Genomic DNA, 72,089 nt, shown 5'->3' on the forward strand with positions numbered 1-72,089 from the left:
TCCATCGAGAGCTCTTCCTACTTCCCAAAAGGTTATTCGTTGACACTAACAGCGTGGGATTTACGGAAAATTCATCGATCAACAATTCATTGACTGAATGAATGAAGGGCAGAACTTTGCCACTGGACTTATCCTGTTGCCGAGATCTCTTCCAGCCCAGCTTCGTGGCAAAAGTGTCCTCGAACACTTTATTTTGTGTAAAAAAAAATAAACAAACAAAAATGTTTACAACATATTTTTCCCGGACAATTGGGTACTGTTGCGAATTAATTTTGTGGTGATTACAGACGAGATGGGGTTGGGAGTTGGGGAAAAGTTCCGGGATTTCAATTCCTCGACGGAAAATTCACCGACAAAAGTTCACAGAAAACAAGTTACCGCCCGAAAATTCACCGTAAACAATTCACTGCTGGAAAATTCACCACCGAAAAATTCAGCGACAAAAATTCGCCACCGGAAAATTTACCGACAACAATTCACTGGAATGCAATTCAAGGAATGCTGGAAAAATTCACCGACAACAATTCACTGCCAACAATTCATCACCGAAAAATTCACAGAAAACAAGTCACCGCCCGAAAATTCACCGAAAACAATTCACCGCAGGAAAATTTACCGCCGACGATTCACCTTCAGAAAATCACCGCCAACAATTCACCTTTAGAAAATCACCGCCAACAATTCAGCTAGAGTAGCGGTTCTCAACCCTTTTTGACTCGCGGAGCCCTTTCAAGTAAAAAAATTCTATGGCGGAGCCCCTAGACCAATTTTTTAATTATTCATCAAAGTTACTGACTTATTTTTACTATTTAAAAATATTTATAACTATTTTTTATAAATTTTACTGATTCTTTTTAGTTTCCTCGAGTGGCCGCGGAGCCCCTGGAGAGTGCACAAGGAGTCCCAAGGGCTCCGCGGAGCACTGGTTGAGAACCGCTGTCCTAGAAAATTCACCGACAACAGTTCTACACGAGTCAGCCAGTAAGTGAGCGAGGAATGACCAGCAGTTAGTGTGAGTGAGTGAAAGAATGGTTAAATGTTGATGAGCGAGTGACAGAGAGTGGATAGAGTAAGAGACCTAGTGAGTGAGTGGGCGAGCAAGTGTCATAGTATAGTCATCCAGTGGTAGACCGAATGATCTAGTGAGTGAGCGAATGAGAGAATGAATGGCCTAGTGAGAATTTCTATGAAGCGTGCCCTCAATAATTCGTGAACATACAAAGCAATGCATGCATCCTCTCCCGTGTGGTTTATTGAATCCCTTATATGCCTGATGTCTGGCATGCCTAGTAACCATTCATTATTTATTTTGCCTTATCGGAACCCAGTAGGTGAGTGGGATGTCACTCAGTTGTTGTGGAACTACTTACATTGCGAAATTTTGAACTCAATGAATACAAATTTTGAAAAATATCAACATAATATTTTTTTACGGGGTTGGGGCCCCGTTGCCCCGAAAAAACTCCCATATGACAATATTTCAAGCCAGGCAACACTAGTTCTCATGAGACATGTTCCAATCTATAAAAATAGATTTACATTTACATTTATATGCAGCTGTATCATGCATTTTTACAATAGCGGTCATTCTGACTGCTCCGTTAGTTCTAGGAGGAATGAAAACTCCAGTAAAGGCAAATATTTCGAAATCCACTATTTAATTCGACTATCACAAAAAAACCCCCAGATATTTCCATAAAAATCATAATTTTTCTTGCAAATAGATGGTTAAAAATATTGGTAATGAACTCATGTTAATCTCATACATTTTTCTATGCGAAAACGGCAATTTCAGTATTTCTTGAAATAAGCAACCCGAATTCCTTTTAAAAGATAACGTGGGATTAGTTACATCATCTTAAGAAGATAAAAGAGATTCCATTAATACACATTTGTTACTTAAGCTTTTGTTAGTTAGAAAAAGAAGCTATACTATATTGCTATATCATTTCACACAAGAGCAATCACTATTCTCTCTCGCAACGAAGGTAATCACGAACCGGTCATTATGGCCAATCTCGACCCGTAAGATGACCCTAAACCCCCATTTCTTAAGTATACATACACAGAAAAATGGCCATTACGAGTGCTAATGACGGCAGATGGAAATACAGAAACGAACGTCTCTTTAATTCCAAGCTCTAATTATATCGAAGATGCTCTCACGAAGATGGGTTATTAATGCGTTTAAATAATGGCAAGATACCTAAAAATTTCCATGCAATTATGTATTGTCTATTCAACTTTCCATAAAAAGTTTGGGCGGTATGAAAAAGAGTTTTTTTTAGACTAAAAACAGTTAAAAGGTCGTGGGAAAAACCATAAAAATATCACCAAGTCACGGAAATTTTCGTTTTCGTGTAACACCCAACATAAAAGTTTTATAAATTGGGATGCCCGTTTGAAAACTTGGGGTAACTGAAAATTGGAAGAGTTTGGCAGCTTATAACTCGGTGACCATGAGAGATACCGTAATTCCAAGGCTATGGCATAGTTGATAGCTCAAAGTCAACGCGTTCTTGCAGATTTTGTGCCAGAAAGATTGTTTTTCTGACAAGCTTGAAAAAAGCAACACTCAATCAACTTTGCAATGCTGTAGCTTTAAACCGTGAATTTGATAAACATAAAACAATTATTGAATGATACTTCAATTGTTTCGAATAGACAATATAGGTATGATTGAGTAGATCCGTTTTATGATAAATTCATTTATATCCTATTTGTTGCAGTTGGAAGTTCTAAAGCCCACAGATAAAGGATTAGAGAAGTCTAAGAGTTGAAATCAATCGTTGTATTTTGAAAGCTGAGTTCTTGTTTAGGTAAGTTCAATCAAAAAATGAGCAAAATGGATGTCTGCGGATAGACATTGTTGAGAAAAATCCAACAATACCTCATCCACTATGGTGGAAAAAGAAAGAGCATATACACGGAAAGATTTGAAGCACAAAATTCATAATACAGAGGTATTTCTTCAACAATCCCTGGCAAAAACAAATGTCTAAATCTGTATAGACCTACTTGAAACAAGTCCGACGATTACTCATTTACAGTACTATTGTAGCATAAGCCCACGATAAAGGTAATTAATCCTTGTGTGCATAAAAATGATTATGGTGTGACAAAAATGATCACTATGGATAAAGACTAGAATAAAAGTAATATTTTGGTATTGGAATTGCACGCATTTTTGAGAACTGAAATTTTCGAATGAAACTGAATATATACTAGTAAAAAAAGCAATAGGAATTTTTTGCATGATTATTTACTTATTTGTCATATGTTTCCTGGAAATAGAGGTTTAAAACAAACACCGTCTCGAGAGAGACCGGTGTCAAAAAATCCAAATACTAGCACACCCACTTGAAAAATATCAAAGGAATTTTCGTATTTGTGTGATTATTGTAATCAGTAAACATTTAAGTTCTTTGAAGAGTTGCGTTGTATATACTTCCTGCTTCAAAGATAAACCTTGTTTTCCATATATTTTTTTCTGTATGCCTACAAAGAAAGGAGAACTTTGTAGTAGAAAATGTAAGAGAGAGTCTGTTTTAAATGTCAGATAGTTCTAAAGAATTGGGAACCAGAAGAGTACTCGGAAATCTTGGTCGTGTTCTTTCTGAGATTTCAGACATTTCACTGCAACATGGTACCTCGTACTAACGTCCTCAAACATCCCTTGCGCCCCAGGAGAAACAATAAATACAGTGTATATGATTTGCAAGGATGAATTCATATGCATGATTATTAAAAATAGGTTCCAAATGTGAATCTAGACAATGCTACAATAATATTTCTCAGAATATGGTTCTAATATCACCAGTTTGTGTTCCTCCAGCAATGGTTACAGAGTCTTGTTCTCAGAGATTTGTTCCCGGATACGTGAATGGCTATTCATTCCATGGACTCATCTGAGAAGGCAGCCATCAGAAAGAGGTGCAATTTCGATACTGCCTTGCAAATTGAAATAGTTTGTATCGAAGTCACTTCATGACCATGTACACGGTAACTATCCATTTGCTTTGGAGCACCATACGTAGCGGATCTGACATTTTGGACAAATGTCTATTATAGCTTCTTCGTTCATTTGGATAGTAGATTGAGCAATTTTAGGTTATTTCTGGAGTATCGCAGGAGGCATTACGGTCATTGCAAAAGATGGCTTCCAAGAGCTTTACGAACATTGATGAATGACCAAGGGAATTACTTTCAATTTGGTTGTGTGTCGGTATTTTAAGTATTTCAAAAGATAAATTTTATGACAAGTCTCTTTTGGATCCTACTACGCAAGTAAAACTAATAAGTAGAACAACTGGGTATTTTTGTCTTGGACACAATTAACAATGCTCGCGAACACTATTGATTGAAGTTCTCATGCACTGTGAAAGTATCAGTCAAAACAAACAAAAAAAGAACCACAGAAGTCGAAAACCCATATCGTAATGATGTTGTCAATGACCTGCATCTGACTATAGACCTTCCTTACTGACGTCTATTAAGGTCATCGTTTGATTACAGTCCTGTAGGATGGACATTACCTTAACATGTTCATCTACCACCAAATAAACGGTCATTAGATGCAATTAAAATGGAGGGAAAAGGGTATCGCGCGCGTGAGAATGACTTTTTGAAGACTGACGTTTTCACCCATTACTATTCGTCTCAAAATCTACTATAGAAGTCATTTAGGCCGTTTTCTGTGATTGGCACTTCAACAATGGATATATCTGTCCCACTAGGGCTGGACCAGTGGTTTTAAAACTTTTGTCACCCACGGCTCCCTTGCTCAACTCATGGTTTATCTGTGGCTCCCCAGAATAGTTTGGTAGATATTTTCCCATGTAAACGAACCACTTCAAAGCATAAATAGGCACACTAATCAATATCTCCAGTTCACTGCGACGCCCCTAGAAGCCACGATGCACACTCTGAGAAACACTAAGTTAGACCATAGGTGTAAAATTGGTGTTCAACAGCCTTTCTTAGTGTTTCATGGTATCGATAGCTGTGAAATTTTTTATTGGTGCTAAAATAAAAATATCTATATCAGAGAATAATTTATATTTCTTTGGGTGCCGTGGGATCTTGTAACAATCAGGGGTTCTACGTGGACTAAAACGTTGAACAGCTCTAATCTAGACCTCAATATTGCACTAAACCATAAAAATATCAGTCTAATCGACTATGAATCAGCAAATCCAGGATAAATTTCACTCGTATATTGTCCTGCTACAGCTGTACATTGAGTTTCAGAACAAGTACAAAGACACCCTTGAGGGGTGTACAGTCACATAGGATACCTCGGTCTGTGTGGTGCCACGCAGTCATCTTAATAGAAAATATCAAGTAAGAAAATATGTAATAAAACAAGGTGACTCAGTTTCAACTATGAAAATGTTAATGAATATTCTAAATCAGGGGTCACAAAGTGGAGCATATCAGACCCATAGCCTCTAGCGGGATTAAATTTTTATTTTCATAACTTATTATATTTTTAATTTCAAATATAAATTTAAATTTGAAATGATGCTCGAAATTGCTTATGTACAGACCTTGCAATAAAAAGATCCAACGACACAGGCTTTTTTCGTCCAGTTTGAGTTTTGGTTTACAGAAAGCATACAGCCCACCCATAGAATCACATTAAATACAAATCGATTCTGATACACCCCAGCACAATAAGTTCCCAGACTAGTACTTTTACCGTGTTTGTACACAGTCTGTCAGACTAGTTCTTTTACCATGTTTGTAGTGCCATAACACAGCACTAAATGCAATAAATTGTCATCCTCTAGCGTTTTGTTTTCATTCGTATTTTTCCTCTTGAGATTTTTGCCTTTTTCATTGAGACGTACTTTGGAATCGAAAACTAATCTTATAGAGTTATCCTACGGAGATGACAAAGCTGATCTCACAAAGCTGTTTTCTGAGTGGCATCGACACTTCAAGGAAGGTCACCAGTCGCTAGAAGAGAACGCCTCAGTAAAAGTGTCACGGACAAAACATTGAACAAGCACGTAGTAATTGAATAGATCGGGGACTTTTCACTACTAAAAGGATTGCTGAGAAGCGGGATATCAGTAATTCGACGGGGGCTCCCCAAAAATATTTTCACACCGCGTTCCGCGTCTGGTAACGGCGTCCCTGAGAAGACTCGTATACAAGTGCTCTAATAGATACGTTAACCAATTTATCAGATACAATACGGTGCTATTCTCATTAATTTTAACAATTCCGACAAGAACTGAGATAATAATTACGAAAAAAAAAAAAATAGCCACACACGTCAGAAGTAGGACGAAACTGCCCTAGAGATTATCGAGATAAATCTGATAAGATAAATCTGGGGCCTACACGATACTTGTACGCATTTCCGCGTCACTGATACGGACACTTGTCGAAATCTTACTTAACACGTAAAAGACAAGAATCTTCTATTTTTTTCTTAGAGTAGGATCTTGATCTTTTTAACGATAAAAACACGCGAATTTCTGTCTATGAATCACTCACGCTCAATGACGCCATTACACAAAGTAGATAAAAAAGAGATGAGTCAATACAATGGCAATATCTATTGTATCTTGTCCATCGTGGCTTCATTCCAAAACATCTTCAAGATCTTGGCATGAAATATTAAGAACAAAACCGGTACAATACACAAAAATTCATTCAAAATTTAATTTCATGAAAAACGTTTGATTTTTTGATAAAAAGTTTTTTGAGCATTAAATTTCTTTAAAAAAAAAAAATTATCCTGGAAACACTATTTTTAAATCACTTTAACACGAATTTTTAAAAAATTCCAATTACAAAAATAAATTTATTTATAATTTAAATATTCATAAAAAAAAAAAATTCGCTCTAATTATTGGAAAGAGTTGTATAATCATGATTTTATAAAAATATCTTGAAGCTTGGCGTGGTTTATTGGCAGGAATCTGGAGTTTGGCGTTGTTTCTGGCGCGGTTTGAGAGTTTCCCGCCGGTTTTTGGCATTCGATTAAAAGTCGTGATCGTGTAAAGACGTGCGTCTGCTTGTGTGGGAAAAGTGTTTCTTCTCGTCTGGTGTTGGGTAAAAAATAAATACTTTATGGATTAATTGTGACATTGGAGGTGTTTTAATTGGAGTAATTACAGATGACCATTAATTGGATTAAATTAATTATGAGGTAAGTGATTAATTATAATATATTTCCATCAAGATGCAATTATGTGTTCCTTTCTTTAATGATTCGTGGATTTTTAATTTAGTGTAATTCAATTTAATCTCGATTAAAAAAAAATATTAATTAAGTATCTTCATTAAAAAACGATGCTTTTACTTCGCATTAATATGTAGAGAAAATTTTTGTTTCACTAGAGAGATTGTTTAAAAAAAGATTTAAAAGATTTATGATGTTTGAAAAAAAAATAAAATTGTTTTGTTGACGAATGGTATAGAGGTATTGATTGTTGAAATCACTAAAAAATTAACGAATTAACGACAGGGATATTTTGTAGGATTTTTCCACTGGGTAAAAATTAAAATATTCGATTTTTCAGGAAATAGGATTTTAATTAATTATATTTTCTTTCTTTTTTTTCGCATGAGAGAAAAAGAGAAAATGCGATTTCTCGGGAAATTTCTTCAGTTATTAATGACACTGCACTGCATCACACATATTGCTGTAGTATTCTCTCTTCCCTTGCTGACTAATACAGTGGACCCCGCTTATGACGTTTCTCGAAAAACCGGCATGCAAATACGTTGTAAGCGGGAAAACGTTTTAAACGGGAAATCTCGATAAGTATTAGTAAGAGATGGGACCACGAAAATGAGTTGTACTAAACGGGAAAACGTTGTAAATAGGAACGTTATAAGTGGGATCCACTGTAGTTTGAGCAAGTGTTACGTGAGTGTACGTAGAAAAAGTCTCTGATATTTAAGTTTTTAGAAAAAATTACATTCAACTCATGTTTGCATGAATTCAACTCTTGTACAAATGAACTTTTATAATATGGAATTTATTATGCAATTAACCGTCTATTTAATTTGAAATATACTACTAACTATATTCTACGGAATAGAACATGAAACGAACGAAAAATGATAGGTTTTTTTTTTCATGTGAATTAAAAATAGAATAATTTACTATCAATAGACTATAGCTCAGCAGTTATACGACGTATTGAAGGGTTTCAACATTGAAGGTTATTTATACCATTTTATATATATATATATAATGGTAGTTTTTCTCAGAATTTCAAACTCTGAAAACCATGGGCCATTTTTCACATGAGAAAGTACATCCTCGGGCTTTCCATTTGGTTAGAGCAGTGTTTCTCAAAGCATCATGGCTCTTCGGGGCGTTGCGACGAGCTGGAAATATTATGTGTGCCTATTTATGCTTTCTTTGAAGTGGTTCTTTTCTGAATGTACAGCATAGTTTCCCAACCTTTTTTCGCCCATTACCCCCTTCTTCAGAAATGTTTTTTTTTTCTAACGCAATCTAACCTATAGGATCCTAGGTTATACCCGTAGCTTCTACCGCTCCCCTGGAACATTCCATCGCCCCCCGGGGGCGTTAACGCCCACGTTGGGAATCACTGATGTACAGCTTCTAAACTAGTGTGGGGACATATTCTGCTTTGGGCCCTAGGCTGGAATTTTTGGCATGCCCTTGGCCAGCCTGTTCGAGTGAGGACTCCTTCTATAGTCAATTGGGGTGGGATTTTTGGTGGGTCCCTTCCTTCTATAGTGAATTTATAGCGTGAAAAAAAAAAAAGATGAGAATCTTACTCCCCTTGTGGGGAGCATTCTTGAGCTGACCCATAGGATACCATCCATAATTATTACACCCCCATCCCTCAGAGAAACATGATGTTAGTTTTTCTTCTGGACACCCATGCAGATTTGGCAGCTAAATTGTATTGTATAAAAAATGGAATAGTTCCATCTCTCACACGCAGGCCAGAGTCTTGTGCCACAAGTTCTTTTGGTTCTAACAAGAGACTTTGGCAACATAGAGACAATAACAACGAGACTTTGTAGGGGTTGCATAACCCAAATTTTGCAGGCCGCATGAGGTTCTTTAATAAACGAATACATATCAAGTTTTCAGCTATTTTCACCTTCAGTTGCAATCAAGTCAGTTCAAAATGGAAATGAATAAAACACAAAGATAACGCACGCAGCATGTTATTAATCATTCATTCATGGATGCATAATCATTACAAGGTCTTTATACAACGCTATATTTAAATATAGCTCATCAAAGTGTGTGTCGGATCAATCACCTCGCGTGCTTATAATTAGTTTGTCAGTATTTGAAAAAGAGAGAGAAAAGAATAAAAGAATCTTGGCAATGCAGAAACACACTTGTTGAGTCCGATCACGCACTAGTTGAATATAATGAAGCTTTCCCGCTGTGTCCATTTCTCCTCATATGTCATCTCTAAGGACAGCTTATCCACAAATGTCATTTGTTATGTCTCAGTGTCTGTCTATATATACAGCTAACTTAGCTCCAAGCTATCCATGAACAGTGCGGAACTAACGGCGATTGTCAAACCGCATATTATAGGAAATAAAAATCAAAATAATTTCATAATGGATCCCTACTGGTTCTCTGCAGGTGAGAAGTTTCGTGATTGCATCTGAGGTATAATCAGGCCACAATCTTACTTGAAATGCCATTATTTTTACTTTATGGTGAAACTGGAGTACAGTGGAGTTTCGATAATCCGAGGTAAACGGGACCAATACCACCTCGGATTAATGAAAACTCAAATTATCCGAAAACTGATAGAAAACGAATTTTTCAATGGATGGGGGGGGGGGGGAAAGGCCTACTCTTACCTGTTTCGGCCTTAATTCATTAAAGAACTGCCACGACCCATGTCTTCTTTATAAGTAAGACTGACAGTGGCTAGAGAGCCTGAAGGCCAAATATGAATGGTTTTTCCTTTTTGTAAATGATTATAAATTTAATATGGGGGGGGGGGGGAGAGCGTGTAAAACGTTCTGACCTGAAAGGCCACGGAAGAGCCCAGTCTAGGAATCAAGACCTCCTTCAGATCCTGTGAAGAAGACCACCCCCCAAGACTGAAATTACTCGTATTTTGTAAGAAAAATGAGACAAAATGAAAGAGAATTCGTTGTTGGCGAAAAACAAAAAGGCTTCGAAAAGGGAATTTCGAATAATCCAAGCAACTCGGGTTATCTAAAACCCCTCGAAGTTTCGAAAAAAGTGTAAAATTCAGGTTTTTCTCGCCCTTCAGAAGTCTCGGGTCTTGGGCACGCTCCCGATGCGCCCGCCGTTAAATCCGGCTCTGACGATAGTCTGTGTCCAAGAAAAGATATTGTTCTAGAGAATTTATCGTTATAACGGGACGTACCATTATCATTAGTCGCAACCAAATTCATGTTGTCGGCATCTCTTTTGAATTGGCGCTATTAGTATCCATTATAAAATGCATTTTTTGGTATTTATTTGCAACAAAAAGTTCTGATAGATCAGTTTATTAATAAAATATACATTAGTTGGTTGCTTCACACTGTAAAGTGGATTACTGCGCACCACTTTTGTATACTACTCAGAAAGTAGCTTTACGATAACTTCATTAACACTTTCGGAGGATAGATAGCGCAAAATATCGATGTTACTAAACACACTCAAAAGAACAAAAGCTAGTGAGGAATTAAAAAATATATTGAAAGTGATTTTAAGCAAAATATAAAAATATCGTTCTATCAGTTTCAAAATTTCTTTGAAAATATCGTTATAGGGGTATTTATCGTAGTAAAGAATATCGTTGTATCGAGAGGAATTTAACATTAGAGTATAGGCAATTCCAAACAAGATTTGAAATAATATATCGTTGTAGTGGGATTTATCGTTATATCGAGTATCGTTGCATCGAGGTTTTCATTGTATTAATTCATTGCATAGGAAGCTGATCATCGAATGCAACTGTTGAAAAGATGGCAGTTCCTCACTTTAATAAAACACCGTCATCGTTTCCGTATGACAAATTCAATTTAATGAATACCTGATTCACAATAGCGTTTCCATTAGAGATACCAGCGCTTCTATTTATTTATCATGCGGAAGTTTTAACAGCTGCGGGTATTTGCGGCTCCTTGGTCGTGACGACATGAATTGAATCGTGAGTAAATAAAAGCCACGCGAATATATCTGATTCATAGTCTTTTAAAAATTTACATATAAGATTTCATTTCGTTCAATTGTCTTTAAAATTTTTTTTTTATTTATCGTCATTTGTTTTTATTTATTCAAACCTCTTCATCCGAAGCATTAATTTAACCATGGCAACGGGCTGTAAAGTTTTTTTTTTCCTTCCTCTCTTTCTTTGGCTTTCACTGCATTCAGTTGTTTGGTTGTAGTTTTTTTTTCATTGAATGTCGGGTCAAAGCGCCCATTATTCAGACCATAGCAATTTTCGCACAAAAGACATCCTTTTTAGCATGTCTATGAGGTGGAAGGGTGTCGGAAAGTCGGCGTGTATTTCTTTAATTTCGCAGTTCAATTTTCAAGTCACTGAAAAGATTTTTTTTTTCAAAGCTAAGAAAGAAATGGTACTCAAGCCGTCATCTTCAACATCCTTTCCCATTTACTGTATGTATCCACGTCTGAATCTTCAACTTTGAATGGAGTTGACATTGGGCGTAGAGGTGACAATGTTTATTCTTTCAAATAAAGAAAAAAGTATGTAGTTAGAAAATTTGACTTACAAAGAAAACCAATTTTCATTATTCTTGGGACGCTAATGCGTTGTGAGAAATCTTAAGCAAAAAGGTTGATGCTAGCTCATGTAATTCCGATAACCTAACAGATTCTTCAACTTTTACCGAGTCGTGAGCATTGTTTTTGAATGGCCGGCATCAAAAAAGAGCACCAATATACTAACTCAGACCAGCATGATTTGACTTCTTGGGTGCAATATGAATGAGCCGAATTAAATTGGTCAATCAAGGTTTGGCGAGCATGAAATCAGGCACGAGCATCTAGCACTCTTGGGTGCTTTTGTGAGCACCATGGTGTTCGCGAGCAATAGGTTGAAGGTATCTGGCCTAAGAAGTAGTAAGTGAATGAGATACGTGTCTGTCTCGTTAAGGCCTTCAAAAACCTCTAGTAAAAACCATCGTACCAGATCACATGATCACGAAGCCCTCCCAATTCACCTGGGCTCACCCGGTCGTGCCCGGATGAGCCCATGCGTTAAGATGGCACTATGTTCAACATTGAAATACATAAGAGGCTTCAATCTAGCGAAGTACAGTACGCAAGAAGCGCGCGTTGCGCCTCTAGTAAAGCGTAAGAGACGTGAGTTGCGTACTACTAGGAATACGTGGGAGACTTTCTTATCCCCAGACTTTCCTGTGCACCCTTTAAAATGATATGAGACTTACGTAGCTGTATAAATGTCTGAGAGACGTATGTTGCGTAGTCTCAATTATTCTTATACGTATGAGAATTGTGTATCACTTGAAATTGCGTGCTATAACTAATGTTTTGTAATTTTCTGTTGCTTTATTCGTTTTCTCCGCAATTGCTGGTAATGTTTGCGTAACCTTGAACAACTTGTCACCTACTTTCGAGGTATGCTTACCACATTTTGGGAACCACCGTGTTATACTAATGGTTTTTCTGGTTAATCTTGAGAAAAATCCTTATTTTTTGGGGATGTATCATGAATAAAAATAAACCCCTGCAAACGCACTTGCCTTATACGTTATTTCTTTCATGGCTCAATAGAAAGTCAGTTCATCATACATCCGTAAATATTTTTCTCTAACACCAGGAATATCCAGCTTTTATGGAAGATTCTATAGATAGAGTTACTTTTAGATATTACTTATTTTCTTGGAACGCTATGTTTGCCCAGAATCCATACCTTATCAGTGTCTGTCAACAGCTTAATCAGTTTCCCAAGTTTTATTACAGACCTCCACTGTGTTTGTATTATAATTATGTTTCCTGATAAAACTTCAAGTGGTTTGATCAAACAGCTTTGCAAAAATTAAATCTTATCAATAAACCTTTCACTCGCGCTAACGACATGTTTGTTTTTCCTTCGGATTCCGAAGAAACTGATAAAACGTTTTTTTATTGAGAAAGCGATATAAACATGCTTCTGTTGTGAATAAGCAAAGGAACCATGAATGTCGATTATTTATCATAGTATATCCGGTCTTACTGCCGGTAAATAACACGCCCTTGCAGAATTTATTCACTTATTTGTCCGGATATTTTGAAATGCGCTTAGATTACGTCGACATCATAGGCAAAGTTCAAAAAGATAAAAATAAAATCGGAAAATATATATGCTATCGAATGTTACATCCAGTAAAAAGGTCCTTCGAACAATATTCCACAGGATCGCGTGCTGAATCACGGAGAACAATGCGCACCTTCGCGCGCGATGTGTCATTCTAATGTAATAGGATTGTCAATGCGAAACGCGTTTTCCGGTTACTGTCAAAGAATGATAATAATAACAATAAAAACCACACAGTGACGGAAACATGCTTAAATGCATAAACTAACAGAAAAGAATAGAGCGTTGGGTGAATGTGTGTGGAAGAATGTTAGTTCATTCCCACGCGTAAACGAATACTCATTATATCATGTTATTGGTTTGTATCCAATAACATGTGACTCATTATCCCGAACATGGAAACAGGTGTTATATTACCAAACGTTTAAATAATTGCAAAACTAATTGTTTCCAGCCAATCAAGAAGATTTCACATTGCGTGCGTGTAACATGAAGAGCAAGACAATCCAAGTTATCGTCAACAATTTATCTTACTCCGCAGTAGTGCTAATGCAAATTATACTAGGAATTACCCGTGTGGTGATTGTATGAGTACACATTCTCTTTCATCGCTTTCTCCCATGTAAAGGAGAACGTGCGAATTTTAGTGAGTATGTCTGACGGAAGGTTGTGTAATTTATTTCGCACGTGACATGGCACTTCAGAAAAATTCTGACACGGCCAGCAGATAAAATGGCTTCTTTTCGTAACTAACGTGATATATTTTTGATAAGAGACCCAGGAAACTCACAATTGAGCTATAATTCAGCTCGAGAGAGACGTTCTTGAAAAAAAAGAGTATTTCCCGTATTTGTTCTCACGGTCTGAAAAGCCATAGATTACAGGATGATGCTAAATCACTAATCCTCACTTTCACTACGAACTCTTTACTAAACGTCTTATATCTGAATAAGCTTGTTGTGTTTCTGCTCCGTCATATCTCTCCTTTTTGTAAGTATTTTCATCTTTTTATGAGTTTTTCCACAAAAAACAAAAAAAACAAAACAATGTCATCTAAACGAGGCTGTATTCAAAATGGGTCGTGCCTAAGTATTTATTCCTTCTTTCTGGAGGTAAAATTAGCGATAACAAGTTGAAATAGTAGGTCTCACTTCATCCCATTCAATCCGACCGTAAAATTTGCCAGTCATCTCTTATTGCTATCATCACTATAATTATTATAATAATCGTTGTTATTGTCCCTGTCTTTGGGCGTTTTTAGAAGATTTGACTGCTGTCTTGTTGTGAGAATGCACAACACGTCTTCCTGTTTTTCTCCTTTAGTATCTCATCATTGTCCTCATTTTATTGATTTCATTTTCCTCTTTGAATGAAAAAAATACACGGTATCATAGCATGTTCTCGGAATGTAAAGCGTATCGCAAAAATAGTCTTCTTCACTATTGCAAGAAGTTTGGAAAAATTATTTATTTCGACTGTCCCAATCACTGTTGTTGAAAAACGCTGAAAAGCAGTTCAACTTCAAGGTACGAGTTTTGCTATAACCGAATGACCATCGTGCATGTTTGTATTTGATAATCATGGAGACAAGGATCTCCCGTGGTCAGTGGTTAGCCTACCCCAAACGTATGGTTTATCACGTTTCTCTCTTAAATATCTTCGTAGCCCTTTGGGATTGGGGAAGTTTTTCAGTAGGAAATGCGAAAAACAATCGTTATGCGGCAAATATATGCTAAATGAATAGAACAAACGCAATTTTTATAGCTTTTCGTATACATTAATAACTCCAAAATTGGCACATTTCTTTAAGTGACCTTTGAAGGCATTTTTTATAACTAATGCTCTAAAAAAATGAAAATCTCAATTACAGCGAGACTGACTACGTAATAGGGTCGATAAGTAGTTATTTGCAAAATAACTACTAGACGTAGTACTAGACAATAAAACTAGACGTTTCGTTGTTTTGCTGATGTGATTATTTCGAAATAAATTTTGGCTACACTATCTTGCGCGAATCTTTTGTGTTGACTGAAGTGTCATCGAGAAAAATCGTCAAATCAGTCAAAATAATGGTTAAAAACTTTATCGCAATCATTAGCCTATTTTTCGAGTGAGTAATCCTATAATTTTTATAGTTCCACATTCATTATGAATTGTTATAAACGAAACATTCGTGTTATATTCTGTTTAATTTTATTGGCAAGCGATTCATAAACAAAAGTACATTTTGCTTATAATGCATCGTTGGTTTATTATATGAAATGCATTGTTTTGCTTTCGGTACTTGCTGTTTTTCTGTTGTTGTCTGTTTCTTTTGTTGCTATATTTACTTTATATAGAAACAAATAGAGTGTGCTTCGCATGTGTTCTTTTTCCGCATAGCGAACACGCACACAATCTTGTTTATTTATTCATTATTTCGCTCACGGAAGCAAAGACCTGTTTCTTGTTGGTTGGACAAGAGAAAGGAGTAAATTGTCATATCAACTTGTCGTCAGTTCATAAAAACAGCCTATTTCTTGAGTTGTCAAGTTTGACCAAGAAAAAGTAATTTCTCAAATGTCGGATACTCTTTGTTGGTCTAAGACCGTGGTGTGAATTTTAAAAGAAAACGTTTCTCTTCCACAATAGACCATATCTAGTGAATAAACAAAGTTTACGCTTGATGTTACCACAAGAGAACAGGTCAAAAGACTTTCTATTTTTTTCTCTAGCTTTCTTCTATAAATACAGTTTCTAGAACACCTTAGACGGTGTTCATGTGAGATTTTGCCATGAAAAACTTCATTTGTGTATGAGTTATTTCCTATTCATGTCATTGACTTTTTAAGATATGTGATACAGTGACGCAAAATTTCCGTGGTATGCTCGGTCCAAATCAGTAAAACGTGATCGAAATTTCATCAGTTTATAAATGGGTCTTCTTTAATATTGGTTTGTTTGTCCGAATTTTTCTCTTGCTTAACAGATTAGGGAGTATTATTTCATAAAAAAAACCACTATGCAATTGATGGTGATGGTTCTTATCTTTTAGTCACGGCAAAAGTGCTCTTCTAGAAAATGTGTGGATGCTATTATGTGATGAATGTCATCTATTACCAAAATTGAGAACAGTGAATGTACAGGGTGATTACAATTGAAGTTCCAGTACTCTGAGTAGTTTTTCTCAAAAACTGCTTGTCCGAATACAGCCAAATTTTTAGGATATCTTAATGAGACCATGGAGAGAGATTTATGAAAAAAGTTTTCGACCACCAGGTGAAAGATCTCGCCCCTTCAGCTTCGTAGGGGTTGTACGAATTTACTTAAAGCTAAGGGTATCTGAGCTATGAGTCACGATCCAAACTTGATTCACAAGGGCCTTCCGAGATTGCTCGTTAAAATCCACTTACAGACAGGGATTCTTGAGCTATAGGTCATGACCCAAACTTTATTTGCATGGACACTTTATCCACTTACAGTCCTGTTATAAATGCACGTATTGCATCACTCTGGTTCACTAATTTTGAAGAACAAACAGTCCCACGGGTCGTATAGCTAATCTTGTTTGTTTTGGGTCGCGGTTAAAACAGGTTAAGAACCCCTGATATAGCGTATATACCACACACACACAAGTTTCAATGGAATAAGTCTACCAGAACGAGCGCTATATAGGTCTGAGTAGTTTCAGTATACTGACACTCTTCCGAACTATATAGCGCCCGTTTTGAAGGACGTATTCCATTGAAACTTGGTATATACGCTATAAGGTCCATGGGGAAAAAAAAGGAAAATTCACTAAAAAGCGCCACTTTTTCACCTGGTGGTCGAAAATTGAACTTTTTTTTATTTCATAAACCTCTCTTCCCATGGTCTCATTAAGATATTTTAAAAAAATTGCTGTATTCCGATAAGCAATTTTTGAGATAAACTACTCAGAGTACACGAGAAGGTTAATTATAATCACCCTGTATAATATAATGGATCCGCTGTTCGAGTAAGATTCGAATCTGTTGCGGTTGAGACAGTTGTGAAAAGTGGCTCAAATTTTGTGCCTCTAGGTTTGTCAACTTTGCGAAACCGATCACCCTTGCGTGGTCGCAAATATCGAACCCAGAGCAAAATTTTCGGAATTTTCGACAGCGTGTCCACCAAGAAAGGGGTCTTAAAAGTCCCGGGAAAGCGAAAATGAAATTATTTTATACTGTTTTTCTTGAAAAAATATCCTTAAGTAGTATAAAGCTACGTATACTGGTATAAGTGTGACTTTGTCGTTTTGATATAGGTGTATATCTGTTAATGATCAATTTTTACTGGACCTCGAATCATCAAAGGGGTCTGTCCATCGAAATTTGGGTCCGTTCTCTGGACCCTTCACAAAATTCCGGATGTGAGAAAAGAACCCTTCACAAAATGCAAATTGACCGAAATGATGAACCTCTCCGCTAATTATATGAAGTACAGATGACTGGATACCAAGCGAAAATAATTGGAAAAAAGGCACATTCCTTGTGGGGAATCGAACCACCAACCTCGAATTTGCCGGGCGCATGCTCTACAATTAAGCAACAGAGGACAGGCATTTTCCTTCCTAAGAACACTGTGTGTTCCTTTGGAATGAGTGGGACTGCGCAATAAACAGCCTCCTAACTCAGCAACAGCTCGTAACGAAATTAGCTTCCACATGGCAACATAGAATGAAACGATCAGCCTCTCCGCTAATTATACGAAGTACAGATGGCTGGATGTTCAGCCCAAAGAAACACAGTGTTCCTAAGAAAAAAAATGCCTGTCTTCTGTAGCTTAATGGTAGAGCACGCGCCCGGAAAGTGCGAGGTTGGTGGTTCGATTCCCCACAGAGGAATGTGACTTTTTTTTCCAATTATCTTCGCTTGGTATGCAGTCATCTGTACTTCGCATAGATTTGACATTTCGTTTATTTTGTACTAAATCAACTGGATTACATATTTTTCGCAAAATTAAGGATCGTTTTTACAAGAAAAGGAAGATTTCCACAAGCAGGGGATTCCTATAAAAAATTCTAGTTAGACCCCCCTGCATCAATGTCACCAGCTCGCCTCGACGCACACTTCGAGAACCAATGCGATAGAGTATAATGAATGCTGATGGATACATAGATGTAAGCAGAATTTTCTCGGGGGGGGGGGGGTTCAATTTTTTTTTTCTTCTGTGGGGGTGGGGTTACGTTGCTTCCTGCAAAATAACGCTATAATCTTGGTTTGAGGGGGTGGGGGGTTAGCCAATGGATGGGCTTACTTTGTTAATGTAATGATTGGCGTAAGCCCTATGTATTTTCTTAATTTTATATTTTGTATCTGCACTCCACTGTGATTATCACGGAAAGGCAGATGTTTAATTCACCATGCTTTGATTTTGCTACATCATTTAGATACTATTTCGCTTCAGTTTGTGTGAAATCAGTTCCTTCAAAATTTGAGAAATGAAAGCATATCATTTTTCCCAATTTTGTTCGCTTCAATAACTAAGGTATTTTCAGCTTTTTTTTTTTTGTTGAAATCGCCAAATAACCTCAATTCATATCAGAAGATTATCCTTCCTTGCAATGGTTAATGTTACCCATTTGCAGTCCGAGAAAAAAGTAATTATTCTAAGTTAAAGTATGGTCCTTCACGAAGCTGCTATGGTATCCTTAGCATTCTGCATGGCCAACTGGTTCCGGACAGGGTGAGTTGATAATGAAAATCGGTGAAGCAAACAAAAGTCGACTTCGGCAACGTTTTTTTTTTTTTTTTTGAAAGGGAGAGTGCAAAGACCGTACGATGCCCAATTTAGACTGACCCATTCTAATTAAGTACTGTTCTGAGCTCCACGTTACTAACCAGCCGTGACAATAATTGCTTGCGCAACAACAGACCTGTTTTCCTTTTTGCGAGACACCACGTGTGTGGAGACAATCTTTTTTCCTGAGAGGCCAAGCTTTTTAACTTAATGGCGTATGTTGTTTCGCCATAAATATGACTTTCGAGACCATATTGCGTACTGTGAATCCTTATGCGATTATCATACATGATCTTCACCTCGTAATATTCCCGAGAAACAAAATAGTGTTGCGTGATTCGTGTCAAACCAATTTCGTTATCGTGTTTATATAATTAAGGCAAATCATTATTTTTATTGATATTATGGTGTATAATGCCACTTCATTTGCTGCTAGCTTGGAAAACGTATCGAAAATAAAAACGGAATTTCCTGATTCAGGAGATACATTATTGAATTTCACCGATAAAACACTCTGACCTTACAATTTTTGATTCAAATATTATATAAGAAGTATATGTTACTTTGATAACATACTCGACTCAATCTATACCGTCGCCAAAATAGGGCTGTAACGAGAGGGTGCGGAGGGGGGCAGTTTTAGGTGGGAACAAAGAACACCGTTATAGAATTATCGAATTTCAAAGTTGTGGGGGCGGCAAAAATCCTAGTTACGGCCCTGGCCAAAGAACTTATGCTGATAGGTAATCTCACTGTCTTCAATATCGTTCATATTTGAGAACTTACTCGAAAGAAGGTTAGTATGACGATTTTGCCGAAAATGACTCGTCAAAGTTGCTAATCCATGAATCATCTCTATCTTTCAATAACACCTATACATAGAAATTTCGTTTGAACCATGAAATCCAGGTTTACGTCATGAAACTTCCGGTCATCAACATGAGAGTTTATAAATATTATTTCCATCGCGGGGGTTTGGAACAACTGATTTTTGTGTCATTCCCATAATCTCATGTGGTAATCGCTATTGTGCCAACGACATAACACAACACCGTTTCTCAAAGCGATTTCCTATATGAAAAAGAAAAAAAAAACCGCTAACCTTCATTTTTGTTGTGCGTGTTTGTGCGCGGGTTACCCTGTCTGTCCACGACTCCACTGTAACCCTTTCTCACTAACGGGTCAGCAATAAGCTTGTTGGCTCCCAGAGCGAGAGGAAGGGTCAAGATGGGGGGGGGGGACGAGCGATCGAGGTGGTTGTCTCTGACACAAATAAAAAGCTAGAAAAAGATGTGTGTGTGTGTACGTGCTGCCTCAGCTGGTAGCCCATTTCCTAGGCCGGGTGCGCCACATTCCTGTGGTCCTCTCTATCCAAACAGCCACAAGTTGGTTGACTCAAAAAGTGCCTTTGGGCTAAGTAGGGAAGACTCTCTTCAATAAGGCTGGCGGCTTCTTTTACTGATGACTGTGTACCGTTGTTTTTAATTTCCTTCCAGTGTATGTGGAATCGATCATTCTATTGCCCCAGGGTCTCTACCCTCGTTCTTTGACCCGACTCATAAGTGTGAGGGTTCAGTGGGAAAATCATTTGTCTTTTTCTTTTTATAGGGAAATAAAAACTCGCGGTAAACGCCTAATAAGATCTACTTTATTTAAAAAAAAAAAAGTCCATGTCTCTCAATCAACTTAAATGATGTATTAAACACGATATAAATATTGAGCGTAAAAGAGGATTTTACGCATGTTTTGTACATTAAATGGGGATGACAATTTCAACGTCAAAAAGAAATTAGAAAAATAGAAAAATTCAATGTACAGGATGTCCATAATTGAAGTTGGCGTGTTCTAAGCTGTCTATAGCCCTAACTACCCATTAGAAAACTGCGTAACTTGGCAAACGTCTTATTGAACCTGAGATGAGAAAATAGCACGTCTATCGGAAGTTAAAGAACTCAAATTTTTGCATATCCTTTTCGTGGTGAATCAGCGCGTTCGTTAAAAAGTCTCACTGGCACAAAAAGCACGTATTCTTTTATAAAACTCAACGTCATACTCATTAGTGAAGAAATAAAAATGGTGCTGTTGGATATATTTGCATACCATGCCTTGAAGTTTGAGCATACCATGACATGTTTGCAAAAATTTGCATGTGAAAAAAAAATTGCATAGAAGAACCCCTTTTGGTGGTGAAATGTTTGAACTGATTGCTTTATTCATGATTTTTTTTCAGGCTGTAGACAGCTCTGAATACGCAACTTTAATTTTTGGCAACTGGCATGTGGGTTTTATGAGCCATTGACAATTCAACAGATTTTTGTGGGATTTGTGGTAATTGTTATTCTCTGGAATTATATGACATCATATGATAGGTGTTACAACTACAGGATTGTCATAGTGAAAATTGTTTCAGTTTAATTTGAGATCTGCAAACCTATTTTTTAAGTAAATTCTCAAAATATGAAGTTTTGATTACTTGATTTTTTTTCTTAAAAATTGGGACCTACACTTAGAGGCCAATTTTCAAGTGTGCTCAAACACTTCTATTTCCAAGTTCGCACTCGATCCCTGGCGCGTCAAAGTAGCAGTTGTGCGATATCTGTGTGACTGTGATTTAGGCTAAAAATGTCTTCAGAAACAACTGTAATCAAACAACTGCATCAGTAAATTAGGATAATTAGAATACATTTATGATTTCTTTCCTTGTGTTATAATTTCATTTATTATCGTCTCCGTTATCGTTGATTCTGTTTTTCTGTCAGACCGAATTTTTTAATTTTTTTTTTCAATTTTCAAATTTATTTTACAATTTGTGTGAATACATGTTATATGATACCATTGGCAACCGAGGTTGTACAATATAAACGGTTTTATTTTCGAAACCCACACATTTATGCATTAAGGGTGCAAACTGAAATATTCAAACAGCTGTAGGCGGACCGTGATTTCAAATTTCTGAAATTTTAATACAACATTTTTGGGAATTTTAATTTAAAAAAATTTCTCCAATTTATATGCATTTCACGATAGCAAATCGACTAAACAGTAAATAGGAAAATTATGTGACAAAAATATCATGTATATCATATGGGTGTGGGTCATAATCCCGACAAGTCACAATCCCGACAGACGAAATCCCGACAAGTCAAAATCCCGACACGGTCAGAATCCCGACAGGGTCGAAATCCCGACAGGTCAAAATCCCGACAAGTCGAAATCCCGACAGGGTCAAATTCCCGACACGGTCAAAATCCCGACACGGTCGAATTTAAAAATTCAATTTCGCCGTATAAGCCGCACTTCGCGATTTCTGTCGGGATTTGAATTTCTCGCGGCGAGGGGCGTTGGGACGCCGATGAGAATGATAAATTGCGATGAAATAAATTTTTCAAATTTTAATTTCGCCGTATAAGCCGCACTTCGCGATTTCTGTCGGGATTTGAATTTCTCGCGGCGAGGGGCGTTGGGACGCCGATGAGAATGATAAATTGCGATGAAATAAATTTTTCAAATTTTAATTTCGCCGTATAAGCCGCACTTCGCGATTTCTGTCGGGATTTGAATTTCTTACGGCAAGGGGCGTTGGGGTGACGATGAGAATGATAAATTGCGATGAAATAAATTTTTCAAATTTTAATTTCGCCGTATAAGCCGCACTTCGCGATTTCTGTCGGGATTTGAATTTCTTGCGGCAAGGGGCGTTGGGGTGACGATGAGAATGATAAATTGCGATGAAATAAATTTTTCAAATTTTAATTTCGCCGTATAAGCCGTACTTCGCGATTTCTGTCGGGATTTGAATTTCTTGCGGCAAGGGGCCTTGGGGTGACGATGAGAATGATAAATTGCGATCAAATAAATTTTTTAAATTTTAATTTCGCAGTATAAGCCGCACTTCGCGATTTCTGTCGGGATTTGAATTTCTTACGGCAAGGGGCGTTGGGGTGACGATGAGAATGATAAATTGCGATGAAATAAACTTTGTACAAAAATTTATTTAGTGACTTTTTTATTACACTACCTTCGTCATCTCCAATAGTACTATTGATCGTGGTATGGTTATTTTTCTCTGTGAGAATAAAAATAGTATTTTTGTATTCTTTGGCATTAAGCGCGTTATTCCGTCAGAATCCATTGCAGCATTTAACAGATCGTACGATATTACGGTTATGGCAGTGGTTCTCAAATTTTGTCAAGCGCAGCTCCCTTGCTCAATTCATGGTTCATCTGAGGCTCCCCCTGAAGAGTTTAATGCATGTTTTACCTTATAAAAAACCGCTTTATAGCTTAAATAGGCATACAAATCAATATCTCCAGCTTGCCGCGACGCACAATTTGAGAAATACTGGGTTATGGGAATTAACGTAAACCAAAAAGCGACGTGATTGGCTGAATAGAGCTTTTCACCGGAAAAAATCGTACAATCAGGGAACAGGGGTGCACTTATGTGCTTCTCGGCATGCAGGGAAAAGCGAGGTTCAATAAGGATCACATGATACGTTCAGAAGACTTATAGCAATCTTTATTAAGTACTCAGTAAATAAGGAATCGAAATGATTTAATAGTTTTCATTGCAATTAACGTGTGCTGTCCAGGAATTTGGTAATGATAACGAAAATTAAGCATTTATTTATCGCTCTAACTTAATCATCACCAGTCCAAAACGAAATATGGATACCTTTTTTTTTTGTATGTTCAAAGATCGATACGCTGTCGCTTTAATATTACACGTTTTACAGTGCAATTCTTTAATTTTTTTCTTCCAGTTATTCAAATCTTAAACACATACATGATTTCAAAAATATGCTATACTACTGCTATTCAAAGTCTACTAATTTTCCTACGAATACGTTGAGGATCCAATGTTTGCAATATACCAAGATTTGTGGTATCAAAAACAGACATAAAGCTAGAAATATCTGGAAGCAGTTCGTAAAACAAAGAATTCTTAAATTGCTGAGAACACAGAAGGTTCATATCAACCAATTTAATGATTCTTTGAGTCCATATATTTAAGAATTTTTTGGAATCTGTGACTCAAATTTCCCGGCATGTCGGAAAATGTGGGTATTCCCGGCATTTTGGTCTCCCTCGCTGTTAATGAGAGAATACGGTAATTGTTTCTTTTTCACGAGTGTGGTAGAAAGTGACGGTTCAAAAAAATACTGTAACAGATGAATCATTGTCGTATTGTTTCATATTTTTCATTGTTGAACAAACTCAGTGACTGATAAAATCATATCCTTATGTTGCAGGTAGACTCGTGAATCAAGAGACTCACTCCGAATTCTCGGAGCCACTTTCACCCCTGTTGAAGACTTATTTCCGTCAGAGAATCTGATTTATTTGATGGCTACTCGAGTGTGACAGATCTTGATCTCGGTGACCAGTAGCCGCTATTCAATGATGGAGACAACGCGTCAAAACAGCACTTTCTTTAGTCACAGATATCCCCCTACCAAAAATCCACAAAAATCTGAACTGGTATATATAAGCCCAAATATAATCACCAATGATCATCAAAATGATAAGAATTATGCTGTTCAATTGATCACAGAGAAATATGATACGTTAAGGTACCTCGACGGGCATATGAATGGCCTTCAGATAGCCGACTCCAGGGACTCAATCGCCAAATCTTCTATCGATGGCAGCAGCAACAGCAGCCATCACGAATCGACGACTGACGACAATACTGAATCAGGATCTATTCCTGCGGAAGTACAAACATGCGAACTGACAGATCAAGAAGTTGAGAGAGTGGAGGTATTTTTTAGCAGCCATAAGACATATCTCTATGTGTGCCGATGCTTAGCTAATTTATATTACACAAAATTGGACAGTTCAGACAAACCCGGTAATTGGGAGTTACAGAGGACCGGCATCCCAGTCATACTTTTGGATAAAGGTGACACTAAGGCAAGAGACAAGAGGATGCTTCAAATTGTTCTGTCTGAGCAAGGATCGGGGTTCGTTCTCTGGAGTGATATTATAGACAACCTCAGCAACTACCGAGAGGAAAGCAGCACATTCCATACCATGTTTCTATCGAAAGACCACAGGCAAATGGCAGGCATCCGCTATGATTCGTCGGAAGCTGCAGAAGCATTTTTTAGTCAGATCGAAGAGCTCACTTCCGATCCCCTGAACATCTCATTGTCCGTGCCAAAGCAAAAGAAGAAGAAAGCTAAGCAGATGAGGAGAAAAGAAAAGGTGAGTACATCCATTCAACATTTGTCATAAAAATTACGATGTAGGTCAAAGCAAGAGATGTATTATACGCTTTTATGATTAAAAGCTAAATACTAAATAAGTATCTTGTATGAAGCGCAGTCTCTCTCGCGTGCAACTCTTACATGGTGCTCCATAACTTTACGATGCCATTCGAGTTTGTGTGGAGCTTTTCATACGTTAATTACTTTCCGAACGAACACTGAAAGCAAAAGACAAAACCGACTGGTTTTAATATCGAACGTCAGTGATGCTCACTCCGGGACATTAACATTCAAATGTCACTGGTAAGATTCGTGATTGAATACATCCAACGGAGGAACTAAGTTTGATTATGCACTGCCATTTCCGCTTTTCAAAGTAGGTCTAGAATCGTGCTGCTTCGTAATGTCTTGATATCGTGTTGTTGAATCGTCGTCCCAATTGGACCCATGGTCTTTAGAGCTCGTGCAAGACTCTATGACCTTTCGGATACTTCTTATGCTTTTCCAATCACCTGATTGTTCTTTTCAACAGGCATTGTCATATAGATGTTCTGACGCTTCGGGAAGAAGTTGTTGCTTGTCTCTCGAATGACCTACTAACAAATAATATACTAAGGCGAGCAGATTGGCTCAGCATTTAATTTACTTATTCTTTGCTGTCATCGGAATCTCTCACATAAATATTTCTTGATTAAAATATAAAATCCTGTAATTATGTACGTCATACATGAAGTTATATTGTTAAAGCTCGAATGAAACCACACGTGATCGCATAAATAATCAGCCACAGCCTCATCCATCTCGACGTCGGACACAAATCTCTTCAGTTGAGCTGATAGTTTAAAAGAACACGAAGTGATAAATATATGGGATAATAGACATATTCAAGCCATGTCCTTTACACTACAGCGAACTGGATTTACTGAAATGAATCATATATGAGTATTTAGAAAGAAAACCCTCTTTAGAGCAAGTGTCTAAGAAAGGCGGATTTGCAACTATCTAATTGTCCGCTAAAAAAGCTCCGACCGTTTATGATGGGTTACAAAACACAAAATTGTATCGTCCGCAAAGAATTTTACTATAGGACTTATAATATAGATAAACATATATATACATTCTTTCAATTTCTTTTTAATTTCAAACCACGCACATTATTTTTATTTTCAGCCCAAACCCTTGCGAAAATGCGACATATCCAAACCATGTGTATTCCAGCATGTCACTAGCGTTGGTCTGGACGACAAAAAGAAACTATATTCCATGGCTACGCTTGTTTCTCCTGGAGGGACACATTGAAATGTTTTCCAGCAAACCACTCACACATACATTCATCCAGTCCTTCGATGAAAACGCAAGGAATATTCCAAACTTGTGTATGTGTGTTAGTGATGTCTCAACAAGTTCCTTCCAAAGAAATAATATTCATGACAGTGTTCTTTATTCAGTGCCATCTACTTAACTCTCTTTTGGTGTTAAAAGGTTGTTTTTGATTATTGATCAACCGCTTCCAAAAATTATAATAAAGTGTCAAAATTGAGAGTAATATATTGTATCTAGTCCGAGTTGTATCATATATAACTGAATGTGAATCTCTTATTGAATATTTCTACTCCATGGCATGCACCTGTTTCAAATTTATACTGTCTTAACATCCAATTTCGCAGAATGAACTTATCGAGGTGCAATTCTGGAATATAAAGTTTTAGCAGCTTATAAAAAGGGCAGTTATCATTGTATGTAATCCTTGTTAATTCCCACCGATCAAAGAATCTCAGGATAATCAGAGTATCGTGATCATATTCCATGTACGACTTAAACATGTGTATATATGAATATCCAGGGTTCATATTTTTCTGAAGATAAAATCATCACAGTCTCCGATGTAATGAGCTGTTCAGTGTGTATAGTTTCCAGAATTAATCATATCGATGAGTTACTGGTGAGAAATCAAATGATGTAATCAAGTGCGATTCGTGAGTTAAAAGTACAGCTGTGCGTGCTGAAATTATTGTTATGAATTATTCACTCTTGAATTTTTGCTCGCGATGTTTCCATTCAGCAAATTCTTCATTGGTAGTTTTCTCAAAATAGTACAGCTTTCTGTATGTGCATATCATAAATGTGTTACATGTTCGTATCGATAATGAAATCAAACAATTTTACGCTCTTGGAACAGCATTCCATTCGACGCGCTTGATAACACTATTTTCTGTGAGTAAATAATGTCGATTTACATTCTATATGTATTTGAAAATTGTTGAACATATTATTGGTGCCATACAGCAACTCTGTTGCAGAGTTTCTTTTCTCTCTTGCTGTTCCGAATTTTTCAATAAATTTTCATGCCGTATTTATTTGGACACGAGCCAGAAAAATTTTGAAGTTGCTGTTAAATATGCGAGAATATCTGTAATATTTATTTAATATGATCTATGATTGGGAGTTCATCAGTGATCCTAATAATATTTTTCATTTATGAATCCATCAGAGCCTATAGTATAATCCTCCGAGAGATCGGAGAATACATATTATAATTTATGGAACTAAATATTTCAAATACTGGCAAAACTTTAGATAATTATTCTGACTCGATAATTGCTATTCTATATTTTTGACTGAGCAATTTTGATTTTTTATTAATTAATTGCACTGCTTCTGCTTTTGTGTTCAAGTACACCGCGCTTTTGTGAAATTTTCATACACTTTTTTTTTTTCTTTTAAAGTTGTTAAATGGACTGCTGTTGTGGCTACCGCTTGGCATTTTAGTTTGTTCGACAAATTTGTTCAGGTTGTTATGACGGGAGAGAGAGAGAATTGAGCTTTTTTCTGTATTGTAAAGTTTATCAATAAAGTTATTTTTAGGGAACTAATATGTAGTGATTCCATATTTGTTGTCTCAAGCAGTTTTCTCGGTACCTGTAAAAATTAAATAACGCCCACCATCACGGATAGAAGTCTCCTGAATATGTTCACATTTTACGAAGACTCCAGATTTAATAATGTGGAGATTACGGGAGGTCCCTTACTTCCTGTGGGCGACAGACTTTTTTTTATTCATGTGTACGTTCTTTTATCGCTATTACTTTTTCATGCCAGGTCGCACTCATTTCCGGTGGGCCCCTCTTCAAACCAGGTTCCTGAAGCAAGCTGGGGTTGGAGTAAAAAAAAGGAACCACTGTTGAAGTAAGTAACTTTGCATCTGCAGCTAGTGAACCACACAGAAGGCAAACCATTATTGGTAAGGAAGGGGAAAACTTGTTTATCAATGCAAGGATGTTATAACTTTTTTTTTATAACTAATTTTTTTTTTACTATTTTCAATGCCTATTATGTTTGACATGCATGAATAAACCGATAAAAAAATGAAACTATGAATAGGAAATTTGCTATACGTAGAGCTGAAATGCTTTTTTTTTTGATGGAGTATCAAATATTGTAATAGCATGACATTTTGGATACACTGTTGCAAAAGACGAATTTTGGTTATTGTATTTTGTGCTGACTAACGTGACGTCACTGCAGTTTGGTAATATCGGAACTGTTCATATAATTTGTGTACATATACTTCCCAGACAAAAACTTTTGGTAGCAATCGTAGAGAGAAAATATGTGAACAATTAGCTAATATATGAAGACTGATGGTTCCCATAAACCTGTTTTTATGTTTTGGGATAGTTGGTGGTACAGAGCAAATGAGCAAGGTGTGCCTGTTGCACTTATACAGGGTGTGTCGCAAAAATGATATAAGTGTCTGGAAGAAAGCGGTGATTGCATTTTGACTATCCAAAAGACGCGGCGTTAACGAAGTTGATGACTTTGTGATGTGTCACAAAGCACTGTCAAGCACGTTAATCGTCAGTTGAAATAAAAAAATGAAAACCCTTTAAAATTGTGGTTGATGGATACAGGTGGTCGCTCGATATTGCGTATGATGTGTACACTAGGAATTAACGTTTCCTGGCTTTTTCTCAATCCCGGGAAAGCGGGAATTAGAGGGCTCCATATCGGGAATTTCCTGGGTATGAGTAAAATTAATTATCATATGAGCAATTTAAGTAAATTCAGAGGCATTTAATAATAGATAAATTTTTAATATTCAGTCATTAATAATTATGCTTTTTAATAATTTATTATCAAAATTTTTTGAATAACTCTAATACATTCTTCATCATAACTAAGAGACAGACTTGGTTGAGGGGGTGCAGAGAAGAGCTACGCGTGCTCTTGTTGGCATACAAGGATTGATCTATGAGGAAAGACTTGATTTCTTGAATATGTTTACATTGGGGGAACGCAGGTGTCGGGGGGGGGGGATATGATCGAAGTGTTTGAAATTTTCAACGGGATGGATAGGATGGACCATGAATTATTAATACACCGTCAATCAACTGCTTCGGCGAGAGGACACCAGTATCGTTTAGTAAGGGGCAATTCCAGGTTGTGATGTCGCTGGGAGTTTTCTCTAATAGGGTTGTCAATAAATGGAATAACTTACTTCCGGGTGTTGTGAATTCTACCACAATCGCTACAAGTACGATAGACATAGTGGGATAAGTCGAGAAGCTATCCATACTTAGATAAGACAACCATAATTTTTTATGGACAGTGCATTATATATTACTATTATTTTTTGGTAATACACACATGCTTTTATATTATGTTGCTGTATTTTGGTTATTTGGCATCCATATTTTTATGGGTATAATTTTTTCAGCAAACTCGACGGGCAATTTGCCTGTTGTGGCCTTTGTATTTGCATTGATGTTTTTGTATAAATAAATAGTTCTCTTCTCCAAAACAGGCCAATGTGTCTGCGGACGAGGGGTGGGGTTAATGTATCTCGCGGATTGCCAATAATGCTTCATGCCTAAAATACTATTTAGTAATGGGATGGGTGCGGTTAATAAATTATTTTTATTAAACTATTACATTATAATATTCTCATTAATTAGAAGAACTATGGCGGCGTAAACTATTCTGTAATATTGTTGGAAGTAATGTAATATTTTAGAACAAAATTTCTTTAGAAAAATTTTATGAACTAAAAAAAATGAGTATTTTTTCCCCCTTTCGGAGTAATTTCAATATTTGTAGAATAATCTTTTAACAAATTTGAGCTAGGTACTTTTTATTTGAAAAAACAAAACATAACTCTTATTGAATTAGTTTTGAAACAAAAAGATATTTGAGTCATTGCGAAAAGTCTTCACGTTCTGTACTCACAGCATCCTTTCAGCGGTGGACTAGTTAACTCTTGTCGAGGTGGACTCGACATAGGATCGCATCAGGAAACAACGGTACTTCATTGTCACAATGGCTCCTTAGGATAATAGGACGGTCCCTGTGAATACGGCTTCTTAGCATAACTTACAAAAGCTATACAAAAACCGCAAAGGGACAAACATCTAAGGGTTTTCCTCATTGCGGGGGGAGGCGTTATTAAGTACATACTGTACCAACGAAGTGCCGCAAAAACCTCTGGACTTCAAAGAGTTAAACCCCCTGTAAAATGCCATATATGGAGTAGGCTTTCTCCCGATTTTCAGCAGATGCAAAGATAGCGGTATAGGGAAAGTGTTCCATTTTGAGATATCAACAAAATATCTGGGCTTGTCAATGCTAAAATAAGAGGTTTTCAAGAAGGCGGGATATCTCGTCAATGCCGCTTATAGGGTTAGTAAATGAAATCAAATTATAAAATGTCAGGGATTATCGAGGCTAAAATAAGAGGCAAGAAATTGACGAGTTACCTCGTCAATGTCGCCTAAAGGGTTAAATATACTGTGTGTAATTCATTATGTTAATAATTTATCTATAAATACGATTAATTTCATTCAAAATTTATTGATTGCGGCTTCTAGAAAAAAAAGCATGCTTTAAATGATAAAAATTTCTCAAGCATGTGTCTGTGTCTAATTCAGTAAAGAAATGCGTGATCTGGATCAACTTTATTCTTCTTTTGAGATCTCGGGAAGTGAGTTCAGATTCCCGGTTGAATTTTAGTTGTGGGAACCCTGAAGAAAAACCTAGTGTATACAATTCGGCAAGAATTATTGAAAATTTCGCCAGTAATGGACTTCATAGACTCTTGCATGAGAAGAACTGCATGTCATGAACATTCAAAGTAGTTATCAGATTCGATTTGACATATTTTTTTAAATTTGTTAATTTCTTTGGACTATGTACGTAATATCATGTTAATATTGCATTTATTCATTTTATTCTGTTATTTTCGTTTAGCAAAACGATTTTTGTCTCATTACACAGATGAAGCTTCATCTACATGCGTATTCATCAATATAAAATCCGGAAAAAACAACTATACAGTCCCGATAAAAAATATTCAAGACCTGTTTTGAGATATGTTTACTACACTCGTGATATGAGGCCATACCTGGTTGAGTGGTTGCTGAGCTATTTTTTAACGAAATGAAATGCACATGAAATGTTTGATAATAAAAGCTTGGATGTTCGTTCACTCGATTTATGAGTTGATACGAGTATTTACACGACGGTAAGAATGCATTTACCTCTTTTTATCGTTCCATCTTTTCAGGCTGCTGCGTTCAATTTAGATTGAATAATTTTATTTTATAGATAATTACGTTAATCTATCAAAATATTGATTGTTTCGATTTGATCACTTTTTCATCTTTTAATGAAAAAACAAATTTCGATGAAGTAAATGATTGCAAAACGAAGTGTTTGTTTTTCATAAAAATGGCTGTCATCGGTTTGCTCAAAAATTAATTTCAGAGTAAAAATAATTGTAGATTCAATATGGGAGAGAAAAGGACACTTCCGTTTCTCTCTCTCTCATTCTCAGGGAAGAAGAGGGCACTTATGGAAAATAAAATGCTCAGCCATATGCTTCATAACAAAAGCTACTGTTATTTTCCGTAAAAAAATTATTTCGAGGCAAATACACAGTATAATATCCTATAGTAACTTATACATATATAGCGTGTCTATAAACATCAAACTACGTGCACAGGTGCTTCGACAGTATGAAAAAACACGGGTTGAAAAACATGCAATAATACATACGCTACGATATACGTAGCATAGCCACCTCGCGCTTTGATTATGGATTTCATGCATTATGTCATTGAATTGATAAGTTTCTTCACATGTATCGGGTATAAACTTCTATCTCGCTATTTTAGTTTCCTTTGTATAAATCGTATATAATAGCTTTCTCTCTAGCTTTTTAGTGCCGCTGTGCGGTCGTACAGACATCGTTATGAATCCGTATTACGAGGTCCCGCGTTCGATCACCGCTGGCGACACAGTGGTGGTCGGCCAAGTAACAGACCTTACAAAATTCAAATTCTAACACTATGGTGCAGTCAATAGAGCTGGTTTCGTCTTTAGAAGACAGATGGCAGCACCTAACCAAACATATATACACGAAACTTTCACAGTTAGGTTCTACAATAATTAATATTATGACCTATGGCTCCTTGACACCCCAGACTTGATTACAAGACATCTTTGTGCAAATTGTGATTCCAGTATTATCGCTATAGCCAATCGCTGTTCCCTATTCTGCTTTTTTTCAATGATTAGATGTTATCTTTTGTGCATTCTGAAGTCATTGATTTCAATTTTAATTATCAACTCCAATTCTAATTTCACAAAAATCAATTAGTTACCAATTATAAATTTATAATGATAACAATAAAAATATATAAAAATAGTAATTTGAAGAAATATGCTCTTCATTTACTTGTTAGATTTATATTTCAATACATATCCATATAATATAGTCAAACCTCGTTAATGAGTCACTCTTGGGAGAGCAAAAATATGACTTAGTAAGCGGAGTGACTCGTTAAAAGGAGTAAGCCACAGCTGTGCCAATTCTTGCCTGAGGACAATTAGGACTTCCAAAAATAGACCCGGTAAGCGGAGTGACGTATTAACCGGGTGACGCACTAACGAGGTTTGACTGTACATCTATTGTAATGAACTACAGGGAAATTCTGAGTTTATGAAACAACACAGTTACATGCTAATTTTAAAACTGATTGATAACCAATGTGAAAATTTTATAAATTCTTGAAAAATTTAAAATTCTCTTTTTATACACAATTGAGTGTGTAACCTGTGTTAATATGCTATGAAAATTTTAAAAACTGCATTGATAATATTTACAATTTTTTTTAATTTCAAATTTCATTAGGATTTCTTATGATTGAGTGACAAGGTGACCATAAAGACTATCTGGAAGGATGAGATGAATAGAAAGCAAGATTGATGACAATTGAGAAGGAAAAATATTTTCCGCGGAGGTATAATATTACTTATTTAATAAAATGTTAGTGTAGAACTATAGTTATTTGCAATTAATTCAGGATCAATTCTCATAAATTTTGAGTCACATTTTATTACTTTCCCTTTTAAACATTTTCAAGTTAATATAAAATAGCTTTTGACATAAAAATTGAAAGAAATAAATTTCAATGCAATGAGTACTTACACATTTTCACCTGTTACAGTAATTTTCAGAATGTTGAAAATGTATGAATATTACTCACATATAAATAATGTGATACACACTGCTTAATATGGCCATATTAAGACTCATGACTTTTTATGAAAACAACTGTGTGTGTGATTAATAAGAAAACCCATATATATATAAAGCACATGAGCAAAAATTTTCATAAAAGCAACTAGCATACATATATAAAAAAACATTAAATAATTTCTGTGAAGTTAAATGAAAATAAAATTTAGACATTGCATATTTTCTAATGCTTTCTCTGTTACATTCCCTGTAGTATTTATATAAACCTGTATTTCCATCCATTCTTTGAACTTGAGTTGAGTTTGGACATAGTGCAGGACTGAAGGGGCTTTGTAGGTCATTATTGTTAGATGTATATTTTGTAGGTTATATGAGATGAAAAATAGCATGAGATGCATATGAAAAAATTTGGGATCATACTGGTCTTTATAATTGAAAGTTTGCAATAACTCATGGTGATTATAATGAGTATTGGCTGTATATCTCTTTCTTTTACAAAAATTCACAATGTTCCAAGCAATTTTTAATTATCATTTGTATACTTGATTAAGTGACACACCAATAAGATATAAAGCTATTGAGCGAAGCACATTTATTATGTATAATCATAGGTGTACAAAAATTTTCTCAAGGCGTTGGTTTCAATTTTTTTTTCTTCTCAAGGGGTTTACTTTTTGTAACATCCCTTAATGGGGTTACATGCCCGGTTTGAATTATCCAGTTGAAGCAGACAACAAGCAGGAAATAAACAAGTTGTTATGTATCACTTCAAAAGCTTTATTACATTAATGGTTATTTTACATTAAGCTAGACTCATTCATAAAAAAACTTTGGTGTTAAAGTCGATTATTCAAACATCAGTTTTATGTATAAAAAAGGTGGATCTCACCACAGAACTCCATGTCCATTTAGCCAGACATCACCTTTCTTCTCACAGACCAAGAGGGTGCGTTAGACACGATAGCGATATAGATCCATCCACATCGTTGAAATCAACTGAAGAACAGCATTTCAAGGTTCGAATCAAGTCACCAGCAACCAATTTCAGATAGATCTCCCAGCAATCATCGATGAAAGTCCACCGGAGCCCAGCCAGTTGAACATTGAAGATAGTAGAGGTACTGGACGTTTCTATGGCATTAGACTAGAAGTTTCATCAGGAACCAAACCATTCAAGGTTTCATCTGCTAGAGAGAGCAACCAGTCATGGGTTGAACTGCAAGACTCGTTAAATAGTTATTTAGCTTTCATAAAAACAACATCTTCACCAGACCTGCCGGGAACAAGAAAGGTAGTTATTCAAATCACAACATTATTTTGAAGTTTCAGGACCGAAGCTGAGAATAATGAGAGTTAGCTTCTCAAGTAGCAAAAGCGAGAAGTGAATACTTGAATGCGATTAGTGAAAATGAGAGACATGCTTTTATACATCTTAAACCGGTTTTAATTTAGGACCATTCGTCCACCGGCAACACTTCGTCTCTCGATAAAAATTCAACAAGTTACAAAAAATAATTTGCATACAAAAACAAGTTCAAAATTATTTCAAAATTTTAAGTGGCAACACTAAATGCAATTGGGCAAGCTGGCCAGGCTCTCCGATCACGCCTTTCATATTAAACACTGAAAACACAAAAACACAAAAACACAACAAATAATTATTCCGGCGGAAGTTTGCAGCCAACCGCCAAAACAGGTAAGTAAAAATATAATAACAATATAACGAGACCATGTGATATCTCCCCCGGGAGAATCCCCAACCAAAATAATAATTAAAAGTAAAAGTAATGGAGAAGGATGTCATCCTGATCTGTTACAGTTTTTTCTTGCAAAATAACACTATAATCTCTGCTTGGGGGGGGGGGGGGGTTAGAACCCAAAAAACCCCTTTGCATACACCAATGATTATAATATTAAATTATTAGGTTCTACATTCAAGTTCTATATTTTTAAATAACAATTTACGGTATGTGTAGTGTTACACTATTTGCTCTGTTTATAGAAGAGCAATTTTGCTATCTTCTTGATTCATTTAAACTTGAATATATGACAAAAAATATTCAAGATTATTGGTGTGTGGATGTGTAATCATAAACAGAAACTTTTTCACAGTCTTGGAGTCCTTCCTTTACACCAACTTCACTTCTACAAATCTATTTCAATTGTTTTTAAATGTAAATTTTCTTCACCATCATATAGTTCTTGTTTCTCATATATATATAGATTGAACAATATAGGCTATACTCAACTACTATTGATTCACAAAACATTTCTGAAGAAGCATTTTATCTACTTATCCCGAAATTTTGCAACGCTTTACACCCAGTATTCTTAACATTATTACTTATAATTTATCACAAATCTATGATAATTTAGCGTAGACAATTCAGTGTCATGACAATTCAGTGCTAACATTTCACTGCAGACAGTTCAATGCTATCACAATGTAACCAAAGAGGATGCTTTTTCCCATTTTCCACAGTGTTTATCGTGTCTAGTGCAGACAAGTGGATTGCAAGTCAAAGATTCGACAGACATTGACTTTGCATGGAATATTGGAAAAAAAATTAGCTGCATTAGCATTCATGCCAACCAGAGACAGTTGAAGAGTTAGAAGATTTGTTAGATAGCGAGTCAGAGAAAGTTGAAAAGTTAGAAGATTTGTTAGATAGCGAGTACTACAGAGACAATTAAAAAGATTTACATGATATTGTAAATTATTTCGAAGACACTTGGACTGGAAAGCCAACACAAAGAAATCATAGGGCAGATCCAAAATTTGCTATAGAACTATGGAATGAGTTCGAGGCCATTATTGTTGGCTTAGCAAAAACCAATAATAATATTGAGGGCTGGTATAATTCATTCAGTAGCACTATTGAAGTCCATCATCCCAATAATTGGAAATTCATAACTCTGCAGCAAAAGGAGAAGCTTACAGAAATTAAATTAGAGCAGAGCATCTTCGGTCAAGAAAATATAATTTTAACAAGCACATAACTTTCAATTGAAAGGGTAACTACTTTTTATGATATGATGATACATTTTTTATGACAACAACGTATTTGTGTAAAAAAAAACAAAAAAAAACAACAAACAACAATTCTAACCACACCTTATTTTCAAAATCATTTTGAAAGTCCGCCAGTCCTAAGTCTGAAAAAAAGTAAAAAGTAAATTGTTATTTAAAATAACAATTAACATTATTTTTTTGATTGCTCAAAATCTTAATATTGAACTTTTTTCTTCTTAAAACTGGTGATTCAATTGGAAATGCTGTTTACCAGTGCTCTAGGTTGTAATGGGGCTTTCTTTGACATGATGTAGGATACTCCCATTATTCTTTCAAACAGACCTCATAAGAGTCCCATTGTGATTATTACATGCATGTGCAATGCTAGCTATGCATTGATTGTTGTGAATTTTTGAAAATGCCTGAACTTTTGTGGATATTATAGCTCCTTTGAAAGTCCTAACATACCCAGAGTTTTAGCTAATAGTTCCTCCTATCATTTGGGGTTACATTTCCAATTTCCAGTCAAGCTTTTCCAGTGTGAATATGGTTTATTTTTTTTTTTGTTCTCTATGTATACACTCTACGTTTCTACATTGAATTTTGAATTAACTTACATTTCTCTAATATTAGATACTCTTCACACATTCATCTAATAATAATGAAAAGAAAAGTTAAGTAGCTTTCAAAACAATCTGAATTCCCTCAATATGAACAAACCATGGTAGTTTTAAAAAGAAAAAAAATCTTGTAGAAAGAGTAGAAACTTCAACAACAATGAGAACAGCTCTTGTTCATCCATACAGCCATCTCTCATGCTTTACATCAGTGGTTCTCAACTGGTGCGGCCACATAAGAAAAATAAAAAATTAAAAAAAAAAATTAATTACAAATATTTTTAAATAATAGGAATAAATCAATACCTTTGATGAATAAATAAAAAAAATAGACTTACAGGGCTCCGCTATAGAAATTATATGCTAGAATGGGCTCAGCGAGTCAAAAAAGGTTGAGAACCACTGCTTTACATCATAGTTTCCCAAACTTTTTGTTTCATCACCCCCTTCTTCAAAACTGTTTTGTTCTCATCGCCCTTCAACTCAAGCCAATCCACAGGATTCTATGCTAAACACATAGCTCCTACCGCCCCCTTGAACCATTCCCACTCTGGGAAACACTGCTTTATGTGATCCCCCCTTTAGGCATTTTAACTGCAACATAATTTTGTAAAGTTAATTTTAAAAATTTTAACCTATGAAATTCAGCAGTTTTTTGCATCTTATTGATTTTAATCCCAAAAAAAGAGCTTGCAAATGGAAGTCATAATATAGTTAAAATGACATAATCTGTTTGATTTGAGGATGTAGATGAAATTCTCAAATTCCACTCATTAGAATTCACTAAGCATGTTTAAATGAGAAACAAAATTAATGATGACTTTTTTAAAAACACATTGACAATGCCATTAAAATTGTAATCAAAGAAAATTATTCTGAGATTAGATTTTTAATATTTATCAGAAATATTCAGAAGTCTGGCTTGTTAAATGAGTAATATATAATAATAATAATAATAGTAAGTTTTTACAAAAAGACAAAGAATGTTACCCATCAACAGGATCTTGACTGTCATTAAAAACATTATCAGCCTATCTGGAACTTCTGGGCAAAACATATTCACACTTAAGGCTCAAATGCATTTGATGAGTTCACTAGCTGTTCTCTTGCGAGTAAAGTAGGTGGGAAGCAAACCAGTTTCAACAAGGTCATAGCAAGAGGTGTGTGTGGGAGGGACTAGGGTGGTCCGGTCCCCCCTGGTAATGTTTGAAAATGGCTGATTTTTATGGAATGACGTGGTTAAGTCTATTGTTCAGTCATTTTTGTCCGTCTCAAAACATCAGTTGCTCCCCTTCGAAAGAAACTTCTAGCTATGGTCCTGGGTTTCAACTGGCTAAATAAATTTCAATTACACATAACTAGTACAATCGCTCACTAGATGAGCAAGCATCTCATTTTTTCCCTTTCCTTTTGTTTTTATTGTCACCTTTCTCTTTTATTGTGAGCCAAAGCAAGTGGTAAAAAATAGCCACACCCATATTGCACCCAGAGGATAACAATAAAGCTAGTGAGTAGAGAGAATAGTAAACCACCCTTCAACTTTACTTACACTAGCAGAGAGAGCAGCGGGTTTAATAGATAACACTGTTACACAGAGTGGCTTTAGTAGCAGTGAGTAAAACTGTAAGCGAGTAGCTAGTAAACTCACCCAATGTAATAGATCCTTTACCAGAACACAAGTCCACACATCATCCAATCAGACTGTCAGAAGTACATAAGGTATTTATACGATAGTATAAATTAAATTCATTCATCCAGGGGCAACCATAAATTTTCAAGATTATAAATTTGAATAAATAATTCATTCATGAATATTTTGTTAGGTGTTGAGCAATGATTTGCTTCTGAAGAAACTTCCTCTATCCCTATCTTATCTATGAAGAACTTAATTCACTTCACACGATTTTGTCTTATGTAATTATTTTATGGAACTATAATTAATCATGTAAAGTGTGAATGTTTTTTATTTGTGGTCAGTATATCACCCACTCACATGATGTTTACTACAGTTGCAGATAAAATGATTTGTGGTGTTCACTTTTCATACCACCGAATACCAATTTTTAGAAAAAATATGATTTAGTCATGAGAAAAAAAAGATTCTGAGTCAGTTTGAATGAAATTTAAAGCACTTTTTTAAAATATATAAATAAATATAAATTTGGATATCACCGAAGTGTTTCAAACGTAAAGCATTCATTTAGAAGGATTTTTTAACTGCACATATATGAGGCTTTTACCTAAAGCATAACTGTATGCAGATATTTTTTGTTATTTTGTTGATAAAAGAAAAGAGATATTATTTTTGGATGTGGATTAATGTTTTTCATATGTTGTTTTCTATTCAGACCCTGAATGTACATAATATGTGAGCAAAAGCAGCAATGTTATTATTTTTAATTTGCATTTTTTTATATTCATTATGTTTTTTAGGCTTACAATCAAAGTTTCTCTCTATCAGGTGTTCTGTTCACCTTTGAATTTCAATTCATTTGTAGCTTTTAATTAATTGTTTACTAGCAAAACATTTAAAGATTACATAAAATTAGATACTTCCATATAATTTTTCTGATGGATCACACAGAAGTAGGGTAAATATGAAAAAACACTTTCAACATGATCTGCTTTGAAAATATGGCACACATTAATTTGTCTATATTCATGTATTTATCCAAGGATGATGTCACTCTCTGCTTTCCATATGAAGGTTTTTAACAGCTGGTTGATGTGAAGATGAATTTAGTTAAGAAAGAAAATTCAACTGCCCTTGCAGGGAATCAAACTCATGTACTCTCACTTGTTGGGTGAGTGCCCTAGACTACAAAGGTAACGAATCTCAATCTTCCCGTAGAGCTCTTGTGCACTGCACAAGGGCCGTACATGGATGGTCGGACCTAACTCAGTCCAAGCTCACAATATCTAACATCTAACACTGCCACCAGATGGCGACTTATCCAAGGTTAATGTCACTCTAAAATTTCTCCATCATCATTTCACCATTCATCTTTGCATCAACAAGCTGTTAAAAACCTTTATTTCAAATGAAGCAGCTCATATGTTTTTATAGGAATAGAGGAATATTTATTAATTTTAAGCCATGTCAGATTCAAAATACAATTTTGGTCATCATATAATGATACATTTCAAAATATAATCATGAAATGTATCATCAGATACAGAATTTTGGTGTCATATAGAAATCTCTGAAAATCAAAATTAGTTTATAGTGATTGGTTAAATTTGATGCTATATTTGATGATCTGAATTTTTTATGTAACTAAACTTATATCATGTGAACAATATATTAAACTCTTAGTCTTTGGGTTTTTTTGATACTGGATAAAGTTTAAAATTGCAACTGAAGCTTCAATGAAAATAGCTTATTTAAGTAAAGCCTTATTTAAAAAATAGGTTTTTAATTATTTTATCATTGATCCCCCACATTAACTAAAATAATTAACCAGAAAGTCTTAATTGATGTATATATATGTATATATTGTATTTTTCTTTCTTTTCAGAAATTAATCATCACAGTTGGATTTATCTAAATTGCTCAGCAGATAATTTGATTATCTACACATTGCTCAGCAGATAAAATGATAGCATGACTGTTCAAGCCATAGCCAAAGTTGAAAATTAAGAAAACAGTGTGTACAGAAAATAAGTTATGAATTGCTAAGTATTATTTTTCTTAGAAGATATTTTCAGCATATCACAAGCTATAAATTAGTTTACTCATATATTCATTTTTCACTGGAATCCACATTTGCTATGTACTAGAATCTTCTGGAATTTTTGTGCTTGTGGAATATAATGTAGTACTTCTTATTCTTTCTAAGACAAATTATACTAGCACTCAAACACACATGACTGACACAGATAAATTTTAAAATAGTTATGAAATGCTCATATCCAATTTCTATATTTAAATGAATAAGTATTTGAGCTACACCCTTTTTTAGTGAAAAAATCTGATCACATTTATTAGCACATTTATATTTAGTATTTTATTAGCAATCAATGATTGTTTTGTGACCAAGGGCTTTATATTATTATTTTCTGATTATGTGAACATCATGTATAAAACACGGGGGAAAATCTTAGTCTTCATTTAATATTCAAAAACTTCAAAAGATGAAAAGAAATTTTTTCAGTACCATTCTATGTAACATTTTTGTTTTTTGTCTAAAAATATCTTTAATAAGTTATTATAAGTGTTATTTAAAAAAAAGCCACTTATTGTTCGGCTGCTTTTCTGATTACATAAGAATATCATTATCATTAATTCACAATACTTTTCAATACTTTGAGAAATACTTTTTATGAAAGTGTGAGTTTGTTTTTGATCAAGCTTTTAATTTAAATTTATTTATAGTTTATAATTAACTTATTGTTGTTGAACATTGGAACAAAATGTTTTGCAAATTGTGGAACTTAATTTATAAATGGTAATAATGATAAATTCTGATTTTAGCTTTAAGCTTGTTTCAAAAAGTTTTAATTGTGATGCATGGAAATAAATTTTAATAAAAATAACAAATTTAGAGAGAGTTTTGGTTTTTGATTACAAAATATTTTTTACCAAAACTAATAAAAAATGTTTTGTAAGCAAAACTGGGCTTGTAAGTGGGTTTTTTGTGATTGTTTGTGTGTTAATGCAGTTTTCCAAATCAGCTACTCAATGAGACAGATTTCTCTGATAAAAAGCATGAATAAAACACAATGAGGATAATCTAATAGCTCATGATGAAAAATATAGACTGACAACCAATGTAATCTGTATATAGTTTCAGTACCTGTATTAGTTTTACAAACTCAGAAAAATATGTTGAATACAATTACAAATACAAATACAACGCCACAACAGGCAAAATGCCCAATGAGGTGACTGATAAAAAGATGCCCATAAAAATATGGATGTCATATATTTCAAAAATACAGCAACCCAATTAAAAATGCAATTAACACAAATTATAAACAATATATACACATGATAAAATATTATACAACGCTCATAAAGAATACTTATGGTTGTCTTATTTTAAGAATGGATAGCTTCTTGATTTACCCCAACGTGTTTATCATATTTCTTTTTAAACATGTCAATTGTGTTACAATTTACTACCTCCGGGGGTAAGCTATTCCATTTATTAACAACCCTATTAGAGAAAAATTCCCAGCGACACCATAACCTTGCATTGTCCCTCACCAATCGATACTGGTGTCCCCTTGTAAAAGCAGTCGATTGGCGGTGTACTAAAAGTTCATGGTCCATCCTATCCATCCCATTGAAAATTTTGAACACTTCGATCATATCTCCTCGACACCTGAGTTCATCCAATGTAAACATATTCAAAAAATGAAGTCTCTCTTCATAACTCAAGCCCTGTGTGCCAATAAGGACAGGCGTAGCTCTTCTCTGCACCTCTTCAACCAAGTCTATGTCCCTCTGCAGGTATGGTCTCCAAAACTTTACAGCATACTTCAGTCCAGGACGAACTAAGCCTCGAAAAAGCAGAAGAATGACTTTAGGAGAACGCGAAGAGACCTTTTTGAAAATGAGACCAAGCATTAAAATTATAACAAATAAATTGATTGAACCATACAAATTATTTCTATGAGTTAACTAAAATTGAGAAACTGCCAGGTAAAAAAAAATCATTGAAAAGTTTTCATTATAATTGAATAGATTTTCATGAAAGATTTTAGTGTTGAACGATGAATGTGTTTTTCTTGTTAGATGGAGCATACAATTGTTTATTCAAACCTTATTGAAACTATTATACTTTAGATATGTTATACAGCACATATTCATGATTTAGCGGCAGTACATTGCGACCCATATTCATGATTTAGCGGCAGTACATTGCGACCCATATTCATTATTACACCATTGTAACCCATTATTCCACACATTAGGAAGTCTGTTATTATAAAGACTTAAAAAATATCTTCGCTGTTTCACACTACAAAGGGAAAAGAATATGATTTTTACTAACCCACTAGTGCTCAAAGATTCTGGTATTGGTAAATGACCAATTTGCTTTTATTAGTAAAATAAATTTGTTCATGTCTTAGTGTGAATCACCAGCCTTTTAATTTTGCATATGTAGTACTAAACTATATAGTATATATTATAAAATGCTTGGAGTGTTGTGTTCAGGTTCATGTTGGACTTTTTTCGTGTATAAGTTAGCAATTTCAACATTTTTTCAAATCTCATATACCACACCTAAAATTGCTAAAATTCTGTGAAACATCTGTAAATATAGATGCAAACTCTTCTATTACACAAGCCTATATAATAAGCTACCAAATATTGTATGATTCATAATGATATGGCTATAATATATATTATTATGATAATAAATAATATTCTACATTCATATATTAGATGTGGAACAAAGTTCTTACCAGAAATTATAGGTGGTGTTGGACAAGCTGCAGTAGTTGTGTTTACAGTCTATTTGCATAATCACAATCGTTTTAAAATGTTAAAGTATGTTCTAATAGTACACAAAAGTTTGATACTTGTTTGCAACTTTTAGGTGTAATACGGGACATGTAAAGTGTCTGTTGAAAAATTTAAAACTTGTCACATCATTTGGTCCTACTGGAGCTTTCAGGACTGCAACCACAATAAGTTCTGTCGTGGGGGAGTCCACTGTAAGTGCCGCAACAGTCAGATACTGGTTCTACTATGAACATTTCCCTCAACACGCACAATCCAACTGGAAATTGCTGATGCGAGGGCAAAATAGATCACCAGACGCACACTGACACACAAGAAAGTCATAATGTCTGTCTGGTGGGGTCACCAAGGAATAATGTCCCGTGACTTTCTTCCAAAAAGATATTTCTTGCTTTTTTGTATCCTTTTTTCCAAATAATAAATTTTGGGCAAGAATTTTCTTTCCCACCTAATATAAATACAAAGGCCACAACAGGCAAAATGCCCAACAAGATGATTGGAAAAAGATGTCCATAAAAAATATGGAGGCCAAATAAAACTAAAATATAGCTACCCAAAATAATAGCAATCATTACAAAAAAAAAGATACACATTGAAATAAAACAATAAAAACTATTGATTATGATGAAATAAATAAAATACACTGCCCATAAAAAATTATGGTTGCCTTATTTAAGTATAGATAGTTTCTTGTGTGTGTGTGATTCATTACATTATAAACATCATATATTTTTTAAAACATATCAATTGTGGTAGAATTTGCAACTGCCGAGGGTAAGCTATTCCATTTATTCACAACCCTGTTAGTGAAACATTCCCTGCAACACCACAACCTAGGGGAACACATGCTGGTTTTCCACCAATATATTATTCTCGTCCATCCACTTCACCAGTTGTCTTTTGATAATAATTTCCAAAATTTTCAATTGAGCTTGTCAAACTCACTAGACGATAATTGGACATGGTTTCTCTACTATTTTTTTTTTCAATATTGGAACCACATTAGCATGCTTCCAATCCAATAGGATGATACCCTTAGCAACACTACTCCTGTAAATCTGCGCAACAATTCATTAACACATTCTCTAAGGACCCTAGGATAAATATCATCTGGTCCTGATGCTTTGTTAGCACATACATTTTTAGGACTTCCACTTGAATATTGGTGAGAACTTTGCCACCCCATAGTACATCTGTACTTTGGATACTGCCTTTTTTATTGAAAACTGATTCAACAAAATTATTGAAGGCACTACACGTGCGTACATTGCTCCCAACCCTAGACCTTTCTATCGAGAGGGGGCCAACTCTCCCCACACATCCATTATTGACATATCTGAAAAATAATTTTGGGTCAGTGTGAATATTATCTGCCAACCTAGATTCAACTTTCTTTTTACAGTTCCTTATCACTTCAACATCCTTTTTTTTTCAGCAAATGATGACAGGTCACCACATGTATATTAATGTTATATGACAGATACAGAATATTAAAGTGGTTAAAGACAGGGCATTCACACCAAATGAGTGAATTAGCATTGAATGTTGTCAACAATTTTTATTTTTGTTTGGCATAGATTTTAAATTCTTGTAACTAGTAGGGTACCGACACACTCTAATTAAAAACTACTTCTCTAAAATTGAAAATATTTAAATTTTATATAGTTCAGTTATTTCACATGCAGATCAGTTCAAATCAAATAATTCACCTGATAAATTTCTTTGATGCACATAGATATTATCGATTGAATTTCTTTTATAGAAATGAACTTTTGAGATTCAACTTACACCAATCTCGTATAAAAGGTATACCAGAGCTAAAACAATGTTTTGAATCAGCCATTGATTGAAATATGCAACAAAAACTTTATTATTTTATAGATTTTGCTACTTTGAAATCATTTGCTATTTGTTTGATTTGTAAGATGCTAGAATAGCTTCTTTCATTCAAATATTTTGGTTCAAAAGTACAGTTGATTCTCTTGTCAGCAAAAATCATAAAAGTACTAGATCAATTCAGAGTATGATGTAGAAGCAACAAGGTGTGAATAAAATTTGACCCAAAAAGAGTTGGAATTCTAAACACGATAAATACCGGAAAAATCTTCAAAAAAAGGAAAGTATTATTCCTTTTATCATCAGTGAACAAATTGGTTTTTATTCAATAAATAATTTGCTTGATTTATTTACAATTCCTCAGATAAAAACTTCATGTGATTTTAAGGAACTCATTTTAAACTAGCAAAAAAAATCTTTATTAAATTGCCTTGATGGGATCCCCAATCATATCCTAAAATTCTGCGCCGATGAAATTTGCAACTATCTCCTCATTATATTCAACGTCTCACTGAATACTTCTAATCTACCCAATGACTGGAAAATTAATAAGATAATTCCCATCCATAAATCTGGTTCACTGTCCCACCCTCTCAATTTTAGACCTATTGCAATCACCTCATCGTGCTGCAAGCTCTTAGAACACATAATTGCCAAGAATATCCGTACCCACCTCGATTCGATTAACTTTTTCTTCCCTAACCAACATGGATTTTGATCATCGTTATCTGTATCTACCCAATTAACACTTTTCATACATGACTTAACAGACTCCATTGACAAAAACCTCCAATCCGATATCATTTTCCTAGATTTTTCCAAAGCATTTGACAGGGTGCCCCATAATAAACTTCTACTAAAACTTTCAAACCTTGGACTAAATGTTCAACTGCTGAAATGGGTGGAGGCCTTCCTTATTAACCGTAGCCAGTTTGTCTCGTACAAGAGCCAAAAACTCCCCTTTCCTTCACGTCAAATCTGGCACACCCCAGGGCTCGGTCCTCTCGCCATTATTATTTCTCATTTACATAAATGATCTACCCGACTCCATAAACTGCCACATCAGACTCTTCGCTGATGACTGTGCCATCTATAAAACAGTGTCCAATCTTTCTGACCAAGAATCTCTCCAACACAACCTTAACATTATTTTCAAATGTTGCTCAACCTGGGAATTACCCCTCAATTTCTCAAAAACTGTTTTTATGAAAGTTACCCGTACAAGAATCCCCCATGAATTCCCCTATTCTATAAACGACTCTTTGATCTCTGAGGTTTCCCATTATAAATACGTGGGCATTATGATCTCTTCCGATCTCTGCTGGAACCTTCACGTTGATTATGTCTTTAATAAATGTCTCCAAAAACTCTTTTTCCTTCGCCGTAACCTAAAATACTCCACCCGACATGTTCGTCACTTGTACTACCAAACATATATTCTCCCTGCCCTCTCCTATGCCTGGGATCCCCACACCCAAACCAACATAGACAAATTAGAATCTATCCAAAATAAGTCCACTCGTTTCATTTTTAACTGTTGGTCTTCATCTGCCTCCATAACGGAACTCAAGCGACAAATCAATATCCAACCGCTCTCCTCTCTTCAACTTATCTCTCATTTAACTTTTCTTTACAAAATCCTCCATGGGTTTTTTAACATTGACACCTCCAATATTCTAATCAAACCTTCTCATTTCTCTGTTAGACTCAATTATTCCAAAAAATTACAGCCCATCTTTGCCTCTTCAGATTGTCCCAGATTTAGCTTTTTCCCCAAGAACTATTATCGACTGGAACAACCTACCATCAAATATTGTAGATTACACCACGATTTCTGAATTCTCTCGTACCATTAATCGTCACTTTCGCCATTTATAATTCCGCATCCTCTTGTATAGGCCTCGGCCAATCAATATTGAATAAATAAATAAACTAAAAATTTTGAAGTGAAATCTCAAGGAAGTGGTTTTGAAGTGAAATATGTTCAAGGAACTGGCGAAAATTATCATTCTAACTTGGGTACATTGTTAATTGATGCAATTCATTTTAACCACTGTTATCGCTATGGAAAACTTCTCATAGTAGTGAACAATATCGTTATGTACGAGGTTTTAGCATTGTGTGAAAAAGTTTCACTATACTAAGAAATATCCACTCAAAGAACATACTAAAAGCTTGGGAACTTTTTTTCCTATATGCAGTGAGAAGGCACTCAGTCATCTGTGAATGCGGTGATGACCATAAGAAGATAAGTTAAATAAAATGTTTTTGGAATAAATCTGTTGTGTTTTTTGTTTAATTTTTGCACATTTGTCTTGTTTTTTTTTTTTAACTTTTTGACCATTGATGATTATTTGTTATCCAAAACCAGTTTCAACAGTTTTTTGTTCACTCATTTTCATTTTTGTAAGTATTCTTTTGTTTTTGACAGAAAACAATGAGAAAATATTTTTGTGAAATAAATTCTTAATCTGACAGAGAGAATTCGCCACTAAACAGCATTCCTGTTTGAAACCCATGGATTTGGGCATTCTGCAATCCTCGCAGTTTCGCTCTAAAAGAGCATTTTTCTGAACAGAGTATTGACTTTTGTTAATCACAGTAAGAATGGGCAAAATTATGTTAAACAGATGGAGGTGAGTGTGAAAAATGTGGATTACGGTGTTGAGTATATATGAGAAAGCGTCACGCCGAAAACATCAAAGAATAAATAGCATAACGTAAGGCTTATACGACTTCGCAAGTTGAAGACAACCATGGTGGTGCCAAATTTAATGTTTCCACCTAAACATGAAACGTGTAATGTATACCAAGATATTGACCTTTTTTCACATCAGCAGTACAGTGGAACCTCGCCCTAATGGCAATTCCCGTTAACGGACACTTTTCTGATTCTCGGTCCAGTGGAATAAGGCTTTAATGTATTTCACTCCCCGTTAGCGGGCAGTAAAATCAGGCAAAGTATTCAACTAAGATTATGTTCAATCCCAAACTCGTGTTGGTAAATATGATGAATCGTCAATTAATTACTTAATTAACTGAACATAACTATGGTCCAGGATGATGAATTCGAATGGTAATGTGTGTTGGTTTTGTTTCTTGATATGTGTGACAAAAACCAACATTACAAGACTGATAATGCTGTAATGAATGTTTCTATCTTCACTTATTTTAATTTAATTTTTAATGCAAAATTTGCGCGTATCATGCACGGGTAAAAATAATTAATTGGTTTAATGAAGAAAAATGTTTTATAAGTTTTTCCATATTTATCAAACTTTCCAACTACATTTAGTAATTATGCATAATCGCCGGTAAAAGTGATAAGTAATGTGAAATTCAATCAAACTTTCTTTATTGAGACGATTGGTGATTATGCACAATTACCGGCGTATCACTTACACACAGTCACATATACATTTTAGCATGAAAATGCATAGGAATCAATTGCAACCGACGTCGCATAAATATGAAAGTCGTATAAACGAGGTTCCACTGTATATCTACCTCCCCATTAGCGAACACTCCCCGTTGGCAGACAAAATTTTTGATCTCATGCAGGGCCGTAGCGTACCTTCCCGGGGCAGACATTTCCTCGGAAGCCCCTTAAAAACGAAAAAATTGTACAAAAGAAGTGTACATTTTCTGTGAGGCCCCCATTTTTCTCAGGGCCCCAGTCTAGTCACGTCCCTGATCCCAGGGTTGTCCGTTATCGAGGGATTCTACTGTATAATAACCTTGAATTTAAAATATGAGGGTATTGGAGAAATTATGATGGATATAGATAACGGCGAGTACTGGTTACTAAAAATTTACGTTTCCGAAATTCGTGACGCGATTGAGAATCGAGAAAAATTGATTCACAGAAAGTGACAAAACTGGAAATGATAAAGGAACACAGAAACTTCCAATAAATAAGTTGTTTCTTAGATAGTGTTTTGGAAGATAGGACCATATTATAACATGCAAGAGAGAAGGGGCGGTTCAAGAAGGTTCGGCGCCCCTCCTAGAGCAACGGGCCAAGAGCCGCGAAGAGAGAGAGACATTGATTCTTTTTGAAAATCTGAGTGAAGCTATGATAACCAAAGTTTTCCGGACGATTCCAGCTAAAAATATCTTAAGAATAATTAATTTATATACTTGTTATTATAAGTAACAATATGCAAATTATAAACGGTAAATTACAAGTAGAATTTTTAAAATTTTTTTAAATTACTTTTTGCGTTAAAAATGTGAATCAATATATCTTGAAGAAGAGTCATAGTTATCTAAAACAATAATATGCCTCGTATTCAAGATATATTGACTCATATTTTGTACGAAAAAATTTCTAGTAATTTACCGTTTATATTTCGCATTTTTCATATTTATTTCTCAAGTTTTCATATCTAAAACAGTTGAAAACTTGAGAAATAAATATAACTTTTGATCTATGATTCAGGAAATTTCCTAATCCAGAATCATTCAAGTCCCGAGGAGTCTGGATTAAGGAGTTTCTATTCTACTGACATATATTGTGAATGCATTAATCATTCATTTCACACCCGATAGATGGCAGCGAATGATCGAAGCACCCTAAGTACTGAAGTATAGTGCGTGCAACTAGTATAAAAGTTAGTTATTAGAGCCCGGAAGTTTAGGCACTAAAAATGGTCGAAATAGGCATGCAAAAAGGCACTAAAGATTCATAAAATAGGCAATAAGAAAAGGCATAATTTTTGGAAGGAAGAAAAAATAACTAAAAACAAAGGTATTTTAAGGGTCCAAAAACTAGTTGAAAAATTGGTTGCACTTAATCCGTCCATTGTTTTAATTATAGTTTATAAGAACTGCATTATTTTTGAAATCAAATTGATTTCAAGTCCAAAATAAAAGGTTACTAGACCCTCAGGATTAGGCCAATTCCAGAGCCGCCATTACCAGGCGCGGAGTCGGTAGACAATATTATCTGTGGGGCTCCGAGTTGCGAATAATTCTCGTTTATTTGTTGTATTATTTCGAATAATCATTATCATTTCTATGGTTGAAACATGGCTATCTTGTTCTATTTTTGTGAAAAGAAAAACCACGTATGCGGGGCTCTGTGTGGCCGCATCTGTCAAACACCCCCTGAGGGCGACTCTTGTCAATTTAATCGAATACTAAATATGCATGTTTAATAAATAGCCATTGTTGTTTGCAGTGAATTTATAGCGCAAAAAATAAAATAAAACATGGTCCCCAGAGCCAGCCCTGTCTGCTCCTACCCCGCCTTGTGTGAGCTATGACGTCAATTCAAGACTTCATGGGACACTCATCGGTCCGCTATGCACATACAACACAGTCCCATGCCTGAGCGAGACATATTATGTGAAGCCTGCGGGGGGGGGGGGTGTTTTTAATGCATATTTTGGCATTTGTAAAGTGCACGAATTCCGATTTTTAAGTGCATATTTTGAGATTTTTAAGTGCATATTTTAACATGGTTAAGTGCATATTTGCATATTTTTAAAGCATATTTCACCACTTTTTTAGTGCATATTTGCATATTTTTAAGGGATCTCAATGGAAATTCGGTAATTTTTATGAAATTTTTGCAACTTTTATATGATATTGCATTCAATTAATCTGTTGAGAAATACCTGTACCAACGTTTTTTTTGTTAAATAAATTCAAGAAAACTTGAAAACGACTTCAAAAAGTCGGGACGAAAAAAACTCCCGATTTTTCATGACAGAAAAACCAGCATTTTGTCCCGGAAATGCGGGACAAGTTGACTAATTTTCATCATTTTGTCAAAATTACTCCTCCTAACAGCGAGTTCTAGATCCGCCCATGGTAGTAACATATATTTTGTGGAGAGGGAAATTGGCATCCATGCATTATCACAGAACATAAAGGAATACTGAAAAATATCCCCTCAAAAAAATATGGACACAACTAAATGCAAATTAACACAAACATTAATGAAAATTTTGAATCAATGGAAATATTAATGAAAATTAGAGCGTTATGATCAGAGAACTAATGAAAATTCAGAATTGAAATAGTTGAAAGATTCCAGCACCTATAAAACTTCCGAATTAATAAAAGGAAAATAATCACAGAATTGATGAAAGAAAAATCCCAGAATTAATGAAAGGAAAATCACAGAATTAATGAAAGAGAAATACTAGAATTTATGAGAGAAAAATCCTAGAATTGATGAAAGAAAAGTCCCAAAATTGATGAAAGAAAAATCCCAGAATTAATGAAAGGAAAATCACAGAATTAATGAAAGAGAAATACTAGAATTTATGAGAGAAAAATCCTAGAATTGATGAAAGAAAAGTCCCAAAATTGATGAAAGAAAAATCACAGAATTAATGAGAGGAAAATCACAGAACTGATGAAAGAAAAATCCCAAAATTTATGAAAGAAAAATCCTAGAATTGATGAAAGAAAAATCACAGAATCAATGAAAGGAAAATCACAGAATTATTGAGAGGAAAATCACAGAATTGATGAAAGAAAAATCCTAGAATTGGTAAAAGGAAAATCCCAAAATTGATGAAAGGAAAATCACAGAATTAATGAAAGGAAAATCACAGAATTAATGAAAGGAAAATCACAGAATTAATGAGAGGAAAATCACAGAATTGATGAAAGAAAAATCCTAGAATTGATGAAAGAAAAATCACAGAATTAATGAGAGGAAAATCACAGAATTAATCAGAGGAAAATCACAGAATTGATGAAAGAAAAATCCTAGAATTGATGAAAGAAAAATCACAGAATCAATGAAAGGAAAATCACAGAATTATTGAGAGGAAAATCACAGAATTGATGAAAGAAAAATCCTAGAATTGATGAAAGAAAAATCACAGAATCAATGAAAGGAAAATCACAGAATTATTGAGAGGAAAATCACAGAATTAATGAAAGGAAAATCACAGAATTAATGAAAGGAAAATCACAGAATTAATGAGAGGAAAATCACAGAATTGATGAAAGAAAAATCCTAGAATTGATGAAAGAAAAATCACAGAATTAATGAAAGGAAAATCACAGAATTAATGAAAGGAAAATCACAGAATTAATGAGAGGAAAATCACAGAATTGATGAAAGAAAAATCCTAGAATTGATGAAAGAAAAATCCTAGAATTGATGAAAGAAAAATCACAGAATTAATGAGAGGAAAATCACAGAATTAATCAGAGGAAAATCACAGAATTGATGAAAGAAAAATCCCAAAATTTATGAAAGAAAAATCCTAGAATTGATGAAAAAAAAATCCTAGAATTAATGGAAAAAATCCCAGAACTGAGAAGTGATGAAAGAAAAATTCGAGAAATGATGAAAAATCAAAGAATTGACGAAAGAAGAATCCGTAATTTTCTTCATCCCGGGGCCCTGACCCCAGGAAGCGGGTGCCAAATCCTCTCTATCCCTTGAGATCTACCTCATCTTTACCCGTGAGAGCGAACAAAAAAAATTCCAAAAAAAAAAAAACTGCAAAAATTATTGAAACCCTGGTGGTTGTACGGCTTGAAATTGCGTCAGCTAGTCACGTGATTCAAGACAGTGATTGACATACTGCGACCCTAAGAGAAAACCCCCCGCTCGTGTGGCCACTTCTCAAAACTGCTTGTGCGTTGAGTGAATTCTTTCCGTCCGGGGATAATTCCACTCATGTGGGCATCATAGGGGGCCTTGAAAGTCGGGGGGGGGGGCACGGCCATTATTGCTGGGGGGCACGATGATGATGATGTCAATTCATATATACATATATGCCATGGCTCCCCACATCCCGTAGCGGGACTCTAGGCTGGGATCTTTTGCGGGCCCCTCGGTCAGACTTTTAACGGGCCCCTTCTGTAGTTAATTTATAGCGTGAAAAAAGAAAAAAAATGATAATCGTCACGGGCCCCAGGGGTAGAGCCCTGTCAGCCCCCCCCCCCATGTGGGGGCCATGATATATGCATTAGATCAGTCGACTCCACCTTTGACCTTGGGGGTGGGGGGCGTATCTCTGCCCATATGTGGCATCGCCCAGATACTTTAAATTGACCCAGAAAGAGTATTAGGAATTTAGTACACACGGAGACCGATAGATGTCGCTGTTAGCTTCTGAAAGCATTTAGAAAACATTTTTCTGCACTTAATATATATACGGAAAATCAGTCACAGAAAAATATAGTCGTATAAACTGCTATTTCAGAAATATTGGAACCCATTTTCGAAACGAATGGCCCATGGGTCAAATGTGGCCCGTGTGTGACCGACCTGAAACATATTTTTGCTACAGGTATGAACTAAGCCTCACATTTCCAGAACACTTATATGACCCGCGGTGCAGTTCCACATAACTTGAGTGGCCAGATTGTTTAGGTGGCTCGCTGCGCGATTACAAATCACTAAAGCTGCCCGCGTCACTCAAGTGACGTGTAGCATATTTGCAAATCACCAAGGCACAGTTACACAGTATTTAAGTGACCCATGGCGCATTTGCAAATCATTTAAGTGGCCAGCGGTGCATTCTTGGATCACTTGAGTGACTCGCGGCAAAGTTCCAGAGCACTTAAGTGGCCCGCGCCGAAGTTCCAGAGCACTTAAGCGGCCCGCGGCGAAGTTCAAGACCACTTATGTGACACCCGGAACATATTTACAGGTCACCGTGGCATAGTTCCAGAGCACTTAAGCGGCCCGCGGTGCATTTACAGGTCATTTAAGTGACAAGCGGCAGAACTCCAGATCACTTAAGTGGACCGAGGCACAGTTCCAGATCAATTAACTGACCCGCAGCATATTTACAGATCATGGGACGCTCGTGGGACACTTATAAATAATTTAAGTAACTTGTGGCGCTGTTCCACATCACTTAATTTAGCATCCCACGAAGAGTTTTCAAACCAATAAAGGGGCCCGCACTGTCCTGAAGGTTGAGCACCCTTGATATAAACAGTTATAGCAAAGGTGCTCAACCTTTTTAGAAAGTGCAAGCCACTTCATTGGTGTGAAAATAGGTCGCAGGCCACTTAAGTTATATGGAACTTTGCCTCGGGTACCTAAAATAATCTTTAAATGTGCCACGGGGTCACTTCTTCGATCTGTGAATGCGCAACAAGTCACCTAAGTGATCCGTAAATGGGCCGTAAACTGCTTTAGTGATTCGCAAATGTGCCACGGGCCGCTTTAGTGATCTTGAACTACGTGGCATGTCACATAAGTGATCCGGAACTGTGCCACCGGTGGCTTTAGTGATCCAGAGCTACTCCGCATGTTACTCAAGTAATCTGTAAATGTGCCACGGGCCATTTTAGGGATCTGGCATTCACAGCCAAAGGCCGCAATGTAAGATATAACCACTGTTTAACATAATAATACTTACGGTCGTATTCACCAACACAGTTTAAGCTGCAATCGCAGGTGAAAGGATTGAAGATCGAAACGGATTGGTTAAATTGAGGATTTTAACCAATCCATGCCGATCGCTAATCCCATGGCCCCCCCACATTCTGGAGTAAGGCCCTTAGGCTACTTCACCAAACACCAACTCTGGCCATATCGCTATATTGCAATTTACGGCTATTGATGAGATGGGTTGGAAATGAAGGCGCTGTCTATCGGTGGTCGCCTCAAGTTCGTTAGGGAAAATATCTTATCTATAACCTCCCTTGAGGTTCGAACCCAGGACCGTGGCAACAACCTTTACTGTGGTAGACGAGCATCTTACCACCGTGCCACTCGGGCGATACGTCCCAAGGCTGGGATCTTTTGCGGGTTCCCCCGACCAGACTTGCACGGGCCTCTTTATGATGGATTTATAGCGTGAAAAAACAAAAAAATAATGAAAATCGTCCCGTGCCCCAGAGGGCTGGAGCCTTGCCAGCCCACCCTTTGTGATTGTAGTTTAAACTGTGTTGATGAATACGGCCGTTATATGAACAATGATTAAGCTTATTTTAACAAAATTAGATTTGTGGTCGCGGGGGCCACATTTGACCCTCGGGCCGTGGGTTGAGCATGTATGAGTTACAAGACGACATAAAATACTTATCTCGGCGTAGAAGAAAAATATAATGAATTCTCTGTCAGAATAGTTCCGATTTTTACCAGAAAATCACAGATATTGATATTTTATATTGGAAATAATAATAAGTATTTAATAGTCCCGTATTTTTTGGAAATATGTATATTGCCAATTATGTAATGCTGCAGGAAGGAAGGAAGCAATTGCAAAAATTTCTACCTTCCGTTCAATCACAAAACACAGCCCATAAAAACACCACGATTTAATGATGTTTCCTTTTTTTTTTTTTAACCCACAACGAGCACGTGTTATATAGGTGGCGCGTCAGTAATAAAACCTCACATGACCACGCAAACTCACCATCCATTGTCCCAGTAACAGGGCATAAATCTCCAGAACGGCTCCAGTGGCGCAATGATAGTCAGTGAGCTCCTCACGTTACGCCTCTGTCCGCGTTCGAGTCCGCGAGAGAAATCCTAACCGAAGAGAGGGAAAAACTCCCCGCGAGCGGCCAGTGGCGTAACCGAACGGCTGTGGCCGAAATATCTTGGCCAACATCCAGTGACTGGGGGGGAAAAAAATTATGATCCAATTATATTAATCTCAGGTGGAATCATCGTTTTCATTAATATCCACTTGGACCGCGAAATTGATAATTCATCATGATTTTACATGATTCAACGATATTTCCGGAGGACATGGCGGTGTGTGAACGTGAATTTTTTTTTTTTGATGGACGTGACAGAATCTGATCTTTAATGACTGAGGTGATGGGGATATGTGAAAAATAATCCAAAGGGAATGGAAAAGAGTGATGAAAGTGATTTACGTGACATCGACTGGACATCCGAAACCGAAACTATCCACGCTCGTGCCAAAGATGCTCTAAAGGTAAGTTTCTTTTCTCATGTTCTGCGTCACAGCGGACCAATTGTGATTCACTGACCATAAGTGACCATTCGGTAAAGCAATTCGGTTCCGAAGATGGTCATAGTTTTTGTGAATTAATTCGTGGCAATTATTCCAACACTTGGGTTTCGTCGCTGGAACTCTTCGTGGCGTAACCGAGCGACGGTGGTCAAAATATCTTGACCTGACCGACGTCCAGTGACTGAAATGAAATTATGATCCAATTAGAATTAAATTAATCTCTTTTTCATCAATACCCACTGGGACCATAAAATTGATAATTTTTCATGATTTTACGTGATTGAATGATATTTACGGAAGACATGGCAGTATGGGAATGTGAATTTTTTTGATGGACATGACAGAATCTGTGACTATTAATCGCATTGAGAGGTGATGGGAATATGCGAAAAAATAATAATAAAGGGAATGGGGGGAAAAGAGTGATCAAAGTGATTTACGTGGCATCGACTGGACATCCGAAACCGAAACTATCCAAGCTAGTGCCACAGATGCTCTAAAGGTAAGTCTCTTTCCCATGTTCTGCGTCATAGCGGACAAATTGTGATTCACTGACCATAAATGACCATTTTGTAAAGCAATTCGTTCCAAATTGTGCCCCATGGTCTTTTGTAGTTAATTAATTAGTGGAATTTATTTAATAAGCTTAAGTTAGTTGTTTGCACTCTTGATGGCGAGTGACCTTTTTGTAATACTGTGGGATTTTTACAACTCCAGAAAATGCTGGAAATGGTCACCAAAAAGATTTGGACCAAATTTCTGAGGCACGTTTTGCATTATTTTTGACCATTATTGAAACTGACCACCTTGCTAACTTTCATTATGAACACCTATTTGGTATTTAAAGAGAGTCTTCGCGTGTGATGGTTGAATGGTAAACGTCGATGTTACCGTAGAAGGTCACCATGATTTAGACTTCACGGCAGTGGTGTGTATCATGCGGAGAAAACAACATCAAGTTTCCAGTCATAATCCACATTATTTACCTCACTGTTGTATCACTATTCAGAGTCGCCTTTACCAGACGTAGGGCCAAGAGAGTCGAAGGGCATCTTAAAAATTTAAGGGGCCCTCTTAAATTAAAAACATCGAGGGTCCCTTCAGCCCTGATTTTACTCGTATACATTTTGTGAGAAGACACATATAATAATGTTTATTAAGGCAAAAATTCATGAAAATTTCGAATTGATGAAAATTAATGAAAATTTTGAATTGGTGAAAATTGATGAAAATCAATGAAAATTTTGAATTGATGAAAATTTTGAATTGATGAAAATCAATGAAAATTTTGAATTGATGAAAATCAATGAAAATTTTGAATTGATGAAAATCAATGAAAATTTTGAATTGATGAAAATTTTAAATTGATGAAAATTTTGAATTGATGAAAATTTTAAATTGATGAAAATTTTGAATTGATGAAAATTTTAAATTGATGAAAATTTTGAATTGATGAAAATTTTAAATTGATGAAAATTTTGAATTGATGAAAATTTTAAATTGATGAAAATTTTGAATTGATGAAAATTTTAAATTAATGAAAGAGACAATTACAAAACCTCTGAAAATTGGGACCAATGAAAGAAATAATCTGAGAACTGACGGAAATTTAAAAGTGATGAATTGAAAATAAGAAAAATAATCGAAAGATAAATTAGAGCACCCTATGTAAATTCAGAATTTATGAAAGAAATAATTCTAGAAACTGAATGAATGCACTCCAGAACTGTGCCGCCGGATTTATCCCGTTGCCAAGATCTCTTCCAGCTCAGCTTCGTGGCAAAAAAATTTAGCAACGATGTAACTTCAAAATTTGGGAAAGAAATAACTCCAGAAACCAGATAAATTTAAAATTTACAAAAGAAACAATTTCAGCGGGTATATAAATTTGGAATTTATGAAAGAAATAATTCCAACAAGTAGATGAATTCAAAATTTAAGAAAGGAATAATTTTCCCAGAACTATGTAAATTCAGAAAATTTATGAATGAAATAATTTTCTCAGAACAATGTAAATTAAGAATTTATGAATGGAATAATTCCATGTTAATTCGGAATTTACGAAATAAATAATACCAGCGAGTATTTAAATTTGTAATTTTATGAAAGAAATAATTTCAACGAGAATGTGAATTCAAAATTTATGACCACAACTACGTATATTCTGAATTTATGGAGGAAATAATTCCAGCAGCTATGTAAATTCGGCATTTATGGAAGAAACAATTCCAGTGGCTATGAAAATTCAGAATTCATCAAAAACATAATTACAGAGAAAGTATTAAAATTTACAATTTATGAAATACATAATTATAGTAAATTCAGATTTTTTTATGAAAGAAGTAATGCAAGAATTGGTGAAAGCCTTCAAAATAATTTAGGGCATCAAATTAGTTCGGGGCTCCCGGTCCCTTTGACTCCAAAAACGGGGCAAATATCTACTTTTGCGTTTCCCCCTTATGATTTTGTTGAAAGGAGGTTGAATTTGACACCCCCTGGGCATCAAATACACCTACTTTCCCTAGTTGTAGCTCGCGGCGGAATGTCCTTCACAAATAAATTTCCCCCAAGATATTGATTTTTATATATTTTGCATAGTTTATAGCTCAGCCACCTCATTTAACTCATAAAAAAATTTAATGGATATAAATATTTTCACTTCTATTACCGTGAAAATACAACATAATTTGAGTAGTTATGTACATATAAATCCGAGGTCTTCAACCTTTTTCTAGTCGCGAGCACTGTGCCTGTACTTATCATCAAAGGAAGAGCACCCTTACGGCAAGTTTGACGTACGAATGCACGAAATCAAGGTGATTCCAATCCTTGAATGCAATTTGTACAAGGTGTTAAAGTGGAACGTCGGTCAAGTGCTCGCGAATACTCGAGGACTCTGGGTGCTTCAATGAGCACCGCGGTGCTCGCGAGCAACGGGTTGAAGATGCTTGATATAAATAGAGGAGTCCCACAAGGATCTGTATTGGGTCCTTTGCTTTACCTGATTTTCATTAATGATCTTTGTAATTTAAAATTTGACGGTTCTCCAAAATGATCACTTATGACTTCCGTATTGATGTATTCATGTGATGATCTTGACAGTTTTAAGAATCATATTAACCACGATTTGATATTAACTCAAAAATCGTTCTATGCTAATGATTTAAAATTAAATTTACAGAAAACAAAATACGTTAATTTCAATTTTATGCAATCTGATTTACATCTTAATTTTAAATTTCACATTTTGGGAAACTATGATGTACACCAGACCAGTGTTTCTTAACCTTTTTTGCCCGCGGCCCCCTTTGAACCATATTTTTTTTCTCGTGGCTCCCCTGTCTTGCCCAGTCTTCGACCCTCATCTAGAAGCAAGATCCTTTATACGTATTGAATTGATTTTTTTTCAGTGAATTTATACTGAATGAAGATTTTTCAAAGATTAGCCCCCAGACCACTGGCCTAGAATTTATTGAGCTCCCCAATAGTCCGAGTTCTATTCAGGGCCGTCTCAACGTCATGGGCCCCCCTAGGCAAAGGGATGCTATGGTAGTCCCATACTTAGCTAGAAATAAACAGCCTGCATATTTTCTACTTATTTTCAAAGATATCATAAGGTGGGGTCACTTATGGACATGAAACCCCCGGGCATGACCCCTCACAAGAGTGGGACTGACAGAGCTGCAGCCCTGGGCCTGATATGGTTTTCATAATTTTTTTGTTTTTCACACTATCATTTTATATAGAAGAGAGGGTCTGTGAAAAATCTAGCCGGGGGCTCGCGGAAAAACCCCATCCTAGGGAACCTGCTGCAAAATGTAGGCGGTGAGGCTCGGGTGGGTCCTTGCTCTAAGACGGCCCTGGTTTTATGGGTGGTTTTGTTGGATTCTGTAATTGTATAGTCACTAATATAAAAGCTTTATATATTTCTTCACACCTTAATTTTTCTTAGCTCTCTGCAGCCCTCCAAACCACCTGTGATGGCCTCTTTCTCCATTCCGTGGCCCCCTTGAACACTGATAATTTTGTCTCGTTCATGTTGTATATGACTTCTTTTGTTATGTTCTTACGTTTCACATATTTTATTCATTAATTATCATGTAAATTTTCAATCATCCGTACAAGCATCACAGCCTCTAGATGATAAATATGTTTTACAAAACTAATGTTAAATCTCTGTGTTGAAAATAAATAAATTTGATTTTTTTTAAAATATGTGGGGCCCTCGAAAGCGCAGGGCTCGGTACCATCACACCTGTCGGCTCTGAAAAAACAACCTCAATATTCTAACATTTATTGATAAATGTCTAGAACGGATTCACCCTAAACATGAACCTCTGAATTCCCAGCAGCGATTCCCGTCGACGAGATAACGACCCGTAATGAGCAAAATCCAGCTCCGGCAATAAATTTGCAATTGTCAGCCCCTACTTTTTTTGCTTAAAAATGCAAATTATCACGGTGTTAGTTCCTTGATCAAAAAAAAAAGTCCTTATTTCCCTTATTTCTCAGGAAAAATATCCAAAAAAAAAGAGGAGGGTGGAATACGTCCTTGCATTATCCATCTCCCCGCTCGGTATGGTGATTGTGACCTCGAATTAAACTTAAATTAAGTGCACCCTGTCACTAAAGTCTGAGAAAGTTGGAGAGGGATGGGTAAAAACGATAAGCATAATCGCTAGCTTCACTTTCCTCGCCATTGTTTCGGGTTCGGTTCCGTCTTAATAAGACATTATTTTGGGTTCCTATTTTTTTTTTTGGCTCTTAGACTATTCATTTCTTTAATTTTCTCCCTTAGACTGAGATTCGTAGGCGAATCTAATCCAAACAAAAAAAGGGGGGGGGGGAGCGGAACTTTCCATTTCTTATCTGCTAATAGCGAGTGTGAGACTTGTAATCCTCTCCGATAATCGCATGCATATCTTACGGAGATTAAACATATTTTTCTGATAGAGTTTTGTGGATTTTCTAGGATCAAGAGACAGGTTTCAGGAAATTTTGATTTCACGGCCCGGTGATGAAAGCAATTTCGCTTCCCTCTGAAATGGTTTCTCAAACTTTTTGATGTTGAAATAAATTTTATGCTGTAGTGAAACCTTGAAGGAATATCTGTGTTTCTAGAAATACTCGGAAAAACAATATCTGTTTCTAAGGCCGGGTTTTAGTCACCCAAAAAACCGGCTTTCAACGGCAAAATCATCTCGAAGACCGGTTTTTGACGGAAGAATTAATCAAATTCCCTTCAAAAACCGGTTTCTGACGGTAAAAATCAGTCGAAATCACCTCAAAAACCGGTTTCTAACGGTAAAAATCAATCAAAATCACCTGAAGAACGGGTTTTTGACCAGCTCGGAGTGGCTTAACGATGCGGGTGTGGGACTAGCTCAAGATGCAGAAGAATATTGACAACGTGATGAGGATATATAAGTATTTCCAAAACACACTGACACATATGTTTGGCACTCATGGGTGCCGTTATCAAGGTGGAAAAACAAACACGCGCGCGCGCGCGTTCTGTCCAAACGAAAAAGTTGGTCAGAATGAGAGAGCATCTGTGGTGGTCAGAGTTATTTCCTTCATTTCAGTATCTTCATTCTCAGCTTTGACGTCATAGTTGTTGCTTTCTGTTGTTGAGAATGTAGTAGCGAATGACAAGCTACACTCGACCATCACAGCGGCTGCAATGTTTATCTATCTTTTTTCATGGTAAATCTTGTCCACAGTTCCCTCTAATTTATCATATTTTATTTATTTATTTATACAATATTGTTTGGTCGTAGCCTATACAAGAGGGTGCATTGATGGGATTTGACATAGGAGATTGATGCTACATACGAAATCAGAGATTGCAGTACAGTCTACATAATTTGATGGAAGGTTGTTCCAATCAATAATTGTACTGTGGAAAAAACTAAATTTGAAGCAATCTGGGGATCCAAAAAAAAGGTTTCCGTTTTCGGGAGTGATTGAATCTATTGGAAAAATATGAAGATTTGATTAGAATGTGGTTAGTGTCAATGTTAAAATAGCCGTGGATAATTTTGAAAAGCAATGATTGGCGAGCGACATATCTACGGGAAGTAAGTGAGAGGATATTAAGTTGGCATTTGAGCTGTGTGATGGAAACAGAGGAAGACCAGTAGTTTAAAATAAAGCGGGTAGATTTATATTGAATAGATTCCAGCTTATCTATATTACTTTGTGTATAGAGATCCCAAATTTCGCAGGCATAGGAAAGGACAGGAAGCATAGATGTCGGAGGATAGCTGGAAAGACATTTTATGGACACTGCATGCTTAAAGAAAACGCAAATCTCTTCAAAAATAACAAATTAACCATGTGGGGGATAATGCTTGTTATTTTTTATTGTAAAAACTTATAGTGTGATTAAATATTGCACTAAAAAAGAAGCAGCAGTCAAAATGACTGCCAGCGGCCCTTTCAGGTATAACGTGTAGTCCGACCCCTTTAGTGTTAAGAGATCCTTGGAACAATATATATCAGTTTTCTAAGAAAGGATTTCTTAGAAAACTGATTTTCATAAACACACCCTGTCTATATCTGTATTCTTGTGCTCTAAATATCCCTGCCATACCTGTGATCAAAGAAGTCTTTGAAGCAATATTTGGTGTTCTAAGATATTTTTGCAATATATATGTATACTAACAAATCCTGGAAGAAATATCTGTCTCAAAGAAATTCTTAGAGCAGTATCTGTGTTCTAAGAAATCCTTGAAACAACATCTGTGTTCTAAGAAATCCTTGAAACAACATGTGTGTTCTAAGAACCCCTTGAAACAACATCTGTGTTCTAAGAACTCCTTGAAACAACATCTGTGTTCTAAGAAATCCTTGAAACAACATCTGTGTTTTAAGAATTCTTAGAATCTTTAATCTCCGTGTCTTCAGGTATTCAATGTTAGTGAAAAAATAGAAACAGTACAAGACATTTATGAATGAAGTTCTGAATTATTATGAGATATGAGTTTTTTTTCAAAATAAATTTTTTGATCATAACAAACATTTTAGTGTAAACCAAACTCTCATAAACTAATCAGTTCATTTTAGAGTAATTTTTAAATCGTGTCACAAACATTATCCTGTCTTTTAATTCCGTTTTACGGCCGCTAATATTTTTGCAACCCGGTATGCGTCCTATCATGTTCAGCCCTATGCGTTGCACTTTATCAATTTATTAAACAATCCAAAAAAATACAGAGAAAGGTGGAGCAATTAATTGCTAATCGGAATCCATTATTCTTCACAAAGAAATAATTGATTAGTTCACGTTTTTTTGCTCCCCATTTCGAATTGATATTCCGTAAATGTTTTGCTTCGACCATTTTCTTTCATTGGGCTCGCGTGAGAAAACAACATTTCCGTGTGTGTACATATTCTCCCATCTTTAAGGGTTTACGTGCCGGTTCTTATAGAATGTTCGAGAACGCAACGATGCTGCAGAAGTTATTTAAAAACTCATGATGGTTCTTAATCCATGTTTGTGGTTTTCCAACTGGAAATTTACTCGAGAATCTTGTCCCAAAGACTCGGCACGAAATGTTACACGGGAAGATACAGACAGAGAGTGAAAGCACGGTATACCCAATAAAAATCAAATGTGTCACCGGGGGGGGGGGGTGGGGTGCGGGACATCAATTTCTTTTCTCAGCATTCTATTATTGACCGACCCTCTTTTGCTTCCAATGGACATGCATTAAAGATGAGCGATCCAAAATAGAACCTCTATATGAGGAATTCACATACGAACAACAACACCACTACCCCGTAGAAGAAAAAAAAAATAATCCATGGAATATACGTCCATTCATTTCGAAATCATCTTCCCGTTCTTCTGTCATCTGGTCAAATGGCTTCTGGCCACATGAAATGCGGTAGACATATGACAGGGAACCCGAACTCACGACCCCTAAGTTACTGAGGGAAGGGCCGGGTTACTGAGCCCCTAAGTTACTGAGAATAATATGGCTGCTTCCGCTGCTGAAGAGTAATTCGATTTCACTTTTTGGGACTATATGGGTATTGTATTATCAAGATATGAAGCCAATTTATTTTTGATGTCTTCTTATGTGATGAAATTTAACAAAGAATTTGTTTTCGTACTAGAATAATTTATATATAGTTCCTTTTAACAAAATGTATGTTGTCTTAAAATGAACTCACGTTTTTCTTGTTTTTTTTTTTGAAAGGCATAATCGGGAAAATGCTGAGTGTATATATATATATATATTGAAATTTTTGTGGAAAATCTCATCAACAGATGGCACTGTGACACTTTCAGCTCTTAATGGAAAATAACTAAAAACCGTATATCAAAACATTCTTTACATTTTCTTCGTCAGCCGTAATTTTAAAACCATATCTGCCGATACTTTCTGTAAATTGACTACTGGAATAGCAAATATTGAGAAATGATTATTTGTCCGCGCTCCTTGAAATTTTTGGTATTTTTCTGGTAAACAATATACTTCAAGTGTTCCCAAAATAATTTAAATCACACGCATTCAATTCCAGAGAACATGGCTGCCAATCCTGGATGCATTTCGAGCGATGATACAGTTCTTGGAATGTTCTTTCAGGAAATCGAAAGAACCAGTGGTCCGTCGCAACATCTTGTATGAACCAGGTTCTCTCGGAAGCAGATGGAAGTTTTGAATATTTCTACGAGAGTTTTAAAGGGTCACATCCCTTTATATTGTTCTATTTTTTTACTCTAAATTACTCAACGGCGCGAAGCACTGGTGTTTGATTGTCATTCGATGATGGTTTCGATTAGACAAAGACGTACTTCAAATACACACACGACCATGTTTCTGTCTCTCATTGATATTCCTTAAAATGGACGAACCAGGCAGAAAGACTATCTGAAGTGAAGATCAATATACTGTTTCAAAATTTCCATCAAATACCGTCCAGACAAAAATTACGGCAAATGACCAGTATCAAACAATCAGCGCCCGAGTGGTGCAGGGGTAAGGTGCTCGTCTTCCACCATGAAGGTTACCGTCAAGGTCCACGAGTCCGGGGAAAAACATCAGCAACATGTTCTTTGCCTACCAAGCCTGGGGCGATCACCCCTACATTGTGCCTTCATTTCCCATCCAATTCTACTGGCTGGAAATTGCCGTATGGCGATATATGATTGGAGCTGGAGTGCGGTAAAGTAGTATTAATCAATCAGAAGCAAAAAAATTGTAAAAAACCAATAGAATCAAAAGATGATGTCTTAACAACGATTTCACTAACCTTCGCAATCCACTGTTACGAATTCTAGTCTCTGATGGAACTAAGTTTGTCTGTCAACCAAGTTTTTAGGCACCGATGGCCCAACACTAACCACTGTGCCGAATCTCTGAACGAATCTTGATTGATAAAATATTCAAAACATATGCAATCATTAAGCCTCATAAGGATTAGACGGCCTCAAAACTCTTAGAAGTGACTGAGCAATTCTTTTCCAAGTTACTGTGTACCGTTGTCAATAACAATCTAGAAAAATATTGACTCGGCTGAGGATGAAATCACTGCACCGTGAGAAAATCTCAGAAAAAAAAGAAATTATTTTTGTATGAAACACCCACTTTCATGTTATTCGCAAAGAAGAGATGGCAGAGAAACTAAACGAATTAAGCGTAAAAAAAATTAGTATCTTTTAAAAATTTTTTCATCCAAATTACCATTTTTTCAGGAAAAGGAGGAGGGTTTTACGGTTAGATGGGCATCTACGTACCCGCTAAAGAACTAAAGATGTCTCCTTGAAAAGGGTCCAGAAATTTATTGACTTTTAATGAGGTGAACTCGACTGAACGAATACAAAGGGAACAGGGAGTTTAGGAAGCATCTCTTGTCGCGCGATCGTTAAGCTTTCAAAACGACTAGTGCTGAACTAATTCTCTCAGATAGAGAGAGAGAGAGACAGAGACAGAGACAGACAGAAGGATTACGAATAATGAATAATGTACACTCGTGATCCGTGCGCCATTACACCTAAAACCCTCGAAAATGAGAGCGAGAACCGAACCATTAGCCACACCACAACCCACTTAGCACTTTGGCAGTTGTCGCTGAGTTGATGACGGACGCATATTGCGTTTTGTCCCGTGAGCGTAATGCATGTCAAAGAATACAATGCTGTTCGTTACGAGAACCAGTATATGGTGCTTGAAAATTTCTCCATGGTAGCATTTGATTCCTACTTATCTTGGTTTCCTCTTGAAAGACTGTTTCTATAAATCGATACAGATTCTCATAGGCAGACCAGTATACGACTGAAAGCATCTTCTGTGGCAGAAAAGTCATTGCTTTTCAAATATTTCCTCACTTAACTTAACCAGTAACATAAATCATAAATAAGAAATCACGCAAGATAATGTCTGAAATTTAAGGTGGATGAGACTCTAGTTGGACCCATGGCCTCTTGCAGAAATTCGATGGTTCTGAATGCAGGTGAGCTGCTTCTTCATTCTCATGATGAAGAAGAATGCGTCTTGTCTTGTCTCCCTAATCTGGGAAAAACTGTTGGGAAACAAACTGATGTGGTGGCATCAATCATTTTTTCTACTGAACTAAAGGTTACTGTCTAATCCACGAACTATTGGAAAATACTTATACAGAACTGGAATGTTTTAATGTCTTGTCTTGCATACTTTAGGCTGCTTTTTTCTGAAAGTTGATCTTATTGATGGATCCCAATTCCATCACCTGATGTTCAAAAAAGTTTCGAAGAGCAGTTGTCAAATTTTTCATCATGGATTTTCACCAATCAACCTCTTTCTGATTCTTCAATTAATGACACACCCATGAGATGACTTCCCTGAAGAAGGTCATGGGAGGGAAAAATGATATTCACCACTGCCGATGCAATGTGTAAAGGGCTCGCCATTTCTTTGTAAGTTATTTGTAGTCCTCTTTCCCTAAAGCTTTTGCACGAATAATATTTTTCAGAATCAAAAATGTAGAGGTCGCTGAATTGAATCTCCGTCTTCCACGCACTGGTTCTGTCACAACAAAATTCAGCAAATCAGCCAGAAACATCTGTGGTGGGAATGAACGCGGACTGCAGGCTGTACTACTGTCGACGCAACGTTCAAGATATTCTTCATTTCTCCGTAAGCTTTTTGGTAGTCTCCCTCACTATGAATGCGTCAAGAACATTTTGAGGGACTCGCAGCTGAGGAATGCCACTGTAATTGTTATTAATTTGTCTTCCAGGCTCGTTTTGCGTTGATAAAGAGCGAAAGAAACTAGTTTCTGATGCATAGGAATCTAGGAATGTGCAGACATAAATTTTCGAAGTACTGAAATTCTAATGCAGTAGTGCGCAAACCGTGAGTCGCGACGCCCTGGGATGTTGCGTCAATGAACTAGGGTGGTCGCGAGGGATTCTCCAAAATAAAAACTTCCAAATAAGAAATCCATTTTTATTTAAAAAAATATGTCAAAACTAAAGAATGCCTTTATTCAACTGAGCTAATTACCATGTATCATGCAATGTAATTGTATCAAACACTACTTGTACAATAATCAATATATACAAACATACATACATACAAATACAACACCACAACAGGCAAATTGCCCAACGAGGTGGCTGACTTAGAACATCATGGATCCCCGAGCCCCTTTTTTACCCTACCTACTTCTGCTACACCACACATGCACCCCGCCCACAACCCCCCGCGGAACCCCCATCGAATCGCTACATGCTTGAATGTGCGTGTACGTGTAGTGAAACCTGACGTGAAATTTTTTTTGTTTCTCTGTAATGCTTGTTATGTGTAGTGCTGCCATCTGCCACCAGTTTTTCAAACTAAGAGTGAAGTGTTATGATTGAATGATTTTTCGTTGTAGGACTGTTGCTCTCTGTGGCGAGACTTTTTAACGGGGAGATCGGCTCGCATTTGCGCCTTGAAGTTGGGAACCACAGAAAACCAACTTCAGCCGACCACCACTGTGGGGTTCGAACCCGGATCCTCGCATCGCGAGTCCGTCACTATAACCACTCGACCACCACAGCGGCAATGACATGACTCTAGTAATATCAAAATATATAGCATGAATGGTATATGTAAAATATGTATATAAGGGGGAAAATAGCTACAGTTCCAACATATGAAGACTTGATGGATGGATACATAAATGAAATCGCAATGCATTTTCCCAAGTGAGAAAATCCAAGTACCATTAACATTAAAACCTGGACAATAAATTCATAGACTTGGAAAATAATTCAATATCCCCCCCCCCCCATGAATGAGTATGACACAGCTGCTGTATTAACCTCTAACTGGTAATATGCCATGAGAAATTAAAATTATCTTTCAGAAAAAATTGTAATTTAACATTTCTAATAAACTTGTCTAGCCAAATGAATGAACCAAAAGACAAGTATTTTCCTCCGCAACCAGTCATGTGATCATAAGGACAATGTTCAAAGCAAAGGGGAGAGTGCAGCTTAAGGAATTTTCCTTGGAATGTTCCTTAACGACAACCACTGAACGGGCATTATATAAGGAAAGTGAGATTGTTCACCCCCAGGGAAATTGAAATGTAGAACGAAATGAAGACTGAAACATTTTGATCATATCATAAGCTCTTCACAGTGTACATGACTTGGAAAGCATTAAGTGTGTATCAGCATTAAGTATGCAGGCACAGGACCTGGGCATTTGTTTTAATCATTCATGGTGTATAAATCAAAACAGTTGTACAATTTGTACATTAAAGGTAGCCCTCCTTTTCCAAGGACTTTGAGGCGGCTCAGTCACGTCAAGATCACGAATGTGCAAGTCCTTGAAAAAAATAACGTTGGAAATGACGTTTGAATGTTTATTCTACCCATGTTACTGTATGGAAGTTATTTTCCTAAAATGTTTTGTAACGTGTGTTTCAATAGGGATACACATTCGCGTTTCAGGCACCACTTAGATGGCAAAACAAGGCATCCATACAGCTGATAAAGAAAAAGGAAAATTTGTACATTCGAGGGCTTTTGGCATGTGGCGGACGATATCAAGTTAATACTCTTACAGGGTGACTTGGAGAGAATCCCCCGATTTCAAAATTGTATATTTCTTATAAATTAAAAACACAGAATAGAATGATAAGCAATATGTGAATATACGGAGAAAAATGTGTCTACGTTTTATGAACAATTTCCGGTAATGGTCGATTGTTAATGTCCCTGAAAACCGAGATATATCGCCAGCTTATGTAAGGGTCACCGATAAATTTTTTGGTCAAAAGGGGGGTCGCGCTTCAAAAAGTTCGCGCACCACTGTTCTAATGAACAGATTTAAAATTATGAAATCTTAATTAGTCTTGCAGAATCTCCATTGTGATAAGGAAACATACCCAAACCTAATACCAGACAAAACTTCCATTAGTCCAATACTATATTTTTTATGTTCAGTAGAGTGGTATTAGGTTCCCAGGAGGTTCAGGCATTTAACACCTCAAAACTTTCAGAGTAACATACCTTCGGCCTTAGAAACTTTCGACGACTTCTTCGGCAGGAGGCGGGGGAAGCCACTGAGCTGAAAAATGTTCTTAACGTCATATTCGACAAGATCCATGTAACCAAGATTGATCAACAGTCTGCATATAGCGTGAGAGATATGGAAGTACATATCCTGGTGAGAGAAGAGAAAAGTTGAAATTCTTGAAGTTTTTTGGAGGACAGAAAGATTGACAATGGAAATCTCTCTCTCTCTTCTCCAGCTTTCTTTCCGTTCTAGTAGAGAGGGCACGAAAATTGACTTTTATGGCTTTCTCCCTAAGTGCACCTGATCTCGGAGAAAAAATGCTACAAGGCCCCTCTTCTTCTTTTTTTTTTTTGTAGAACTGATGGAGTCCTGAAACTGCAGGTGGGGTGGAGTAATTGAATCGATTCCTTCTTTTTACTCCCGTCTGCATGCCAGGTTGGGTTTTCTTTTAGGATTCCCTGCTCTTGTACTCCACAGATGCCATGAAGTTCATGATAAGGCCCTCGTGGAGTATTCCCGAAGTGCTTCTCATAACTCGCACTATCTTTCGGCTTTTGCAGCTGTGAATTCTATAGCCGTGGAGGCGATCATTGTTGAGAATGCTAGTTTCTTGGGAAAATATCTTATAGAGTCTCCAAACGGATTCTGAAAACCTACTTGGTTACGTTACTACCACATATAGAGGACATAGACTGGATAATATTGTCTCATAGAAGACCGATGGTATTTGCAATTGGCTCGGAAGAGATGTGATTGCGGAACTGGACAACGCAACTTTTTACATAAGTGTTTGGAGATTCGACATGCGTCGCTATGATATTGATGTTTCTTCCCTTACTGTTCAGAATTTGGAGGGGGTGATGATTCCTGTCACACAAGTCTCCTGAGAGTTGGCGGATAATAGGAAGAAAGAATAAACCTTCTCTCACCCAATCAAATCCCTTGTGGAATGGATGAGGAGGGTTATACGAATCCTTCCTTATCCCTTACGTTCTCAGTCGGGTGTGAATCCCTCTCTTCTCCATCATTGCTATCTTTTATTTCAGTTTCTTCGGAATTTCTTACTCGTACTATGATTACCCTCTCTGCTTCGGATTTGTGACGTATTCGATAGAAATTGACGAATTTGAATTCCAAATAAAAACTACGCTTACTATACACGGTATTTTAAAAGGTTTTAGTCACACTTTAAAGTATACGTGCTCAAACTGTGGCCCGCGATCTCAAACCAGGTTAAGTAAAATGTGACTGTTTCAACTAGTGACAGCATTTTTTTTGTGCTCAGTTGTAATTTATACGTGTTATCATATTATCACGGCCTACGGTGAAGAAACCATTGAAATCTAACGATAATTTTTTACAACAAAACTGATGATTCTGATTTATGCTGAAAATATATTCACAGATGTCACTGTAATGTACCTGCTCTATATCCGTCTGGTATAAACATCTAAACTTTCGCTTGTGTTCGTGACAAGCTATTCTGGTACTGTCCTCCTCTTAACCAGATCGTAGCCAGCAGCTCTATCTCAATGAAGAGATAAGAAGTTGGTCGAAGAAGACCTTGACCATGCTGGAAGCTGTGCGTGTATGTGTTGTGAGCTTAACAGTAAGTTTTCTCATGTAGTAATGCTTGTTATAGTGCTGCCATCTATAATTCGAGCTATGAGTGACGTGTAATGACTGAATATTTGTATCGTTGCAGGCCTGTCGCTCTCTGTGGTGAGCCTTTTTAACGGGAAGATCGGCTCGGATTCGCTCCTCGAATTCGGAAACCACAGAAAAAACCAACTTCAGGTGTCCACCACTGTGGCGCGAAGTCTTGTACCCGGCAACATAGAAGTATACCCTTTGAATACCTATAAAACAAGTATTATTGGATTCCACTTTACAAGATCTATTAACTGTTGTCGCTGTATTTGATCGGAAACTTATCCGTTTTGCTGAGGCGTAAGAGTTCAAA

The 72,089-nt window shown here is 36.1% G+C and overlaps 1 protein-coding gene and 1 long non-coding RNA gene across 2 annotated transcripts; both read left to right on the forward strand.

The window, feature by feature from the left end:
* The first annotated feature begins 6,990 nt into the window (after positions 1-6,990).
* LOC149072714 (uncharacterized) lies at positions 6,991-28,101 on the forward strand. Its single transcript, XM_089246572.1, has 3 exons — positions 6,991-7,165; positions 24,269-25,226; positions 26,399-28,101. The coding sequence occupies exons 2-3, from the start codon at positions 24,417-24,419 to the stop codon at positions 26,525-26,527; spliced, it is 939 nt and encodes a 312-aa protein (XP_089102698.1). The 5' UTR covers positions 6,991-7,165; positions 24,269-24,416; the 3' UTR covers positions 26,528-28,101.
* Positions 28,102-31,551: 3,450 nt separating this feature from the next.
* On the forward strand, positions 31,552-41,366 carry LOC149072715 (uncharacterized). Its single transcript, XR_016194496.1, has 3 exons — positions 31,552-31,745; positions 33,417-33,525; positions 40,913-41,366. It is a non-coding gene; the product is annotated as an uncharacterized LOC149072715 (long non-coding RNA).
* The last annotated feature ends 30,723 nt before the right edge of the window (positions 41,367-72,089 follow it).

This window comes from Pholcus phalangioides, unplaced genomic scaffold (assembly GCF_987345545.1).
Source record: "Pholcus phalangioides strain wild (caught in Gottingen) unplaced genomic scaffold, Ppha-v1.0 ptg000017l_1, whole genome shotgun sequence".
Lineage (NCBI taxonomy): Eukaryota > Metazoa > Arthropoda > Arachnida > Araneae > Pholcidae > Pholcus > Pholcus phalangioides.

What these genes read in the sequence shown, in the direction of transcription:
- LOC149072714 (XM_089246572.1), top strand. Translation starts at nt 24,417, where the DNA reads ATGATGGAGACAACGCGTCAAAACAGCACTTTCTTTAGTCACAGATAT. An exon ending in AGATGAGGAGAAAAGAAAAG is followed by an intron (nt 25,227 to 26,398) that starts GTGAGTACATCC and finishes TTTTATTTTCAG; the next exon opens with CCCAAACCCTTGCGAAAATG.